The following is a 72,089-nucleotide window of genomic DNA, read 5'->3' on the forward strand; positions in this document are numbered from 1 at the left end:
AACTGGCACACCACCATTCTGTTTCTGACCTTCCATGGTGTCATGAGGCAAAGTAAGGAAGGTGCCCACTGATGGTGCTCACGGTCAACGACTGGAGGTTTTATGCAACACAATTTCTCCAGAGAAATAACGTGCGGTTGCTGCCGCTGTCAACCGTGTAAAGCAACCACTTGACCTCTTCACAACTGCTTGCTGCTTGACGCCTGCTCCCCCGTGTGGTATGGTTACCTATAGCTTTTCAACATCTGAAGTAGTTGCTCAGTAGTAAAAGATTAATTCATAATTTTAATTTGGGGTTTATGAAGTAGTATGAGGCCATTTGGTTAACGTACTGAGTTAAATGAACACTCAGGGTTTTTACAGTGTAGAGAATCTTGGCCAAGCTACTGACACTTCCTGGTGGTATACATGACAAGCCTTTACTTGCATGACAGTAATTAACTCCACTCACTATCGCTGCTCGGCAGCTGTGGCTCAGGCAGTAGAGTGGCCGTTTGGCAACCGGACGGTTCTCGGTTCAATTCTCTGCGCTTCCTGTCAAAGAGTACTTGCGCAAGACACGGAACCCCTAACTGCATGTTTGTCACCACTCTCACCGGATGAAAGTAAAAAAGAAAATGCTTTGGATGAAGGTGCTATAGAAATGCAGACCATTTACTGCCCCACTGCCAACGCCTCGGAAAAGTGGAAATAAATGCGACGTGCAATCGAGTTCCTGTTCTTATGGGAGACTTTGTTCGTGCTGTTGATCGAGGCAAACGTAGCTTGGTCCATGCCAGGGCTTTGAGTTTTAACCGAGACACTCTGACAGCTATGTGTGGAAAGGCGATGACGAACGAGTACTTTACCTCTTAAAGCGTGGCGCACTGCTGAGCTTTCTGTAATTGCACTCAATGGGAGGCAGTATACACACACAAGGGACTGAAATCTAGAAAGGAAATCATTTCTAGCGTACAGCAAAAAGGTTTGAAGGTCTCAGTTTCAGTTTACATTGCTACTACCATCGTTGGTTTCTGCAATGGTGCATGAATGCAAATGTAGCAGAACAGCCCTGCCAGAGCATTCTAAAGTCTTGGATTTCCATGCAGGAGACTAACATTTTAATGCAGGCGGCTCCTCGTGCACATTTATACTATATTATCGCCACTGTCGGGTGGAAATCTTGTATGATGAAAAAACATTCTTTTTCAGGAAATGGAATTAACATTTTCTAAAATAGTGAAAATAGACGATCCACAAGCTCACAATCCGTCACATCGCGATGCGTTGTGAGCTTGTAGATCGGCTATTTCCACTACTTTTGCTTGACACTCTTGTATGACGAAGTAGGACATTAAATGACAAAAAAAAACATAAAAAGTTGCAATTTGGAGATACAAGGATTCTGCTTGACAGCAATGATATTCAGTGTATTTACATATGAACATGCCATGTGAACGCCCTTGCCGAGTAAGTAATACAGTAAAAACCTGATTCAATTTAAATCGGATGATAATCTAATCATATTATGCATATCAACTCAAATAGGATTGATTTCTTAAATCCATCCATCATCATGACTTTGCAAAGGTCACTGGCTCATGAAATCTACCGTTTTCTGTGGTGTTGGAAAATAAATTTGCTATTGATTAAGTAGGCCTATTCATCCGATATCACATATGGGTGTGCTTGGCTGCTTGCTGACTGAGGTAATGGTTTATACACTGTAAGTGAAGCGCAACTCGTAAATTATTACTTTTTGGGACATTGGAGAAGTACAGTGCAGCAGTAATCTTCTTCAAAGTGAAAGTAAACAGGGAATCTTCTTCAAAGTGAAAGTAAACAGGGAATCTTCTTCAAAGTGAAAGTAAACAGGGAATCTTCTTCAAAGTGAAAGTAAACAGGGAATCTTCAAAGTGAAAGTAAACAGGGAATCTTCTTCAAAGTGAAAGTAAACAGGGAATGCTTAAGTAATTAGATTGTGGAGATATTCTGCCATTTCAGATAACACAACAGACAACACAAGTGGCTAACCTGTAACAGTTAATATGAGATAGATTCATGACTCCAACCGAGTCTGGCGTCTTTGTTCCACATAACAATGGCTGTTATCTGATCAGCTAATAATTCTATTCTTCCAGTTAAATGTTAAATGTTTAATGATCAAATGGAATCATAATCACAGGAATTTTTTATCAGGTTCTGGGCTCAAAGGATTTAATTTACCGGTAATTCAAGGTTCAAGATTAAATGAACTTGTGCATCACACCAAATTTGTCTTTGGTTAGGGGCTCCCAAACATAAAAAACATAATGCTCCTGAAAGACACAAACCGCAAGTCTCTTGACAGAGGAGCGAGCTTAAATTGTCACTTCACTGTCATCTGGGACCCCCCCCCCCCCCCCCAAAAAAGTGGGGCCCACAGGTTGAGAGCCACTGTAACGGTTAGACCCCTCTTCTGCAGCGATGCCACGGTTGGCCAGGACTGCCACATTGTGACCGCCTGGAGCAGTGCCCTGTGACCCTGGACTCTGTCTGTCCCACTTGAAATATGAGGTTCAAGGGGGTCAGGGAAGAGGGAGCGTCCCCCTGTCTGCCCTGGCATCAATCCTGCACTAATTCAGTCAGGGACAGGTGGGCACCTCACTGTGATGTGGAACAGGTTCCAGACCTCCCCCAGCCCAACCCAAGGCTGTGACTGATGAGACACCATTGGCTCTCTAGCTGTTCAGAGGGCAACACAGTGTGTGTGTGTGTGTGTGCGTGTGCGTGTGCGTGTGTGTGTGTGTGTGTGTGGATAGACGATCATTGTCTGGAAACATTGCAGGTGTCATAGCAGCAACAGCAGTAAGCGTGAAACACAGGATAGGTGCAAGTAAGAGTAGTTAATTATAAAATATGGCTCGCCATCTGCACTGGGTCTGACTGAGTTAACATATAATTATGTAATAATATGTATCATGTTAATAAATATAAACATAATTTTAATGTACAATCAACAGTAAGTATGAACAATGAACATACATCTATCACCTATGGGTGCTTGGACTGACATGCACTAGGACACTTTTGGCACCTTTGGGTGCGTGGACTTAAAGGGATAGTTCACCTTTAAGTTCCCTTTTTTTCTATTGATTAGTCACCCTAATGGAGACTTGTCCAGCGGACCGGTAGGCAGCGGTTCCGGTAGGAGATACAAAGGAGACTCTTTGTGTCTTCTACCGGAACCGCTGCCGGTCATGAAATTATTGGCTTAGGAATGTGACAAAAACAAAAAAATATCCATGAATTCAAGTCTCCATGGGGTGACTAGTTAATAGAAAAAAGTCATTTTGGGGGTGAACTATCCCTTTAAGTGCGATTATCACACATACACATCACATCATGCAACACAACATAATTTGCACATACATACAGTAAGAAAGGACTGCAATGGAAATAATTGATGATTCTTTGCGTCTATCCTTTTGATAATGGTGTGACAATGTATGTAATTTTACATATGTTTTGTTATCAGTAAAGATGTCAAAGTCAACCTATGGTGTGCTGACTATCAACAGTGAGGCTGATTTATGTAGTTTCAGCCGGCCTACAACAGTGGGTATATATGGATACACAGTATATCAGATAAGTAAATATACAATCTATCAACAATGAAACATTTACAGTAGTTATCCTTAAGAGGCATCTGTTATGGTTCTGTAGTGTATATCCCAGTCGTCCATGTGCAAATGTGCCAGAGTCGAGCAGGAGTCATTAATCTGAGAACAGAACAGAACATATGGGGGCTCTGGTTGTTTGCACAGTGAAATCAGAGTATAATCCTTAGTGTTAATTTAACTCTGGGTCCATTTGGTCCGGTATTTATTTCCTCTCTGGGTTACATTAACTCGGAGGGTTTTACTCTGTTTTTGTGGGTGTATAGTACAGTACATGGCTGTGTGCGTACTGTGAAATAAAGTAAAATGACAGCTGACGAAACACTTCATATTGTTTTCCAAACTTTTCGTCTTTGTCTCATTTCTCTTTTGACACATACCATATGGTGAGAAGTACGACCGCATACAAAAATTTGCTCGTCTTTTAAGGTGTAGTTGCTACAGTGGATGAAAATAGAGGCTGATAAATTGGCTGTCAGGATTTGTTAAACCTTTCATTGTTCAAAGGAGTCGTACAATTCACTGCCGAGATGTGGTATGCGGAAAGATTTTCACTTGTTTAATAATTGTGTGGTATTTAAAACTTTATCTAAGCTTATATGAATAATGTAATAACAGTATTAATGATTAATGTATAGCTATCCCAGAGCTTTATTTTGTCGTGAATAGAGTGTAATATTCAAAAAGTATACATAATTAATTCTTGACTGAAAAGTACAATATCAAGTAGGACCCCTACAGATGCATCCATGTGATAAAATGGTAATGTGTTATATCCCAGCCATCATTCATTCAAGCTCATGTTCAGTATGATGTTATAAACAAGAGAACAGTGAACACATCAATTTTAATGTGCTCTTAATTATTCATGTTTTAAATAAATATCGTCTTAATGATATTTAGAAATAGTTTTGATCAATATACCACTGCACAATAGCATGGTTGTAAGTAAATGCACCATCTGTTTAGTATTTTTAGAGAGTGAACAATAGAAAATTGTTTCACAGTGGTATCTACCAGAAAGGTGCTGTAAGATCCCACTGCCACCACTTCACGTTTTTTTATTTATTAACTCTCTCAGTGCCACGCCCCGAGATATCCCGAGTTTTTCCCGAGTACCCTCCGTGCCAGCACGAGAAATCCCGAGTTTTTACTTTTGTCTGTGGTCTGTTTATTTTTCATGATCACTTTCGCTTCCTGACTCCTTCAGACTCATTGGGTTCCGGTTTCATGACGCAGATTCCGTTTCCGGTTCTCGTTTTTTTCCCGCGGTCATTTTCGGCCAGAATAGGGAAAGTCACGGTTTTTCACACGGTATAAAATACGAACAGAGAGGTCCACGTCTACTCTCTTTGGTCTGGGTGACGATCAGTCATCGTAGTCGTGTATCGCATCGTAATTTAGCCCGATCAATGATTGTCAAAAATGTCAACATCCGGTTATGACCGGATGTGACGTGAGCCTGTTTGGGAGGGGGCGAGTGAGCCAGCGAGGTCATCAATGTGTCGATGTGTTGCTCTCTACTGGTAGAACTGTATTATGGGTTTAAACACCCAATCAGATAATTTATTTGAATGAAAAATTACAAAATTAAAAAAAGAAAAAAGAACGCAAATTGCTGGCACTGGGGGAGTACTTTATGAAAAAACTCTTGGCACTGAGAGAGTTAAGATAATTAATTTTGAAATAATATTCCTTCAACTCATTCCACCACTCATAATTTGATTCACAAAAATGTTCTACTACACAAAGTTTGCATGCAGGGAGCATGGCGTACTCTGATTGGTCTGTCGAGTTGTCAGTCAAAATGTAATGAGGAAGAGCAAAGAGTTGAAGTTCTACAAGTTTAGGGTCTTGGGCGCTCGGGTGGCGCAGTGGTTAAAGTAGCTGCCTACCACTGTGGGGGTTGTGGGTTCGAATCCGGCTTTGTCGAGCGTCTGACTGCACGATACTCTGGGGCGGCACCTGTCAGCAGGGAGTGTTGGGCGGGAGGAGTAGGACGTTGGCTCTACGTCCTCCCGGTGGGGGCTCCTCACTGGTAGGTGAGTCAGTAGGATACAACAACAGTGACAACACAGAAATGTGTGTGGAGAGGCACAATGACTAAATTGGGGAGAAAAAAGGGGTAAAAATGTTTGAGGTCTTGATTAATTGAATATTGCCTCCCCTTTTTGGTAAATGTTTTCACCCCTTTGTGTTTCCTTAGGGAAACACACTGGAGGAAGAAACTCTAGAACACTTTTACAACAAGTGCCGCTTTATCCTAAAAGATTGTGTTTAATTAATGCAAATAAATCTTGTATTTACCTTACTTCAAGATTTAAGTGTTGGCCAAGTGCTGGTGGGTTTTGTTAATGAGTCCCAGAGTAATAAGGTTAGTACTTTAACTGAGAAAATGGGTTAAAACTGTAGGGCAATGAGTAAGAGTCACTTACTGTGATATTGACTTTGTTATTATAGTCCAACTGTCTGTAAATTAAAAATTGATCTGAGAGAGGCCATTTGAAAAAGTTTCCCTGAGGTATAATGCAAGTGAAACAGGTATATGTCTGATACCACAGGAATGAAGCATCACTTGACAAATTTCTGTACATTTGCTCCAATCTTTTCCTTTTCTAACTCTGCCAAAGGCAATGGTACCTTTGCATTAGGAACTATTTCACATGAATTGCAAATGCGGCTTTGAACTGTGCAATCAGTCTCTGTAATTACATATTGCAACATTCAATTATAATTTAGCTGAGTTAGGGACTGTATTACTGAATAAGCATTTGTCTGCTTAGGTCCCTATCTTTTCCACTTCACTTCCTACCAGAAACCAGAGGGGATGACTCATGCCTGTGCTCTAAAAAGCCATACATTATGAAGTGGAAATCACTTCTGTTTCTCAACAAGATGATGGCAATTAAATAAACTAGCTAATATGAGATTAACATAACCATTATGTTACTTAAACTCACCTATTGTCTGGAATAGGAAAGGAAGAGGAATCCAGCCGGACTCACACAATGATGAATGGTTTTATGGAAGTTTAGCGACAGACGCAAGATCTCTGCAGACCGAGGAGTGAGAAAACATAGTAGGATTATCTTGAGGTGTTCAGGTCAGATACAGATCTGGTTAAAGCAGAACCTCTTGGGGCGTTTCTCTCATTCAACCAGAAGAAATGCTACGGCAGGCTGCATCACAACATGACCTTAAAAGCATAATAGCACTTTTGGGATGTTGTAGCACAGCTTCCTCATGCCAATGGTGGTTTATAGCTAGACAGTTGTTTTTAGATATTCAATAAGACGTGTCGAGCCTATCAAACATGCATTGTGGCCTGGACCGCTGGCGTAGCGGTCCAGACACCTACTGTAGGCTCAATGTAGCCTAACAGTGCGTCGCGGGTTTGACTCCCGATCCCGACGGCCTTTGCTGCATGTCACTCCCCTTCTCTCTCCCCATTTCCTGTCAGCCTACTGCCCTGTCAAATAAAGGCATAAAAGCCCCAATTTATTATTTATTTTTTTAAGCATCTTAAAGAGCCTGAAGATGTGATTATCAGATTTTTTCTGAAGAATTACTCTGTTAACTTATGACCCTGACAGTATAGGTAAAACAAAGATTTGTGGAGTTTTGGTTCGATGGCAAACAAGTGAGCTTATGAAAGAAAGGGAAGCAATATGAATTCAGAGATTAACCTAGGTGAAACAAACAAACAGGGTCTAACTCAAAACCAAGAATAGCCAACTAACCCAACCCAACAGCCATAAAAGCAAATTTTTAAGCAAAATGTTGAATCACAACTCCTAGGGACAAGAAAAGAAAAATATGAGGGGTTAAGTGCCTTGCTCAGGGACACTTTGACACATTACTGAGCGGGCCGGGAGGTGAACCGTGACCTTCTGATTACCGGACGGGCTCTCCACCCAGTATATCGCCGCCCCATGATTAACTGCAGAAACAGTCCGTCTCCAAACAATGGAAATGGGTGACACTGGCCAATCAGTGGAGGCAGGAGGGACAGTAGCCTATCCGTGGAGGCATGAGTGACATCAGCCAATCAGAGGAGGGAGGAGTGACATTAGCCAATGAGAGGTCAACCTGTGGCTGCTAGAATTTCACACATTTTCCACCTGGTTGAGAGAGTATGCGGTATAATGAAAATGTTGAAAATGAGAGTGTGCATGAAGAGAGACAGGCAGAGAGAAAGAGACGGACAGAGAAACTGCCATGGTGAGAATGAGAGGCACTTCAAGACTAATCTAAAAGACACCTGAGAAAAATGTCTGTTCAGATCACTTCCATAAGATAGAGGCCGAGGCTGTGTTGATTTCAGGTCCTTTCTGTGCCTTTTTCCGCCCCATCTCAGTACATTTATTGTTCCTTTGTGCCCCCAATGTTTGATGACTTGGTAAATGGGCTTGAGATGAATCTGAGCATGATAGCTTTCATCTGTCCTGTTTTCCTCATTCCTCCTGCCTTTCCTGGCCACTTGTGGAAATCGTTTTAGAGATTGCTGGCAGCGGTGGCAGCATGTGGACAATGGGAGGCAGAAAAGGGGGCTACGGACAGATAAGAGGAGGAACTGGGGAGGTATTTCTTTTTTTTTTTTGTGTCCGTGAAACCATTTTGACAAAGTGGTGTAGATATGGGTCTACACTCCTGACCTGATGAAATCCCAGAGGAGTATGCCATCATCACGCACGGACAGGGGGCCTATAAAGCAGTCTCTATACATGAAATCTGTCTACCCACATGGGGTAAATCCAGGATGATTATGTACAATAACAGTATTTTATATAAATTGTGTCATGCATAATGCATAAGCCCAGGTTAAAAGAAAATCCTTGTCAGCTATATACAGTAGATAATCGCATCTCATCATATATGTTGGAGGCACCAATAACATGAGATAGTTGTAGTTGAGTAGTGCAAAGGGACAAGCATTTCATATGAAATGTCAATATGAAAAATGCACCAATAGGCAGGTGTCCATTAAAAAAATGAAAATTATAATAAAAGAAAAAAGTCCATACCCAGGGATGCGGGTAGCTCGTATGTGTACGTCGCTAACAGAACCTGCAGATCTTTGGGGTATGGCTTGACGACACACATACAATAGGATACATGAACACCACAGATTATATTGGTGCACTATTAATTTAATACTATTAAACATGTACTGTACATGTAGCCAAGACACAGCTCTGTCTCTCGCTCTACTGCCCTTCTCTTAGGTGGTGTGTAGCCCTCAGCCCAGCCACAGCATGCTACTAAAGAGAAGTGAACACCTGCCAATCAATTAACCATGGCACTGCTCAGCTCTCTAAGTCAGTTCCCCTGGCTCCACACTCCACCCACATTGGAGTCTTAATTGAATGAGAGTGCACAAAATGCTAATAAACAGCTTAAATTTGGAGAAAGTCACTCCCTTCAGGGAGCCAATAGTCAATGCTCATGTGCAAGTTCAGAGCGATTGATCAACCCACTGAGGAAAAAAACGGATGAGGACAGACAGACATAAGATAGTAGGCTAGGATTGGTTCGACATTCTTATGATACAATCATCACATACTGTACAGAGCCCTTTAACCAATGCTGTGATACGCACGCGCGCGCGCGCACACACACACACACACACACACACACACACACACACACACACACACACACACACACACACACACACACACACACACACACACACACACACACACACACACACACACACAATGATACATTGATGAGACACAATGATACATTGATGAGACATGTCTGGAGAGTTATCCTCACTTTACTTAATGAGGTGTTTCTTTCAGTCTGGAGTCTCTGGACTGAGCTTCCCTTCAGATCTATAATAGAGAACTGGCAGAAGCTCGTGTGCTCTCAGAAAAGACCTACATCTGGTCAAAAGCACAACATCTGATTGGCATCTGGCTGTATCTGGCTGGCACTAGATGGAGGAGCTACTGCAGAATTAACTGAGTCCAGATCAAAGTATGCATTTCAAACAGGAGAAAGCACTAATTAAGCCAGCGGAGAGCTTGCATAATATAGCAGTAGCTTATTAAGCTAATTGCACTGATTATAAACCAACATTCCACAACTATACTACTATATTCCTAAAAGAAAAGGTTCTACTCCTAAACTTACAACTGAACTTTAAAAAGCTTTATATTTGAGCCCAGATAAAAGGCATTGTTCATGTTGCCACCATGTTTTGTAGCAAAGCAAAGCTACAAAGCTATCTTGCTTTAAGCAAGACAGCTTTAAGTAGCAGTTTTTGAAATTGCAACAAGGCCTGGAAACTTTACTTACACTAAACTAGTTTGTGCTCATCTCCTCCAGGACAGGAACTAATAAAGCAGTCTTTTTATATATATATTTTTTAGATGTAAGTATCTACATTAAGCCCTCATTACGCAACTTTTATTCAGTTGCTTAATAGCACTGCTCTTTCTGTCCTAAAGGGTGTCTAACTAGGGAAATACACATTCAAATCATGAATTAATTCTTACGGGTCGAATATTACATTTAAAGTGCAAAAAGATTAGAATGACAGTTAAATTAACTGATTTTAGTATAGGAACCTCATAGGGTGTCTCCTATTGTGCCACAAGTGGGTAAGTCAATCAATGTGTAGCACAATGGAATAGGGCGAGGAGCACTGCTATTAACTGCTCCCCAGCAAGTCTTTGTCAACATCATGCATCCCTGTTCATAATGATTCTATATCCTACTTTCTATCTAAAAACATACCTTTTCCATTAGAATAGGCCGCCTTAGCGTGCACAAAAGATGTTGAGGGCTCTGAGTACTCAAGATAATTCACTATGGGATGCCTGGTCGGGGTATTAAGTCTGAATAAAGCAATCATGTCAAACAATTCAGCTGGGCAGGGAGCCGCAAATCTTATTTTCCCCCACATCCTCTCTTTGAGACATCAAAACATGCCAATATTTTCCAAAATATAATTTTCTACCCCTGCCCTTTTCTCTATGTCTTTTCCCTTTTATGCCAACATGTCTTGGTGTGATGGCATTGTTCAAAACCTTGAAATATCACCATGAGCTATATAGTTTCTTGTTTTTTTTAAATGTCATACATATTATTTTAAACCTTGAAGGTTGCTGCTGTAGACCAGTTTCTGTATGTGCAGTAAAAGTTGACTTGGACTGTACAGTGTACAGTTATGGGAAGAGATGACAAACACTTGGTAGCAAGGCTGTAAAGTATACACCCACAGCCCCGTTGTAATGGATTTGCGTTACGTTTATTGATTGCTTGGCTTCTTCTCTACCAATGCCCCTGAGACCTGACCAATGCTGTTATGACCTCAAGACATAGGATCGATTTCAAGGAGGACCATTAACATCCAGTATAATTCAATAAAAAAAAAATGAGGTTTAGGTTTTTCCTTTTCCTTTTTTCTTTTCTAACAACATAAATTCGAATCAAACAAGATTACAGTTCCATCAGATGCAGCCAAACAGAACAATATTGAGAAAATAGCTCCTGGCTCAAACATGCTTCGGGCCATCAGACCCAATGCCACACAACAAAAACATAAAAATACTATATCTATTAGCAAATATATATGTGAAAATAGGGCTATTGGTCCCCCCCCCCACCCCCTCCAAAGAAAATGGTGGTACAAGTAAACCTACAGAGGAGACCCAGCTGGCCTTGTTATTAGAGTGTCTGTCCTGAGACTGGGAGGTCACGGTTCATGCGGGTGCCCATTAGTCTGACCCTTTCTATGGCAATCGAGGCTGTATGGAGTGAGTGGTAGAGAGAACCATCAGATCCTAAACTATAGTATGGTTTGGCGGCAAGCCGGCAACCTAACAGAGAAACTGAAAAAGCAGGCTTGCAAGTGTGCACAAAGCAGCTATGAAGGTAACAGGGAGCCCATATGAGCCCAATCAGCCCATACAGAGCCTGTACGATCAAGCAGTTAGGAAACAAGCATTATGAACCTCTGCCATCAGGAAGAAGACTCACTGTGTGCCAAAGTGAAAATCAAACCGCTTGAAGCTATCGTTTGTTCCAGCCTCCTGTCATGCTGCTAAAATATAATGCAAAATCTAGTGTGAAACACTTTGCACTTTAATTCTTAGTTAGTTTTTTAAGCCGCCATGTTGTCAATGTTACTGTAAATGTATTCAAATGTCTCTTATGTTTCAGATTTTTTTTATGTGAACCAACAATCAATTAGTTATTTATGAACGGGTACCGGCCTACTCAGGAAAGATGAAGCGGGGAACGATACAACTTGGGAATAAATGCACCACCTGTTTATGCAATACCCGTTGTACTTGTTGCACAGTACCTGTACCCGTACGTCAGAGTATACAGTGCGGTACTCACTATCACACGACCGATCGACCAAATATGGAGATATGGAGAGCCCTGTTATTGTCAAAACTGCAGATGTCATGTTGATGACGTATATCCTATTGGCTACTGGGAGGACCGGCAGACCACGGCCACATCACTCAGACCCAGATATAACCATAAACAAACCCGATACGCCCATATATAGGCATGTCACTATGAATCAGACATTACCATAAACAAACCCGATATGCCCATACTGTACATAGGCATATATGTAGATCCGGTTATCCAGAGCTACAGAGTCGACCGCTATGCCCATATATGGTCATGTGCATATATGGGACCAACCAACTTTAAACTCTGCGCGTGTGCACACATCGGCAAGGACTCGAGGGAGTGCGGTTCCCACCGCTGAGTCGTTCGTATATGCGGTGCACGCACACACCCGTCATAAAATTGCCACAAGGACAAGTAGCATGGACGATGCTACTGCAACACACTATGCAGAGGCCAAACATGGCTCACCTTGTATTCCATGTTTTGCTTCTCTGGCACTGAAAGAATCAGAATCAGTTTTATTGTCACATCACAGGTTTACAAGGTAAAGAAGTGGGTGAAATTCGTTTTTGTACATCGTTCCCATCGCAACGTTAATTTCCATAGAAAGAAGAGGGGGGGGGGAGAAGAAGAGGGGTGGGGGGCAAGTGGGAAGGAGATCAAAACAAGAGAGCAACAGAAGGCCAGACAAGTTATCTACATATTTACAAAGTACCTGAGATAATAAAAAACTAAGGTGCCTGAGCATAGCAGCAATGTATGTATACTGTGCATGTTATATTTATACTGTGCATGATATACATATGGACGTTAAGGTGCTTAGAGAAAAAAAAAGCACAATAAAAAAGACAAAAAAGTCAGTGCGTTATACATTGGATTAAGGTGCAAAAGGTCAGTGCGTGTCCACCTAGGGTGGACTGACCCTAGTATAATCCGCAAGTAGCTCCATGAGGGAGTGCAGCAAAAAAGTCATTTGTACCTGGTGTAGTCCACAGGTGTGTCCGAGGGGGAGCTAAGTCCAAGTCATTGTCCCTGGTATAATCCACAGGTGTGTTCAGGAAGAGCCAGAAAGGTTTTGCACCGCCTGCTGTCAGGCTGCTGAGCAAGGCTTATGCCTCATTCAGCATCCTGACAGCAGCCGGATTAAAACTACACCAGTACCTGGTGGTGGAACTCTTGATACTGCGGTAGAGCCCCTTGCCCGGTCGCGGTCGTTGTAGGGGTTTGAACAGTCTGTGACTTGGGTGGTGCTTGTCCTTGATGATGCGCTTGGCTTTGACCACGCACCGCTTTTTGTACAGTTCCTGGAGCGCTGGGAGCTCGATTCCCATTATCCGCTCTGCCGATCGCACTACTCGCTGTAGGCTGATCTTTTCTCGGGCAGTGCAGTTCCCGTACCAGGCTGTGACACAGCCTGTTAGGATGCCTTCAACCGAACTGTTGTAATACAGCCTGAGGATGCGACGTCCTACTCCGAGCTTCTTCAGGCGGCGGAGCCAGTACAGTCGCTGCTGAGCCTTTTTCCTCACGTGTGTGGTGTGCGTCTCCCACTTGCCCACATAGAGGAATTGCTATCTGTAAAAGACTGGCACAGAGAGACATGTTTGGGAATTGGTCCCAAAATACAATGAACCCAAAAGGGACTAAATGATGATTACAACTTTCTATAAACAACCACCTTACCACAAGTTTTATAGACCAGTGGTGCACTGCAGGTTGTGACCCATTGTGTGTGGGTTGCTAGAGATATTCATTGGGTTGCAGAATCAAGTACAGCATCAGCAATGCACCAAGGAATGATAAAAAGTCTTCATTAAATGTTCACTTTTAAACATACTGCAATGAGTAATTTCACTTGTCCATTGACTGTTATTACATACCACCAGCTGCAGATCAAGAGTGTGATTGCGGATCGGGCCTCTCCATGGAGCACGACTGTGGATAGCTACTATATACTATACGTGGGGAACATAGAACCCTTTTTTGGTTGAGCGGGGAACATAGAACATAGAACCTTTTTTGGGGGGGGAGGGGAACATAGAACCTGGGGAACATAGAACCTGGGGAACATAGGTACGGTCCCATTATTATATACTATCTTACACTAGAATATGTATTATTATTGCTGCTACTTGTATGTGCCTGTATCTCCATCTCTATAATAGCAATCCACCCAAGACGCTCTGCTTGTTCTAATCAACCAGCTAACAGGATTAACAGGCACCCTTCAATCAGATCCTCAGGCACCAATCACCCAACTACACAGCTAGGCTTCAACAGACAGCATCTTCCTATGCAGACAAACAAAAACATGTTAAAAGGATTCCAGTTACAACAGAATGTGCACCTTCTGTGTATCTGGGAATCTACAAGTTACAAGCATAACATTTCAATATGAATGTGTACTGCGAAACTTAAACATAAAAAAAATGAGTACAAGAAGCTGCTCGGTGACAGTATCAAAAAATTGAAATACTGAATAAAAAAATGTACCTCTAAACAGTAAATGTACTAAGTTACTTTCCACCACTGGTTACATGCATTTAATTTGTTTATGTAGTTTTAAGAGCAGGCTTTGGTGTGCCTTGAGAAACTTTACACATTTGTTTGCCTGAAGAAGACCTTGTCTTTGGTCAAAACATGTTGCCTGCTTGTCCTGAGAGCACAGAAAGCCCAATATGTTTTGTCTCTTAACTTTCTTTGATGGCTCTGAGCACCTGTGTTTTCTCCAATTCCATTAATGAAATTGTTCATTTCAGTAACTTCCTTCCTTTTGTGTCACAATTGCAATGCTTCTGCATGCCACTAGTGGTACTTGACCCGTCCTTTGCGTAAAATCTCTCAGCAGTCACCAATTTCAATTCAAATTCTTAGGCAACTCATAGAAATGCACTGTGGCAAGGCTAAAGCTCTTAAAGCTCAACGTTAGGAAGCACTCTATCTTTATTTAATGAGCTGTAAGGATGGTTTTGAATATTTTAAGACACCATGCCAGGTTCTTAAAATGCCACCTCAGTCTTGTCCAGACAAGTATGGCCCTTTGTGGGCTTTTATAGCCTTAATAGTGATTAATATCAGAATATTATAGAGACACCTGACCTTGAGGCTCTCTGGCTTAATGCATTACAAGTTCAGGTCTCCTGTGTGTACTAAAGATTGTATAAAATATGCCATGATTCATCACACAGTGTACATGCAACTAAATGAGTTAATTTAAAGCAATTAATGGACCATACGGTGGTCGCATGCATATTTAGTCCATTGACTATGACTCACAGTATACTTGGAATTACTGCTGACCATATTTCCAAAGCATATGTAATGAACCGTGGTATTCAATAAGGAACGATAACTGCTGACAAAAGCTCAGCTCAGCTCAACTTAAGACCCCAAAAAAGAAATGTCATGTCTCCCAGAGACCCAAACTTACAAAAACACATTACGAATTAACCACTTTTACAAAATAGCTAAATAGCGTTGCAACGTGTTGTGAGCTTATAGATCTGCTATTTTCCCTATTTTTGAAAAAGTGCGAAAAGTTCTGAATTTATATAATTCTTTGCTTTTTTGCATTTATTTTTTTGTAGTAAAGGTTAAAAACAGGAAATGTACTCATGACCGATTAAAACGGGTCTGCGACCCAAAATGGGTCCCGACCCTATATGTACTGTATGGGAAACACTGCTCAATGGCAATCCACACAACAAAACACCTAACCAACTCATAACTTGAGTATAGAGGGCTGGAAGTGCTCCTTCCAACTACTCCTATCACTCATGGATTTCTCCCCAAATACGCACATATTACCATAAATGATAAATGATCTCTCTCTCTCGTTCACCCCAATTTGGTTGAAACAGATGGCCGCCCACCCTAGAGCCTGGTTCTGCTTGAGGTTTCTTCTCGTTAAAGCTGAGTTTTTCCTTGCCACCGTCACCAAATGCATGTTCAGGATGGTAAACGTAGGGTCTCTGCTCTATACTGTATGTACTGTGTCTTGAGATAACTTGTAGTGATTTGGCACTATGATCAAATTTAATTGAAAATGGAATTGAATTCAATGAACATAAATCAACAACATTAATCACAATAAACACCTAATTTCCCTCAATGCATTCCCAAAGACAAACAATAACACAATAATAGGACAATAAGGAATATAAGCACACCCGAGGCATGCTGGCAATCCACTAACTGCGAGGGACGCTTGAATAACGTTCGTTTGATTTTCAGTATGGTATGAAAATGAACTTGCATACACTTGACAATTGCTAGAGATAGGCACAGTAATTTGACACAGTGATTGTTATTTATTTTTCTTTGCATTTTGAATGCATTTTAAAGTGCGGATTTATTTGAAAAGTCTAGCTAAACTAGTACATGGAAGGTTTCCCGTTAGGCTGGGTTGCCTAGCCATGCAGGGCTGTGAAATTGCGGGCTGCAGCTGTCAGGACCTGAGGAAGCTGTGGGAGGAAATTGCGTTCCTACGCCATACACATTTGTGGCACGCCTTATGGGCATAAGTTAAAGTGCTTTTGGAGGTGCGCTCTATTATAGAGGTCCCTGAACATGAAATTCCAATTTGGGGTCGATTGGACGTTGCGTTCATGATATCTGGCATTTTTTGTAGGACCTAAGAGTAAACTGAAGCCTGTGCAGCTGGATCCTAGACTTCCTATCAGGTTGTCACCAGGTGGAGAGGATGGGCTCTACACCTCTGCCCCTCAACACAGTAGCCGCCCACGGATATGTCCTGAGCCCTCTCCTCTATACTCTTAAGGTGACTCTCCACCAAACACACTACTTCAGACTGCAACAGACTGGTAGTCTGTTGCCAAAAGTTGGCATTTAGTTCAGCACAAGCAGTCGGCCGATGTGCACATTGTTGTGCTAATGCCTTAGAGCTGGCAGAACTGGCCTGCAAGATTTTGCCAGTGTTGCCAGGTTTGCTTATTATAAGCGACTTTGGGCTTGTTTTCCTGGAAAGTCACTTGTAAATATTCATAGTTGCAAGTTGCTTTTGTTTGGGCTTGTTTCTGAAGTGCAGTTGCTTATTTGAGCTGGCTTTCAAGATTCTTTTTGATAGTAGCTGATATAATAGGGCTCAAGTGGTGAAACTGGTCGCTTCTTTTGGCCATGTTTTTAGACCTGGTCGCTTGTTTTCCTCACAGAATCTGGCAACAGCGGCTTTCCAACGCCTCCCAACGCTGAGTCGGACCGAAATCGGTGCGGTGCAGAGCTGCCTTTACACGCTGAGGAAGGCTTGAAGCCGAAATGTGTCCGTGGCGTGTATGCTGTCCGTGCATCTATGAATTAAAAGTACCAGAAGGACTTCGGAGTGAGCCGTGCATCCGGCAAACTGCATTATATACAGACTGAGTGTGCTCGTTTTTAGTTTTCTACCCTCTCCTCTACTCCCTGTACACTCACGACTGCGTGGCCATGCACAGCTCCATCTTGGTGATTAAGTCCGCCAGTGACATGAGAACACGGCCTATAGGAGAGGTCAACCACCTGACACAAGCCAGGAGAACAACCTCTCAGCTTCGACAAGACCAAGGAGCTGATTGTGAACTACAAGAAGAGAGGAGGGAGGCTGGACCCTATCGCTATCAACTGGTCTGCTATAAGCAGTGGTTCTCAACCTTTTCAGGCCGCGACCCCCCAAAATAACCATATTTTAACTGGGGACCCCCCACCATGACAAGCACTTGGAATTGTAGGAGTTGAAGCATTCAATTTAGTTTGCCTGGGTTCCACAGATAAATATTGTGAAAATAGCAGATCTGCTATTAAATTTCTCTCTCTCTTTCTAATGTGGCCAATGTTAGACCAGTTTTTCTAGTTAGTTTGATGCAGTAATAATAATAATTAATATTTTCTTTCTTCGTTTTGTTTAGGTACCCGTATTAAAAAGGTAAATTGTCACTTCACTGTCATCTGGGGAGGCCCCAAAAATCATGTGGGAACCACCCTGGGGGTCCCGACCCACAGGTTGAGAACCACTGTGCTATATACTGTAGAGTGTAGAGGGAGTGAGCAGCTTTAAGTTCCTCTGTGTTCACATCAACCACTGAGGACCTCTCTTGGGATGAGCACATGGCCATGTGCTGAAAAAAAGGCACAGCAACGCCTCTTTCACCTCAGGTGGCTGAGGAAGTTTGGCATGGGGCCCAAGATCCAACTGGGCTCTTACGGAGGCACTACCGAGAGCATCCTGATTGGATGCATAGCTGCCTGGCATGGGAATTAGACTTCACTCAACTGCAAAGCGCTGCAGTGCTGAGGTTGGCGCACCTGGCGCTGGGTTACATCTGGCAGGAAGTAGAACATACACTTGCAGAGGTCAAATACGAAATAAAAAAAGTGAAAGTTGGTTAGAAAACCAGAAGTGCAGAAAAATGTTCTTAGTGTGCGATTTATTCTAGAAGATATCAAATAACCACACATAACCAATTACAACAAAAGAGTTGTTAATCATTTTGAAAATAGCACATCTACACGATGTGATGCATTGTGAGCTTGTAGATATATGCTATAAAAATAAATAAATATATAAGACCAATCAAATCTGCGTGTCCGTGGTTCTCATGCATATCAAACTGGGGGTCCTCGCAATTAAAAAGGTTAGGAATCACTGCCTTTCCCACTATATTTTTTGTTCTATTCTCCGATCCACCTTTTTAACCCTGCCTCGCCGCTGTTTGTCTCGGACTTGTCTCCCCTACCTCAAAGAACTCCTCCCCCAAAAATCCGTTACTCGAAGCCTCCGCTTTTCCAACACCAACCTTCTCGTCGTCCCAAACACCAACATCCGCACCGTGGGCGACCGGGCCTTCAGCTAATGCCCCATGTCTGTGGAATGCCCTCCTTTAACACCTGAGAGCACCACAGTCCACTGATGCTTTTAGAAATGGACTAAAACCTACCTTTTTAACAAAGCGTTTTCAAAAATTTTCCTGGGCCTTAGTTTTTTACCTAGTTTTAATTTTACCCTTTAGTCCAGCCTAGTTGGGCCCTGTGTAATTGTTTAGTTGCCTATGCTATGCTTTTAAACCCAGTAGCACTTTGAAATTCACAAGAATGTAAAGTGCGTCATAAATAAAATAAAATGCATTATTATTATTATAATTATTACTATGAGCTCTGTGATTGCTTCTATTCTCTGAGCTCTACACAGGGGGCCCTGGAGGTGCTGAAGGCCATGGAGGACAGGGACCTCATCAGTATTCAAAAGGGTCTGCTCAAAGTGGTTCTGATGCTGAAGATGATGAAGGAAACCTTTAAACTCATGCACCGTAAGTTAACCATCAAACCCAAACCACTTCATTTGCATACAGGGAACTTTGAAGTAATTACCCTGACCTTGCTCGTACCCTTTACAGAAAACAGATTTTTATGGGACGCTTCGGGTTTTTGCTTCAAGGGGAGTTAAAAGGCTGTTTTAAATGTGCTGTGCATTTAATTTAATAAAATACAATTAATTTAACGTTTATTTTCCATGATTTTATTAAATGTGATACAGCACCTTAGAAGGGTCATGGTTCTTATCATTATATCCTGCTATAAATGATGTGACAACCTCAACCTCAGGTTCACAACCAAGAGGACTAATATTTTATGTAATAATGCATATCCTTCTATAAAGAGCTAACGTGTGTGTTATTTCAGGTGGCGAGACAGTCCCAGACTTCCAGGTGGGTTGACCTAAAATACAAGACACTCAAAAAAAGACAAGAAAAAAACCTGCATAATTACAGCGTCACAGTGTCACACAAAAGCATCGATCTGCAAGCTCGAAACGTGGCACGAAGCGACGCATTTTGAGCTTGTCGATCTTCTACTTTTGATGCTTTCGAGTTTGAATCCTGAAAAGTAACAGTTTTGGACATATGAGGTTTCCACCCGACAGAGACGACATACAGCAAACGTACTTTACACTTTTACAATTGTAGACGTTTTTACCCATGTACCTCTCGACCAATAGCCTGTTCCAACACCCACAGGTCTCTCATCAGTGAAACACAACCGTTTTGTGCAATTACTGTCATTTATCTTCATTTGTGGTGTATTTCGTCTGCTCAGGGTCCCACATTATGCGTATGAGATTACATGCCCCCTGTGCACTGTCAGCTCATCCAGACTGTCTGCACGCCAGTAAATCTGTGTGAGAGTTCATCCTCCCCTGCAAAAGCCCCACTTTCAGCCAAGCTTACAACTCCTGTGTGTCAGTGCTAGAGCTAGTGATTCTCAAACGGGCGTCCAGGGACCCCCAGAGGTTCCTGGGGGTACCCAGCAAAATGTGGAAGAGTTTATACACTCAAACCTATTTTATTTTTCAGCTTTTTCAGCCGTATATTTCCAAATAGTAGCCCTACCGCAAACAGCTGCCGCCTACCTAATACCCACCGGGGGTCTGACACCATTTTGCGTATTAAACGCTCCGTCCAAATAAACGCCCCGGTCCGTGCTAATGCCAGGCCGATTATTTGTTTGATTATATAGTTTCTTCAGCCCTAATTTATATTTTGTTGCATGACGGTGTCGTGCGCCGAAAATAGCAGATCTACAACGCGTCGCGGACGCAACACTTTGTGAACTTGTAGGTCTGCTATTTTCGGTGCGTGACTCACCCCATGGCGCAAAAATAAATCTTGGCTGTAGACACCGGTAGTTTAACTGGGCCATACTCAGCCAATTCTCAAGCGATTGCTATAATTCAAAGTTCTCTATAATCTGTGAAGTGTCTATTTCTATTCAGTGTATCAATCATGTTTTTATTATACCTCTATCAAACGATATGGAGAGAAAATCAACTGTTGGGAGGCGGACATTACGCACGCAAGGCATGCTGATAGGCAATGAAAGACTCATGTTCCACCCACAATTTAGGTGGCATTTCAAATACTTATTCCTTCATTAATCCAATGAAATACAATAAAATACCGGTACAGGTTTTTACAGCTGTTTTTCCGTAGCTTAGAAGTGAAACAAATGGAGTGAGTGCGTTCTCTTGCTCCATCCTAAGTCCTGGAAATGTCGGGAGTCGGGAGGCTCCTTCACTCCTAATTCTCAACGAATCTCTGTGATTCTAATTTTCCTATAATAAGCAGAAATGAGAGTGTCAATTCCTTGTGTCAATTGTGTTTATATAAGATGTTAGTCTCCTTAAAGTCAGTGATTTGTGCTGCGCTATGCATGCCATTTGCTCCAAACACACTTGAGTTTGATCAACACGTTGACTTTGCCTGCAATGTATGTTTACCGTACCGCAGAGGCGTATGCTCATTGGGGCCAACGAGGCCATGGCCCGGTCTGTAAAACCCTGCTCCCCCAGGGGAAAAAAATTAAAAAATCTACAAAACAACATTAGCAGCCCCTCACCCTTTAAGTCGCCTTTGTTTTCAAATGGGGCTCATTTGCAATCGGCCGAATTGTTAATGAGTGGCCATTAGAAAAGCAGTTTCACCGTCAAACCGGTTCTCCCCCCCCCCCCCCCCTCGAGGGGAGGGGGGTTTAAGAATCTGGCCCGGTCAACGTTAGAACCCACCATACGCCAGTGCCGTACCGTACCATAATTTTGCACAAAAAAACATGCTGGACAGTAACCAAATAATGCCGGTGCAAAAATAAATACAAGCCTGCTGCAAATAGCCTCCTGGTTCTTTTAAACGCCCGGTGTACAAATTAATTTTGCGTATTAAACGCCCAGGCTTATTTGGAAATATACGGGTATTTGAAAATAGGTGCTCTACAATGCGTCTCATCCAAGCCCCCAGAACCCAGTGGTTTCATTGAAGCCAAATGGACATGGTGGCCATTCATGGTAGTGCAGGCGCGTGCAGGCCTGGGGCTTCAACACATGAACGAGGAAACGGTTTCGACCAATGGGCTCGACTCACGAGCATGCGCACGAGCTTGCGCACGGGGCTGCGCGCTTCTGTGACGCAAAACGCGTCACTGTGACGCAAAACGAGTCACTGTGACGCAAAACGCGTCACAGAAGTGACGCGTTTGGAGCCCCAAATAGGCCTCGCCCACCAAATTTCCAACCCGGAAGAAGGGTTCAAACAGGCCCATGCGCTGGGTGAGCAACTCAATGCAAGTGGATGGGAGGAGAATTCGGGTGCCCTCTCTATTATTTTTAACTCTATGGTCTCATCGCAACGCCTCACAATGCGTTGCGATGTGAGGCGTTGTGAGCTTGTAGAATATTTTTTTTTGACATATGTTGAAACATCTTATCTTATGGGGGTCCCTGGCACAACATCTTTTCCAACTATGGGGTCCATAGCCAAATACATATCAATTTGGGGGACCTTGACGTGAAAATGTTTTGAGAAGGACTGCGCCAGAGGACCTGCGCAGCTGCTACCTTTGTTCCATGGCCAAGTGCATCATGGTCCCCAGCAGTCTGGCGTCAGCCTGTGCGCTCGGACGTGTGGGCTCAGGACAGGGGGGCGCTACTGGCACTGGACGGGTAAGAGAATCCAGGTACTGATCTTGGAGAGGTTGTCTGCATCGGTAGGTCAAAAAATGATATACTCAGTACACATTTCTTTACCCACTACAATTTTATCAGGGCTGGATAAATTTGCCTTGAGGCACAACTGTTCAAGAAAGATATACTGTATATATAATATAGATATATATTTTTTTAATTTTATTTGTAATTATTTTCATACTCGTCCCTTTCCTTACTTTGGTGTTCAGGTCCACTGTACATCAACCCCAAAGCATTTTTTCTGGACCAACATGTCAAACCATAAACTATCCTTTCTGAAGCATTTTCAAGGATATAGCAGCATAATGTATCATTTTCAAGTGAAAATGCTTTAATCTCAAAGTAAAAATAGTACAAAAATGCATATTGCACGTAATCAATGAATTGCACTTGCTCAAGGTACAGATCTTTGCATGGAAATTGGTGATCAAGTTCCAACTGAATAAAGTAATCTGGTGTGTAATTTAGCGATGGTAAATCAGTTCGTAGGTATCCCATTTTGAATGTTTGAGGAGCAAGAACAAAATGTACAGCAGATCAATATGTCTTAAAAAATAAATAACTACTGTAATGTGTATTAGCGTGCAATCTTATGTAAATGTAACTATAAAGTCTTTCCTGCAGTTCAGAAAAAAAATTATACCATACTTTCTATGTATTTAGCCCTTTCTACACTTGCAAATTGAGTGTCAGGATTACCAGTGTCGGTTGCCTGGTGTTGTTTGATGCAGCAGAAAACTTTGATTGTGTATTACAAAGCAGGTTTAAAAGTGGACTGCTGAGTTAAGTTAATAATACCAAACCCCTCTGTAGTGGATGTGATACCAGTAGCTAACAGTAGCGATATATTCCTGAAAAACAAACAAGAATGAATTCATAACTATACAGGGCATTTTGCAGAGTGAGGAAATGTATGAGTGAGAAGGGAACTCTTCACAAACTTATTCACAGAGAAATGTCAATATTCTTTACCTTTTAGTTGGAAATTCAATAAAACACGTTTTAAATAAGTAATCATAGAAAATATTCTGCCTTAGTAGTAATCAAAACAGCAGCAAATTCAAGAAACCCCGGTATGGAAAATATTTGACATACAGTAGTGTATGCTGTTAAAAAAAGCCCACCATCGTCGGCCCATAAGACTCATTTTGCATCCTGGAGGACGGCACCTGTTTCAAGAGAAGGGACCCAAACAAAATAATATTTCTTTTCTCAATTCCGTCAATGTGCTGATAGCTTGCTGAAAGACGAAGAGGACAAACAGTACTGCAGCTCCGCGAGTACTCCTGAAAGTCATGTGTCAGTAGCTAACAGAGCAAAACCGAAAGGGAGAGACGGAACAGGACAGGATGACTGGAGGGAAAAAAAATGATAGATGGTGCACAGTGATGGGGCACAGAAACAGAAAGAGAGATAAAAAGGCAGGGGAGGCAGACATAGATAGACAGAAACACAGCGGGAGATGAAGAGGAAGAAATGAGAAAAGATGAGTGTGTGACTTGCTGCTGTCATGTACTGTAGCGTGTTTCAGTCTTTTATGCGTGTTCCTCTCTATATTCAAGCATTTGTGCTTTGCAGGGGTTGGGCTGATGTCCATTCAGTACTGTACGTAGCTTCCCAGAGAAAGGGCCTTCTGCTTGGCGCTTCCTCTTGTTGCCAAGCGGTATTCTCTAAGGGGGAGAGACCAAAAGTGTGTTGCATTGGCAAATGCAATCGAAAACCATAAATAAAAAAGTATGCAGGTGCATTTACCCAGTAAATAAATAACATCCGTCTTCACACATCTTAAATATACTGTATATAAAAACATCTCCCAAATCTCACCTAGTTTTACATCGGCGCAAGTTGATCCGCTCTGGCAAATATTCCAGAGACTGAAGGTTTGGCAAACTCTAGAACCTTCATAAGCAAATAATGTATTAGTTTTTTTCCGACTGGCTTCGAAAAGGAGTCTCAGCTCAGAATTCTTATTAAATGGTTCCACTGGTTTCTGTGGTTATCCATCCTCATGGCTCGTGGATTCCTCTCTCCATTTTGAGGGAAATATAATGTGCCCAATAGTAGGCCATTACCAAAACAATATATTTATATCTTTTTTGTATCTCAGAGAAACCAACGTTTCCAGCGAGCATGTCTTTTGGTCTCCGTCTTGGCCTTGCGTTTAGGGGTAGAAGTGAACACCTCATTGGAATAAGGCAGAGCAGGGCACTGTGGGCTGTCCAAGGGGCACAGTCTCTTCATTAGGGGATGCAGCTGGTCTTCTTGAAGTTTGAAGTCCAGCTCCACACTGTAACACAAACAGAAGAAATCACATGTCAGTGTATGTACTGTATAGCAGCGATTCCCATTATGTGGGCGTGTGGGTGAGTTTGCGTATGTCTCTCCACATGCACATGATGTATGACCAGTACCTATACATCCTTGCAACAGTCCAAAAACATGAATTTGCACAATCTGGTATGACGGTTTGATCCCAGCAAAGTTAAGTAAGGTTGATGATATTTTACTTGAACGACTATAACATTTTTGACCTTGCAATTTTCGCTTGTTGACAATCCAGAGAGGACCAGATGGAGTTTGGCAGCAGCATGGACAAAGCCAATTTATACTTATTTTGCTCGCCAAAACTAACAGATTTTCAAGCTACTGCATGCACGCATAGCATCACGATGCATCATGTTGTTGGCATGAAAATCAGACACTGTCATGCAACAAAGTATTAAACTTACCACTGCACTGGCAGCACATTATTGGTTGTCACCCATATATTTAATCCGTTCCGGAGACACCTCAGAATACCTTTGCATCATCTCTTTTTGTATGCATGCCTTTGCAGGGCTTTCCCTGTGCAGATTATATTTGGATGAAAATAACATTGAAATATTGCCCCTAACATCAGACTTTCCTCATCTGCAGATGTAATCCCTGCCTGGTCATCATCTGATTCTCTTCCGGCCCCACGGCTGAACTCTGTCTGCTTTAATCTCCACAGACTGGGAGAAACGCAGGGCTTAATCCAAACCAAATTAAACCAGTGAGTATTCAACAATGGTATAAATGCACTATTATAAGATTATAAAATAAGATAAGCCTTTATTGATCCCCAGAGAGAAATTCAGGTGTCATAGCCGAGTAAAACAGGTGCAGGGAAGTGTACTTTTACAAGTGGAAGCGAAGAACTAAACCAAAGATAAATAAGATAAATTAGATTTTGGTACCAGTAGGGACGGGTATTGAAATTAGGCATTGAAATGAAAATTTCTGGGATACCAACGGCTCTCGTTGCGAGGCATTGTGAGCTTGTAGATTGGCTATTTTCAAAATATTATATATGCCTCTTTCTTATATTATTTGACAATTTGGCCAATGTTTGACCAGTTTTTATAGTATTGTTTGTCAATTAATTTTGATGCTGTAATGGTAATTTTTTAGGTATTAAAAAGGTCTTAAAAGTCCTTAACTCTTTGACTGCGGACGACGCGATAACGCGTCAAGTGCTACTTTGTCCAGTTGGCCGTCGACGCGTTCGACGCGCGTTCATTGTTTAATCTCTGATTGCGCTATGCTGCTTAATATTCAATGTTATTCTCGAGTTCCACTTACTTCACGGACATCTGCATCCGGTTTCATGACCTGGATTCCGTTTCCGGTTTTTGATTTTTTTCCCCAGTCATTTTCGTCCAAAATAGGTAAATAAACGGGTTTTCACACGGTATAACGGACAAACGGACAGGTTCTCTTCTATAATCTATGGTCTGGGTGACGATCAGTCATCGCCGTCGTGTATCACATCGTAATTTTGGCCGATCAAAACAATCTGGGACGACGTCACATCCGTTTATGTTTTTCAAGAAGGGTGAGAGAGACCCAACGACCTGATCAAGTTGTCATGTGCTGCTCTCTAGTGGCGGATTTGTGCTGGGTCTTTAAATTATGTGTCCTTAAATTATTTTCATGAGAAAAATTCAAAATATAAAAATAAAAAAAACACGAAAATTGCTGGCACTGGGGGAGTACTTTATGAAAATACTCTGGCAGTCAAAGAGTTAAATTGTCACCCCCCCAAAATCACATGGGGGTCCCGACCGACAGGTTCAGAATTATAAATAATTATAGTCTTTTATTGCAATTGATTCAGAATGCGCTTATTATTTATTTATCCTAGGGATGGGGTGGGTTAATAAATATGATATAATTAAATAATTTGTTTTAGGTATTAAAAAGGTCTTAAAAGTCCTTAAATTGTCACTTCACTGTCACCCACATGACCCACATGACTGACAGGTTGAGAATTATAAATAATTAATACATATTTAATGTATCTTTTATTGCAATTCATTCAGTCTGCTCTTATTATTTATCTATCCTAGGGATGGGGTGGGTTAATAAATATGAAAAATACGTAAAAGAGAATGTATCATGTGCTACCCGTCTACCAAATATGATACACATAATTGAAAATTGTTCCCTTAACTATTCAAATTGATTTGAAGCAGCCAAGTCAACAAAACCCACTTGACACTAAAAAATGTCATTTTTCATTTTCATTTTACAGTATTTGACCAAGCTAATTAGGCACCGATAAGGTTCAACTGATCAAATGATTTTGGTGAAGTGTGGTGATTACAGTAGCACATCTTCTAATGCTGTATGTCTCACTTACACAGTGTGCCACTCAAACTCCAGAGGACAGACGGAGAAGAAGGGGAGACATGGGAACTGCCAATCCAGGGGTCACAGCTGTCAATGTCACCCGAGTAACCCCCCCCCCCCTGGCCGTGTCTGCAAGTTGACACATGGGACGTACAAAGCTTTGGCCCTGCATCAACCACCCTGATGGGCAGTCCAATTAGAGCACTGAACGATATGCTGTGCTCAATGTGACAGTATGAATCCTGGGAGCTGTCCTTGCTCTTAAGATAAGTGTCAGTTAAGAATTGCACTCTATTAAAGCCTTCAGGAGAGACGATGGAGGCCAGGACAGAGGATGTGGGAAAGCAAGGACTTCCATTCAATCGATGTGTGAGATCAAATGAACAGAAGCCTGACAACATGGCTGGGATCCTGACGGGAATTAACCTTTTTGTTATCAATATGGCCTGTTCTGTATGCTACAACATCATTATCAATCAGGTGGGATTGTGCAGTACAAACAATCTTCTGTACAGTATGTGTAGCAGAGTGGCTGAGAGCCTCTCTGCCTGATGCACAAAATCCTAATACCTCCCCTGGCCAAGGGGGAATTCCCCTTCAGGCTAGTGGATAAGATGTTGGCTTTCCACGCTGGAGACCTGGGTTCGAATCCCGGGCGTTATGCAGGCATTCCACCAAAAGAAGAGAATCAATTGAACATAGTACATTTAAAGGAGTTTCTCAATATTTGTATTATTATTGTAGCAGAGTAAGCCCAGAAGTCTAAAATCAGCCTTGGCCAAAGGGGAATTATCCTTTGGCAAAGCAGTAGATGTGTGGGTTCCCACGCGTGATAGGTGGGTTAGAAATCCACGTGGCACCATGCACACAACCAAATCATGTTGAAAGGAAATTGTAAAAATAACGTGGAACCATTGAGTCCTCCACAATCTATGGTCTCTTGAGACAGACGGCTGGCTCACACAATTTTCAAATGCTTCCGCCTAACAGTCTGTAGCACACATCGGAAGCACTGAAAATCCAATGAAAATAAAGTAGATGTCCCCTCCACACACACGTCCGTTTCACCTTTGCAGACATGTAAATAAGTCCTACTGGAAATCAAATTAGTCAAAGCCGATTTAGCTGGCTGCTTGGCAGAAATGGAAATTCAAAAATATATTTTAAAGATCTTTTCAAATGTATTTTCGTGAACGGAAATGACAAACAGATGACAGCTTCCTGTGCAGAACTTTTACGAGGTGGAATTATACTCAAGATTGTGGATAGTCTCTCAAGCAATCCAGATAACACTTCCACAATCTTCGAATGCTACAGAGAGTATAATTCCACCTCGTAAAAGTTCTGCATAGGGTTGTTTTTAGCCAGTTCCTCTTTGTTAGTAGGTATCTTTGTAAGCAAATAATTTCAAGGTGCTCCGATTCATAAACCACACGCCACAGAGCAGAGCAGAATCGCAGCACAGCACAGTTTTCCACAGAATGGTACCGGCACTTATTAAGCAATTAATCACTTGGCAGATCGCTGCAATTACTGTACACTGAGGACAATATTGGTTCAGCAGGGTGCCAGTGGCAGCGCTGTGTGATGCCAGTGGCCCCAGGGAGTAGATGCATGCGTGGGCAAACAAAAAACCCCAGATCTAAGATCATCTCTCCACTCAAACAGACTGAGACGGCTGGAGACGCAGAGGCTTTTCTAGGGCACTGGGTAAAGCAGATTAATCATCTCTTTAGCTATGCTCTGTAAGGAGCCGTTACTGTGATCAGTGACATACAGATTGTTTGCCTGTGGTCCTTGCGGGATGAGCACTATTCACTGATGGTTGCTCATGAGAAGGGGTTCGCTAGCTTGCGAGTCACCACTCTTGCGTGGCAAGCTCAGTTCTCTCAACATTGTCTACCTGTTCTCTCAACAATGTGCACCTGCCCTGCGCTATTCGTCGTCACTCACTCCATTATTGGCTCTGCTCAACATCAAATCATTCCCCGAGATGTCTCCCTTCAGCCATTCACAGCTCAAAACCTTCACTTAACAAGACGAGTTGCTGAGGTCCAACGTGTAAAACTTCAGATGTACATGACTGGATTTATAGGTTAAAAATCACTAGAGAGTGACAGTTATTTTCATTGCTGGCAGCTGCTGAAGCCATACCTTCCCATAGGCTGTTGACATCACATACATCAGACACAAATGTCAATGTCCTGGCCTGTTACATGGCTATCTGCCATGTAAAAACCGTCAAGTTAATGAGAAATGAGCAGAGGCTGATTTCTTTACAGTTATTCACCAAAAATAATAACACCTTATCCATCTCTGCACGGGGTGCAAGAGCTAATTAGCTCTTTGCATCTCATTATATCATGTTTTTTTATAACCCAATTGTTCTTCAAATTCATTGTCGGCGCCAAATTGGAAACACTCCACAACAACAACAACAAAGAGACACACATGTTTCACCAGCTTATTACGCTTTGATCCAATTCTTCACTTCAATAGAAAATGTCACAGCATGATAAGCACATCAGCTTTTATTGTGCTTTTTGTTCTGGCCTTCATCCTGTGCTGCAGGTTGGCTTGGAATACTGCATGCTGTCTGCTAGCGATGCTCTTGCAAATCCTGTTTGAACTCTGCATGTTTATAAGCGTGGTGGTGGTGAAATATGAGTAGCCGAGGCTGCACACCCAAGTGAACTCCACAGTAAATAATCTCTCTCCGCGGTGGACATTTTCTCCCGTTTCCTTTGAGGGAGCTTTTTTTTATGTGGCCTGTCGTTTTAGACTATGTACTCTACCCTACCCTAATAGCATGTGATGTGAAAAGGTATAGGGCATTTTCCCTGTACTTTCATCCTCTCAATCTATCTCTCCCTGCCTCTCTCTCTCTCTCCCTGCCTCTCTCTCTCTCCCTCCTATATTTGTGCCCTGTTTGTAGCAGTGATGTATGAGATACAGTATACAAGGGGGTGGGGTGGGGGAATGTCAGTGGAGAGCCGAGTTCTGGGTAGGGTCCATAGATTGACTACCTTATCTCAGCAGTGGCTGAAGGCCTGGATTTATTGGACATATTGGAGCTGTCGTGCCACTCCAAAATTAAAGGCCCCGTCTCTCAGTGGCTGCTAATCTTGGGTTGTGGTTGCAATGTGCAGTTACTGTGTCCAAGTTTGAGGAATAATTGGCTTTTTGCTCCCGACTCCCTCTGTTCTTGGCTCGTGTTTAATTTGGCACACCATACTTAGGCCAGCTCTTTTTTTTCTTCTTCTTCTTCTTGATTTGAAGGCAGAATTTGATACAATTGATACCATAGAATCCTCATTAATTGCCCCAAGAGCGTGTTATAGAATGTGTTCTAAACTGGTTCTGAACATACATCACAGGAAGGATATTTGTCAGAGAAATATGATATAACGTTAGGTGTTGCTCAAGGGAGCTGCCTTGGGTCTTTGCTGTTCTTCTCACCGTACAGTATGCTTCTGCTACAGCAGGTGTTCTCATTAGAGCAGTGGTCCTTGAGAGGACCCCACTGAATTAATATAGTATCAAAAGTCAGTTTAACCACGTTAATTAACGACAAGCTCAACAACATGTCTCATTGCAAAACGTTGTGAGCTCGTAGATCTGCTATATTCAAAGAATCTTGAAAAATCTGAAAATGTTTGAAACATTTTTAAACAGCTTGTATGGTGGTCCCTGGCACAACACATTTTAAGATGGGTCTGCGGCCAAATACATAATGAATATGGGGGTCATTGACATGAAAAAGAGAAACACTGCATTAGAGAACATAATGTTAGCTTCCATACCCAGGCTGATGATACACAATATCTGTTGTACTAAATTATGCAGAAGCTCCCTGACTGTCTGTCTGAAATCAATAAATGGATGAGTAACTAGAACAATTTGCTCCTCGGAGCACAGGTCTCCACCAGGGTAGGGAGCTTATTGTGGGCCAGCAATGTTTCATGGCAACTGGACGCTGCGTACATGATTTGAGGCATTTCGTTCAAAACTGGCCACTCCTGCAAACTTTGGAAGCCAATCTAAGTCAAACAGGATGGAATATGAAAAAGATCACATGACTATAGAGATAATGTGTACCGATAGGCGTGATGTTTGGACAAAATCTGTAGGAGTAATATATTAAAACTAGAAAAAGTGCTCCTCGGAGCACAGGTCTCCGCCAGGTCAGGTAGGTTATTTTGGCCTCCTAGTGGCGCTATAATAGGCCAATGTGAAAAGGGTGCCATTTATTCCTAGGCCGTGCATGGCAATCGGACACTGCATGATTTGAAGCATTTTGTTCGAAACATATGTTTTGCTAAATTTGACCTGCTGGTGGCGCTATAACAGGCCAATGTTAAAAGGGTGGCATTTGTTCGTCAACGTAGTGCAAATGTGCATTCAAAGTTTCACCGCAATCGGACGCTGCGTTCATGATTTGCTGCATTTTGTTCAAAACGGGCCACTTCTGCAAACATGACAATGTCAATGTTAGCCAATCAGGATGGAATATGAAAAATCAAACAGATCCGTCTTGATCACGTGACTATAGAGATCATGTGTACCGATTTGCGTGAAATTTGGATAACATTTCAAGGCTTAATATCAAAAAATGTGTTTTACATAAGTCTGCCTCCTGGTGGCGCTATAAAAAGCAAATGTGAAAAAGGCAGGGCAAAGGTTTTTCCTTGGCCTCTAGACAGTGTGCATACAAAGTTTTACACCGATTGGTGCAGTTATAGGTAAAAACACGAATCGGCCTGTTACAGCGCCACCATGAGGCTGATTTGAACATTTTCAAATGGCATTTCTTCCTCGGCCTAATGGGAATGTGTGTGCAAAATGTCACAGAAATTGCATGCTGTGTTCATGATTTGAGGCATTTTGTTCGAAACGGAGTACTCCTGCAAACTTTGAAAGCCAATTTTTGCCAATCAGGATGGAATATGAAGAATCTGAAATTAGCCGTTTCTTTTAATGACTATAGAGATACTGTGTACCGATTTGCGGGATTTTTGGCCAAAATCTGTAGGAGTACTGTCCAAAAATGTGTTTTGCAAAAAGCGGCCTCCTGGTGGCGCTATAACAGGCCCAGGTGAAAAATTTGGGACAGAGGTTCTGCTCTGGCATCAAGGGAGTGTGTGTGCACAGTTTCTCTGCGATCAAGCCAACGGTGCCGGAGATTAGCTGTACACAAAATGACAGAATGACGGACACACGGACGGACACACGGACACACACACGGACGGACGGACGGACGGACAGGGGCGAAAACATACTCTCTCGCCATGCCTTTCGGCCTGGCGGAGACAAAAAGTGTTTTGCTAAAATCGGCCTCCTGGTGGCGCTATGACAGGCCGATGTGAAAAACATGGGGTAGAGTTTCTTCCTTGGCATCCAGGGAATGTGCGTGCAAAATTTTACAGATGGACAGGTGCGAAAACATAGTCTTGGCAACGCGTTCGGCCTGATGGAGACAATAACTTAAACATTTTAAATGAGCATAATAGAAATCTTCTCAGTCGGCCCCAAAGGAAAAACGGATGAGCTCTTTAAAAACAAACCAAAAAAGTGGCAACCTGACTCTCTTATTCAAACCAAAGTGACAAGCCCAGGTGTTAAATGTCCTATAAAATTATAAACAAAGTGAGCAAAACAGCATTATTTCATCTCAGAAGTACGACTTTTTATTGAATGTCTGCTTTACTTTTTTAGCCTTGATTTATATTTTATTTTAATTTGTTTTCTTTTTTGAATGCTAAGCACTGTTGTTTTGTCTGAAAAGGACCATGCAAATAAAGTTCATTATTATTATTATAATTATCATTATTAATAAAGTTGCACACAGAGTGGTGTGTCCGGCAAAGTGGGTAATGATCCCATACTGTGGTATTAGCAAAGGGGTCACTTTGTGTGTGAAATATGTGCACAAGACCTAGAAAATATATAAGTATTATTTCAACACTTTTTCCTTTTTTGGTGGGGGGGGGGGGTTCTTGTAATACAACGCTCAATCTTAAGTTTGCAGAAGCATACTAAATACAACTATTTGCAGAGTTTTTCTTATATTTACAACTCTCACACTGGCAGAGACAGATAGCGCTGTGATAGATTGCCATATTGCTTGCCAAACACAGCTCCGCTCTATTCAAGGACAGTTAGAAATCTGTCGGAGGCACGCAATTCGGAAAAGATGAGTCGAAATAAACAACTATTTGATGATAGGAAGGAAGCACAGATGAAATGATAATCTTCCACTTTGTTTACACTCTATGGAGAATAATTTGCAAACTCATTGCCAAAGTTATTACCATCCCACATGGATTGGTTTTGGGGCTGATGATTTTAAGGCACACTAAATCTTTTCAGATCTCACGCAGTGAGGTTCAGAGCTTCATTGACATGCAGAGGAGGTGTACCTCTGTCTCATAAAGATGAGATCAGTGAAATAAACTATGCGGAAATCTGTTTCTTCCGGTGCCTGGTCAGTGTTAGTATTGCTGCATTTTGGAATGTGTGTGTGTCGTCGGTTTGGTTTGATGATGCAAACTAAATGAGACCAGTCAGTGTCTTCATGCAACCCAGTCTCCAGACTGCTTCATGACATGATACAGAAATCACAAAACGTGCCCTGAATCCTGTGACTGTCTGCCACTCAGCTCTGCACATTTATTTTGGACACGCATACACCACAAGAACTAAACTGAATGACTGAGCTGAAAACTTACCTCAAATTATCCCTAAACAGTATACAGTACCAAACAAATCAATCCAAAGGCCTGTTCAACCAATAGGCACGTCAATAGACACATCGACACAGCTGAGACACAAAAAGGGCTTGGAAGTCATTAATATAAATGCTAAAGTAATCTATAATACGAAAAGAGAGAGAGAGAAAATAAACCGGTCAAACTCTGTCATGGCAGAGCAGAGGTTTTCTCTAAGTGATTTATCCAGGTTTAAATCTGCCATCACCCACACCACAAGCCTGTTTAAATTCATGTTTCGACCTTCAAACATCAAGCGTTCATTTCAATTCATGTCTCACCAGTCAACGTTAAGCTTGTTTCAATTCATGTTTCACCAGTCAAACATTAAGCGTGTTTTAATTCATGCTTCATCACCTAGCCTCTGGAGCCAGACTGTTGACTCGCACAATTTTCAAATGCTTCCATCATACAGTATGTGCAATGGAAGGACTGAGAATGATTCTGGAGTAAAGCGGATGACCAATCATCAAATGCCAGTTCTAACTTCTGCTAACCCAAACACATTATGAAGTTTAAAGAATGAATCAGCAAGCAGTACAGACAATACTAGGGATGATCAGTATCACGCAAGAATGGGAGTCCAGCAACAGTGAGTTGGTCGCGACTATTGACAGCTAGCTTCCGAGTCCTAATCTCACGTTGCCAGATGCCTTACTGGTATTGTCTGGGGACATCTAAATAGAAGGTAGGTTGCTGGAACAGTGGTGAAAACAGGTGCTAACAAACGTACACCATTTGTAAACCAATCATGTCACTGCCCCAATATGACAACGCATTCCTACAACCGTGCCGTCAAACGGGTGACGACTTGGGACGGATTTGACCATACTGCAACGTTTAACGTGAATGCAACTCGAACTGCACCGAGTCAACTGAAGCGGACTTCGCAATGTTCGGCACGGCCACTCGCTCACCTGCACCTCACTCAGGGGTGCCTCTCGTGGCACAAGTCTGCTTCTTTTTAGTAGAGTTGTCTCTCTATGTCTTGGGTTTGAGAACGGCACTTCCGCATTCCAGTGTGGGCTGGGATTATCAGGACCTTGTAAAATGACGTGACTGGGGTAGCCAGTCACGTCAAATGTTTCTGTTTGGTCAGATGTTGTCCCATGCCGTCACTATAGCACAGCTTGAGAGTTTTGTGGGGACTGCGGATGTAAATTAGCATCTTTGCTAAATCCGTGTAAATGTATTTACATTACATTGATATGTATTGTTTATTAATGTATTGTGTCCCAAAGTAAGACTTTGGATTGGTTCTGCAATGCGGTTTCTTTTAACTCAATTGTTTCCACCCAGTTTTAGCAACAAAAGCTGGGAGATTGTCTGCAGTCTCTAGTTGAACGAAGCATTCAGAGAGTGTCTTGCTATTCTACCAGAGTGCCAACAAAGATAATATATGACTTAATAGGATGGGACATAACCTGTCTCTATGAGACATGAAAACCAAATATATTTTAGAAAGTTTTTCCATTAAATGATCAGATCCCGGAATTACTGTGCAATACCCAGTGCTCAATGATGAGGTTCATTTATGCTCTCGCTCTCTCCCCTCGCCCCCGCCCCCCCCCATGGATGTTTTTCAACAGTTGTCTATTTTCATTGAACCCAAGGTAAAAGAGAGATGGCTCAGGAGCAGTGACAAGTGACACAAGGTCACAGTTTGAGTGGATTTCCCACCTGCTGCAACATCATTTATACAGCTCTCTGTGGACAGAAAGCACCGGAACATCAAAGCGCATTCCACCCACTGAGACTATCGTTTATATTTAGTCAAGAAATAAACGTTTTTTGTCAAAATGGCATTTGAGGAAAATTACCTAAAGCTGATTAGTTAAAGCTGATTTGGATGCATCGTTCCCTTTTTGTTTCTAGTCAATTTGAAATGTTTAGTTTTTTGTTTAGATTTTTTGTTTCTTCTTCTTTTATGATTCCCTGTCCCCAGCTGCTCTAAGATGAGCCTGATTGTATTTCTCTTACTGACTAATTCCCTTCCTCTGGCTGTGGATGATTACTTATTCCCCCTGGCTGTCACAGGTCCTACTTTGCTTTACTGGAGATATTTTTATTTACTGATTTAATCAATCTCTGCAACAACACGTTGCAATGTAAAACACACAATCTGCAGTGTGCAGATGTGCCTGCGCTCGATTTGCTCAGCAGGTTCGTTATTCCAATTGTAATTTATTTGTATTTATATTTGTTGTTTTTTACAGCAGCAATTAGCAAGTTAATTTAGTTTTAACATCATCCCAGTACACAAGGACTCAGTGAACCTATCACGCCTTTGGTTAAAGCAATACATGCTGTGTGTGTGTGTGTGTGTGTGTGTGTGTGTGTGTGTGTGTGTGTGTGTGTGTGTGTGTGTGTGTGTGTGTGTGTGTGTGTGTGTGAGAGAGAGATATAGACACCATGTAGCCATAGTGTACACTTAACCCCTCATTCTGATAAAGAGCGATTCTTTGAGACACTTTGAGGTATTTGGGGGTGTGCCCATCATTGTCTTGTAGGTGCAAACAAAACAGCATTGAGTTTGTGAGATGGATCGTACACAGTCTAGCACAGAATTCTGGCTAAGTACTGTAGTGCAGGGACCTGCAACATGAAAAATGAAGACGAGACATCCAAATATTAATTTACCACGCACCAGAGCCAAGAAAAGGAGTCAAAACCACACAAGAAGCACCTTTGTGCACTCACGTGACGTTGATTCCCTTCCCCCATTCTCATATGCAGTACAAGGGCATGACATCATCCCAGTACACAAGGACTAAAAGAATGCGAGTGAGCGATCGATCAAGTAAAAGTGATTAAAAGGCACTCCACTTGGGGGCACGGTGGCGCAGTCGGTAGCGCTGTCGCCTCACAGCTAGAAGGTCCTAGGTTCGATTCCTGCAGGGGACGCTGTGGGCGCTGGGGGCGTGTTCTCTCCTCCGCGTCATCAGTGCCCATACCCTAGGTGGGGTTGGCGAAAGGGCCTTTCTGTGTGGAGTTTGCATGTTCTCCCCGTGTCTCCTGGGGTAGTTAATACCCTCACAAAAACATGCAGTAATCCTGGTCACTATACTGCCTCCCCCTGGCCAGCCGGGGCGCCTGATGGAGGGGAAAGGAACTGGTTGGAATAACGTGTTCCTTCCACGCGCTACGTCCAACCAGGGAAACTCTCCCCTGTCTGGTGACAAGAAGGTCAGTTGGCTCTCATGCATTGAAGGAGGCATGAGCTCGGCCCTGGCCTCCCTAGGTTGGCAGAGGGAAGGTAGTGCCCAGGATTACATAGACAATTGGCACTGGGTGTAAAAAATAGGGTTACAAAATCGTGGGATAAAAATGTAAGTAAAAAAAAAGGCACTCCAAAGCTTTATAAACAGTTGAAGTAAATTGGCTGTTCAGATGTTCAGTGGCTTCTCTAGGGGCACCCTCATTTTGGTCTTGACGCACTTCATATGGATATTTCCGGACTGTTCAAACGGTATAGCCAAGTGAGACCCTCATCTGCGTTGTTTTTACTGAAGGAAAGAGCTACTGCATGTCTCACATATTTAAGGGAGACCTGTCTATGCATACTGTCTGTTTGTGCATGCATGAGTATAGAGGAAATATCTATAAAAGGAGGCCACTGTGTGCCCACGTTGTAGCTTAATGAAGTTGACATACTGTAGGCTATTCCTCGCCACTCATTAGTTAGATTCATTAGTTAGTTATATTCATTAGTTGTTTACAACCCTAGTTAATTTGATTGGTTCAGGCTAGTGACAGGTGACGCTACCTATCAGGACATGCACAATTTCGTTGCCGGTCTGCTAGCTCGCTCGCATAATTCGTCATACGTGCCTTGGAGTCGCACGCGGGATAACGGCAGATCTACAAGCACACAATGCATTGCAGACGTGACACGTTGTGGTCATCTATTTCTCATCTATGTCCAGCGCATGGCACCCTCGTACGACAGAGCACAGCCTAAATCAGGCATGAATCTTTCCTAGTTGGCTTGGAGCACAGCGCGGTGGCACTGCACCAAACGCTTCACCGAGTCACAGAGGCAGCCCTTTCGCATTCAGATGATTTATCATGCAGCAAACACGACACCGCATGCAGCGCTCACGGTGAACTGGCATTGGAAAAGGGCCCCCAGTACCTGTATATGATGCACGCGCTGTTTCGACATGTGTCACAGTTTGCGGTGTCCTGTCCCGTTCGGTAGGTGAGCCTGCGGAGAGACAAAAGGTGAGAAATATAGTTGTGATTTCCTTCACCTTTAGATGCGTATTTCAAGGTCTACAGTCTACTCCTTTCATCCCGGAAACAAGTAAAACAACCTGTGTGGAAGTCAATACTGAATCTGTCTCTGACACCAGGAAGCCTTCTAGATATAGCTGAACATTTTCAGCCTGTTGTAATTCCCCTCTGCATTTATTTGATTATTGTAATAGTGGTTGTGATGCAGCAGCCGTGAATTTGGTTAGTCAAGTACACAGACATGCTGATTTACCATAATAGGATTACCATGCTATACTTTGACACGATATACAAATGCACCCCGCGACTTTATCCTACATAGACAGCCAAGAAGCAACTTAACACTGCATAAATCACTGTAATGAAAGATCAATAGTTTTGTTTATGCCGCCGTATGCCTTGTTTTTAATTCTTTGTCCAGCTCAATTTGCTGTAGAAATAATGAGCTTTAGGGACGCAGAAACAGTCAGGGTGGCAAATGATGTCTGTCTCTTTTTATGGCATAAGTGCACAGCCCCAAGGCTCAGTGCAGTATGGAGAGTGTAATTATTTACATTGCAATCCTCCACTTTGGGAGGATTCATGCTTTATAGCCCTCTCCCAGGGCATTGTGGAGGTCTATGACAAAACATTTCAACGGGTATGAAGATATAATTACTTCTGAATAAATCTTCCCCGTTTCCAAGAAGTTCCGCCACGATGCCCCACATTCATTTTGTCCCATACTGCATATGTGTGTTTGTGTGTTACTAGAATAGTGCACAAGCATTAGTGTGGGTTCATGTGCATAATACATGTACAGTAGCATTTGCAGATGTGGGTGATGTTAAGATGAAGTGCAGCCAGGGGTGACTTGATGGGAGACAGGTTGGGGTTGGGCTTTCAACCAGTGCATGTAATTGCTTACTGTCACCAGAGCCCTTCAAACTGATGGATGACAAGTGGAGGGGCTGGACCTCAACAGTTTGCGACACGATACGACACAAGAGGTGACCTCATACACATGTTACACATACTGTATTATATATGCGCGTACATATAATATATACACACACACACACACACACACACACACACATATACACAGAGAGAGAGCAACGCGCCTGCATGTGGATCGAAAATGCTGAGCTCAAGGTTAATGAGTTCAATCCATCCTCCTCTGTTCTGAAATGAAGTTCTTTAATTTTCTTTTTTTCCCCATGCGTGCAAGGACAGTACTCATCCGATAGCATCTGACGCTACACTGCATCCTGGGAATTTCATACGTGATGCCCAAGTTAAAAGGGCCCTCACTGCGGTATTTACAGCGTGCAGGCCAGAATGTACATCAAACACTCACTTTGTACCCGTGCTGACTCAGCACAAAAGAAATTCAAGAGAAATGCTCAGCCACCCAGTATATTGACATCCTGTGAAACTGGTAACCCGTCTGTCACCCAATATGATTTTATGGGATACATGATGGGAAAAAGTCACCCTATGAGCTGTGCCACTAGAAAGTCATTCTATGAGTTGTTCGTATGCTGGCATAGATTCAGCGCTATGTTGTTTGACCGCGTCAGCGGTCCTTGGGATACTGTATGTCCTGCCCTCCCCTCCTCTCATCATCCTGATTCCGCTGGCCCCAGTCCCCCCACCCCCCGTCCTGCAGCTAGCCAACCCCCCCCATCCCATATCACTCCACTCACATCCCATCTACTCGCCTCTGGTTCTGCTACCTGGAAAATGGATATTACTTTGTGTTCTATTGATAACCTGTGAACAACTGCTTGTGTCAGGTGTAGCCGGATTATCTCTTGCATTAGCCCATGTCTACACAACACACACAAAAACATGGCCTGCATGCATACACTCATGCATGCATGCATGCGCAAGCGCACACACACACACACACACACACACACACACACACACACACACACACACACACACACACACACACACACACACACACACACACACACACACACACACACACACACACACACACACACACACACACACACACACACACACACAAACAGAGATATTAAGAGATGATTTTTTTGGTTGATTTGATTGAGTTCATTTTTAGAACATACTGGCTTAAAAAGACTGTCAAGAAGGCAAGAGAAATCTGTGAACTCCTACTCACCGATACTATATGTAGCATATACAGTACCAGCATCAATAGATACAATATAAAAGTTGGGTCTCTATAACCCCACATACATTCACACACATTCCACATTAAAGGTAGGGTAAGTGATATTTTTTAATTAAAATAAGTTAAATAGCCGTATATTCTGATAGTACTCATTTATATAGAGTGTTTGTTCAGTAACAGGAGTCTCCCCGTCTCTCTAGCTCTTTAATAAACAGAAAGTACATTTTCTGCTCGGGATACCAATTTTATCCAATCAGGAGAGAGAACTCACTTACACAAGTTATGACACAAAGGAATGACAAAATTGGAACTGGATCACTATACAATTGAAGCTGATACCCGATTGGCTGCAAATTTATTTTCTGTTTATCAAAGAGCCGGAGAGACAGGGAGACCATAGCAATGATTCACACTGTAGTGCTTTAACCTTTGAACAAAAAAACGTAATGACCAAATAATATCACTTACCCTACCTTTAGAATATGGGCCTTTGTTATCAAGATCGGTGTGCAAGCTTGACTGAATAATATCTTCAAATGGAACTTTAATCATGACAGATTTTTGGCAGATATATTGTTGCCATCAAAAATGTCCACCACTCGAGCTAATGTAAAGACAAATAACTTGAAACACTGAGTCATACTGTAATCCTGCATAAAAGCTTTTAAGACAAAATTGAATTAGGCTATGCTTTACAGCTTATTAAAAAACTGCACTCAAAGTGACACTTAACTTTAAAATAGACAATGCATTTTTAAAGAAAGCATTTTCTTTTCACAGGTTAACAATGAAAAACTAATGCTGTCCAAATTAAGCCAGTATCAACATAATATCAATGCCATGGAGAATTGGAACTGATGAAAACCACATTTCGTGTGATACTTTACAAGAAGTGAATTTTCCCAAAATTTCAAATAAAAAAAATCTATTCTATAATAGTTTAAGTAACCAGTGTACTTGAACCAAGGAAATCAAGTACTCTTTGCCATAACAATGAATTATAATTTAAAACACCAAGATACTACTTTGTAGAGGTTCAAGCCCGAAAGGTTGAGTCCTTATTGAGTTTGTACTTAAAGGTACAAATGTTGAATATGGGTGCGTTTGGATATATAGCACTGAGCGCACTGGCCAATACAAACTAATACGTGAGTGCACTCCCGGTGCGCATATCCGACCGCACCCTATATAATACTAAATAATAATTTCTAAGCCGAGTCCTTCCTACAGAAATCCATCTATACTCACTCAACAAATTTGTCTCAAGAACTACTAATGTTCATCAACGAGATTTTCCACCATTTAGCTTTTTTTGAAAAGCTAAATTGTTTTTTTTTTTATGTCTCCTCCTAAACCGTAGGTCCGATTTCTACCAAAGTGTCTGTGAATCACTGTTGGACCAAGCTTTCCGAAAGACATACAGCTGTGAACAACTGTAAACTCTTATTTAGTTTAGTTTTATTCTATTTAGTTGTTGATATTGACCAATGAACTTCAAAAGGGTATGACTCAGCACTTAAATAGATGAAAGTCAACAACCGCTGAAGGTCTAGACTAGACCAGTCGCAGATTTCAACTTGTGTGTCGGCTTGAAGCCCTGAATCGCTACTTTGCGGCTAAAAATAAATATATATTTTTTGTCAGTCCATCAGTTTGTGTGCTAAAAGCAATGTTTTCACCTGCACCATGCTTTCAAAAAATCCCCAGTGAGATAGCAAAGCTTTTAGTAGCTTTTTGGCCCATCTCAGAATGTGGGTCTAAGGTTTTTAAGGTAGGCTTTTTAAGTGGCCAAGCAGAACTTGAGAAGGTAGGCCTTATAGCCTCTGACTGTACTTCTCTATTAATAGCGAGGGAACAGAGCCCAGTGAAGGTACCGCAGAGACCATACTTTTCTAGAGATGAAAGGCAATGCTTTATGATCTGGCACTAATTGAGCGTTTTAAACCGGGTTCCACAAAGGCACAGTGGGGTGCCTTGTTCTCCAGTGGTTATGGTTAAGCTGTAATTTGCTTTCTGTCACTATAACGTTCTATACAGTCTCACTGTGTGTGTGTGTGTGTGTGTGTGTGTGTGTGTGTGTGTGTGTGTGTGTGTGTGTGTGTGTGTGTGTGTGTGTGTGTGTTGGAGCACATGGTTTCTTACACCGACAGTAGTGGTATTCCTGGAACCGCCTGGTTATTGGACATGGCTGGAGAACTTTATGAAGCTTGTTAGCACTTCTGTCTCTGAAAAGGAACATGTGTCTAATGATGTGATATATAAGGAGTCACTGGATAGACACTTGCCTATGCATCGAGCTGATGTGCAGACAGACAGTAATAATTATACTTATGCTCACCCAGACTTGGCATTGCATATGAATGATATGGTCTGTGCCACCAAAGTTTTAAAGTGTACGCACAAAATCGTACTCACCCTCCTCTCTGTGCCTCGCCTTTCTCCAGCTCCTGAATGACTCCTAGCAGAACTTTGATGGTCTCCTGGCTGGAGCTGATGAGGTTCTCCATGGCTTGGAGCTGTGCTTTGATATCCCCATCCCCAGTTAGTATCGGCTGGCTGGCACCCAAGCGTGGGACTCCAGCAGGAAATCCCTTGTCCTCGCTACTCGTTTGTTGGATCTTAGAGGAGGCCGACGCGTGTCGCGCGCGGGACAGCCCCTTGGCCTGCTGCGCGGAGCACTTGGCACTGTGGGGCAAAGTGTACGACTGCTGTCCGTTCAGCTGCGTTGCCTTTTTCCGCTTACAGCGGGCAGAGGGGCTCCCCAGAGACTCCATCTGTGTCAGGGAGTTCCAGGGAGGGCCCGCGCCCTTTGACCCCGTGTCTCGTAAGATCTCCTCGGAGTTAGCTAGGTGGCGCTTGGTGGATGTGCTGGCTCCCGTCTCGTCTTTGGGTAATCCTTTGTGTTTCGTTCTGGTGCCGCAGCCCTGGTGCTCCTGCTCTGCTTTGGCAGGAGGTTTGTTTGGACACGACTCGGGGCCCTTAGAGAGGAGCGAAGAGTCCGGACACGAGGATCCATCCAAACAGTTGGCACCTGGAAGCAGATCTTTGCTGTCATCCGTGTGGTGAAGCAACGCTTTCGTCTGCCCCACTATCTTACCCTTGTGCACAGAGGACTGACCTATGCTTCCGTCATCCTCCACACCTGCCTTTATATCACTTAAAAAACCATTGTTTTGCCCTCTGTAGTCCTCAACCAGGGCAGTGTGTTTAAATGTATGCCCCTTTTTTCTCTCAAAAGGGAAAGTCTTGTATCGCTTGGTGAGGTCCGGCGATGTCTGAACACCGGTGCTCTTGGTCACGTTGGGGATGGAGCGTCTGGCGGGCATGGTCATGTACTTCCTGTGCGTCACTTTACTGGAAATGGAGCGCGAGCGCCTTCCCCGTTGCTCAAGCTGAGCGTCACAGATATCCTTAAAGCGTACCTGTAAGGCCTTGTTCCTCTTCTTCACCTGCTGCTTTCCGGACTCTTGGCCATGCGTATCGAGACTGTGTGACCGGACTGTCTCACAGTCAGATTCATCCGAGTTTGAGAGAACCAAGCATTTGCTGTTGTCCTCCTTGCTCATGATGTTTCCTAGGAAGTGGGAGAAAACAGAGAGAAATTCAGACCTTGGGTGTCATTGAGTAGGAAGGAAACTGTGATTGCCATAGCACGACAGCAGATGGCCTAGTTTGGAGATTATTTAAAAAATGTTTACAGAGGAAATACATATTAAATTCAATTGCATAAGTCAAACACACACACACACACACACACACACACACACACACACACACACACACACACACACACACACACACACACACACACACACACACACACACACACACACACACACACACACACACACACACACACACACACACACACACACACACACTATAGTATGCAGTATATAGTACAGTAAAATGGAGAGATGTGATTAATTGTGCTTGCACTGCTTTGATGTTACAAAATCTTTTTTTGATTATACAAGAAAAGGGTGCAAATATAAGTTTTCCCCTTGCAGAGCTTTCAAAATGAGGGTCATACAATTAAATGGGCAATGGGGCCTTTCTGCCTCAGACATGATGAAACAGATATCCAAGAGATTTGATAACTACTCGTGGTGAAACATAAAAGGCAGCACAAGGAAATGAAACGAAGCCTGGTATTGTTGAGGCGAGGCATCAGTGGGAGCTGGGTAATTATTTTCTTATGACAAGACACTTTGTGATGAATAAACTTTCAATGAATAATGTATTACCACACAGAAATGAGAGACATTTGCGGCTTTGTAGCTCCTATGAATGCATGTTATATCACTCCAAGACACCGTGCACCCTTCAATAAGAATTGCAGAAAATATTCTAAACGAGAGTCTAAAAATCCCACTAGCAGCCCCTAGAGTCCATGCTGTTCCAACATCCAAACTAAAAGTTTTGGCTGAAGGGTGGTGCTACAGGAAAGGTCATGAGGGTCACCAAAATCATCCTCTGATGATGAAGGTACTAAGACGGACGGGCAGGCGGACGGACAGACAGACGGACGGACGGACGGACGGACCAACAGGCTGACAAACAATAATAACTAGACGCGTCGCAATTCAGGGCAATTGCAGAGTGTGGTTGCGCCGACACGAGTCGCGGGTCGCTGCCGCCGGGACTCGAAGAATACACTGGGAGGAATCCAGGGAAAAAGACATTTTGATTTTACGACCTACGGTTCAGGAGTTATAGGCCAAAACGTGAAGGGAGCTGTTATAGCGCCACCATGAGGCCGATTGGTGTATAATTTTGTTTAATAATTTCGCACTAAATCATGAACCTCCCCTGCAAGTCTTGTAACTCTAGCCCTTACGGTTTCTGAGAAAAAAAATACTTGAATGGGCATTTTTTCATTTTCCCATTAAAGTGGATGGGGAAATTTAATGCACTAATAAATCAATATCAATTAAACTATGTAACCAATCTCTTAGCAAAGTACAAGCGCACGATTCCCGGTGAAGCCGGTCATTTTGACATATGGCACGAAATTGGGCAAAAAAAACTGTGGGAGGAGTAGCAGCCCGAAATATAGTTTATCTAGAAACATCAACATATGTTTTTTGAATCAAAAGGTTACATTTTGAGCATTTGTGGCGCCCCCTATGGATCAAAGTGGAAATGCTTTTGGGAATTTGTTGCGTAAACCACCCTTGACATGTGATTCAAATTTGGGATTGACTGGACGTTTTGTTCGTGATTTGTGGGCTTTTTTGTAAAACGGGCCCCTCCCTCTAACTTTGGAAGCCATTTACGGACGAACGGTATGGACTATCAAAATTCTGTTCCGCTCCAGATTATCAAATGGGTCCAGAGATCATGTGTACCGATTTTTGTGAAATTTGGAGAAAATATGTGGGAGGAGGAGCTAAAAGTGTGTTTTGAAGAAAATTCAAAATGGCGGAAAATCTATCCTGACGCAAATGGGCGTGGCCTATATGGGGAGTTTTTAGATTTTTATTCTACGACCTACGGTTCAAGAGTTATAGGCCAAAACGTAAAGGGGGCTGTTATAGCGCCACCATGAGGCCAAATAGCGTGAATATTTTAAAAATAATTTCGGATTTAATCATGAACCTCCCCACCAAATCTGGTAACTCTAGCTCTTACGGTTTCTGAGAAAAAAATACTTGAATTTGAGTTTTTTCACTTTTCCATTAAAGTGGATGGGGAAATTTAATGCACTAATAAATCAATATAAATTAAACTATGTAACCAATCTCTTAGCAAAATACAAGTGCACGATTCCCGGTGAAGCCGGTCATTTTGACATATGGCACTAAATTGGGAAAAATAAACTGTGGGAGGAATAGCAGGCCAAAATAAAGTTTATCTACAAATAAAGTTTATCTATAACAATAGTCTGGTTGCCAACCACACTAATAATCCTAGTGTCTCACTAGCAGGCCTACAAAAGGGATTATTTGTCCACCACTCGCTGTGTTTGACATAGATAAATCTCTGAAAGCAAAAAAAAAGCATAGACTGAATTTAAGATCAATATCTTTAAATGTACTTTGACCAAAAACTTCCCCGACTTCAAAAGTGCACACACATCCATACCAACACAAGTATGGAACAGTTCACAGTATCACTACAGCTTCTATTGTTTCTCTACACTTTGCTGTGATTTTAAGTGCATGTGTACCATTTCACATGCACACGCATGTGTACAAGCTTATGGTATGAGGAATTTCTCATCCTTGGCACTACTCCTCCGCTATCCTCCCTTTGCACCTGAATCAAAATAAGATGTGCAGTTATCATCTCCTCCAAGATATCCCTTCGTCAATATCTCACAAAGATAGCTCTCCTCACACAAACACACACACTATAGCTTCAGATAAGGGCCAATAATAAAATGTTTAGGTGGTATGCTTTGGGACACTAGCCATGGGTTTCACCTTGCAGAATGTCCACTGCCACCTCCTGATAACCCAGCCTGTTGACGAAACAGAATGTTTTAAGACCGCTGGTCTCTTTGTTTCATCTTCCTCCCAATTGTCACTGAAAGAGGGAGTAGTGTCAATTTAGTCCCTACATACAGTCTAATCAGAAGCTTGATGAAAGGGGTCTGAGCTTGATAGTGTTGTCTCTCTAGCCCCATCTCATTATGCAATATAGTGAGCTGCGTCATGGATTTCTGCACGATGCATTCATAAAAAGTCCTTTTGGAATAGAAAGCAGTTGCATTTGTTGTTGTTGGGGGGGGGGGGGGGGGGGGACATCCATAGCCTGGCATGGCCTAGCCTCGGTCCCAGCCTCACTTATCTGCGAAAAGAAGAGCCTGGTCACGACCTAAAGCAGCGAGTGTCTAGGAAGTCCTGAGTGGACAGGATTTCCGTTTCCCCCGGAAACTATATTTTTGACCAATCACAACACTCGTTTCTTTCACGGAGAATGTTAACAGATTTGTAAAGCATCAACGTCATTTCCTTGGGCGGTACTTCCGCCAAATTCAACCATTTCCGGTAGACAACCAACATCCCAGGTCTTGCCCAGCGTGGGCATGGCCAGACTAATATCACTGTGTAGATATTAGTCTGGAATCTCTGTGTGGAACCTGCATTTCCGAGGGGCAAATTAAAAAAATGCCTCTGGTGATAAATCCGCCCCATATTTGCAAACTGGGCCCTGATTGGTCCCTCACAACTTCGGAGGGAGAAAAATCCAATCTCTATTTTTTGCATTGGCAGATTCGTCTGGAACCAGGCTAGGACATCCGCTGTGCAACATCGGCCTCACGTCGCTTTGATTTCAGCATAAGTTGTTTGTCAGACGTGACTCTGTGGCTAAAAAAGGAATTTCCAGCACTTCCAGGCCGATTCACATGGGATCACATTATTTCACACCCAGAAATAACAATCTCATACCACTGGCAGCATAATCGCATCTGCAGGAGACCCGTTTCTGAGCACACGCAATAGTCATAGCCGACACAAGGCTTTTTAAGTAGCTACTGTAGTAACTACTTGGACAAGACCGAGCTGATGTTCCTCCCGGGGAAGGGCTGTCCGCACCGAGACATGGCCATCACCATTGATAATGCTGTGGTGACCTCAACTCGGACTGCAAAGAATCTGGGTGTGACCCTGGACGACCAACTGACGTTCTCGGCAAACATCGCATCAGTGACGAGGTCCTGCAGATTCCTGCTCTACAACATCAGGAGGATTCGCCCCTTCCTCACGGAGAAGGCAGCCCAGGTGCTCATCCAGGCTCTCGTCATCTCCCGCCTGGACTACTGCAACTCCCTCCTTGCTGGTGCTCCGGCATCTGCCATCAAACCCCTGGAGCTTGTTCAGAAAGCTGCGGCTCGTCTGGTGTTCAACCGCCCCAAGTTCTCCCACACAACCATCCTTCTCCGCTCTCTACACTGGCTCCCCGTAGCGGCTCGCATCCAGTTCAAAACCCTGGTGCTAGCCTATAGGGCAGTGAAAGGAACAGCTCCTTCCTACCTCCGGGCTATGGTCGATGCCTACACCCCTGCCCGACCACTTCGGTCTGCCACCTCGGGGCGACTGATTGCCTCGTCACTCAAGGGTCCTTCTGGCCGATCCACACGGTCACGACTCTTTTCTGTTCTGGCCCCACAGTGGTGGAATGAACTTCCCACTGATGTTAGGACAGCAGAGTCACTGCCCATATTTCGCCGCAGGCTGAAAACTCACCTCTTCAGGAAACACTACCCTTCCTCTCTGCCTGACCTACTTGTTGTTAACTAGTTGTACGAACGCTTGTTTTCTATTGCTGTATTGTTTATTGGATTATTGGATTGTTTATTGGATCTTGTTTAGTCGATTCACTTATTTGTTTTAGCTCATGCTCATTTGATTTAGCTATTTTGTCTCATCTGTTTAAGGAAATAGGTAGCTGATATATTGCACTTTTACCTTAGCGCTAGGTATACTCTTGGTTGCTTGTTTTTGCAGATAATGCACTAAAGACTTCTGGTGATTAGTAGTTTTCGTTCCCTACCTATGTTGAATACACTTATTGTAAGTCGCTTTGGATAAAAGCGTCTGCTAAATGACTGTAATGTAATGTAGTAATTCACACAGAGAACGCAGAAATGGCCTTGGGTTTCCTACAGTGCATGGAAGAGGGCAAGAGAGACGGGCAGACAGTAAGTAAGAGATAGAGAGAGAAATGGAGACAGATTGACTGGCACACACATTCAGGGTGCAGTCAGCGATGGAAATTAATTTACTCAAGTACAATACCAGACTTGAGGTACTTTATTTTAATTTTTCAATTTTTTTTCTAATCCACAACATTTTAGAGGCAAATATTGCGCTTTTTACTTAGTTACTAGTTACTTTTCATAATTAGATTATTATTACAACATTAAAGGTAGGGTAAGTGATTTGCAATTATTCAAATAATTGCAAAATGGGTCTATGTTCTGATAGTGCTCGTTACTATAGAGTGTCCTGTCCATATAAAGAGTCTCCATGTCTCTCCAGCTCTTTATAAAACAGAAAATGTATTTTGTAGTTTTTTCTTTTTTTTTTGTAGTTTCATTTCCAATTTTATCCAACCAGGACAGAGAACTCAATCAGGATACAGATTAAACAAGTGAAATTGGAAGTGATGACACTAAGAAATGAGCATGCAAAATTGGAACTGAAAACTATACAAATTAAGCTTAAAAATGGGTACTTTCTCCTGATTGGCTGAGATTTTGACACCTACCGAAAAATGTATTTTCTGTTTATTAAAGAGCTGGAGAGACGGGGAGACTCCTGTTACTGAACAAACACTCTATAGCAATGATTACGATCAGAATATAGTATTTTAACCTTTAAAAAAAATATTTGTTTTAACCCAAAAATATCACTTACCCTACCTTTAACCAATTAGGCCCTATTTTATACTTTGGCTATTCGAAAATAACCAAACTACAAGCTCAAAATGTAACCCGCAGAGCAGACCCAGAGCTTAAAGTTGTAACAGAGATTTTCTACATAGTGCTACTTTTACTCAAGTAAAAGATCTCAGTACTTCTTCCACAACTGGGTGCTGCAATTATAGCTTTGAATCATCTCACTTCCTTCTCTTTTTTGGTTGAATATCGGTTATTCTCTGCAAGTGGTGCGGTCGTACGACTAAGTATAAATTAGGCTTTAGTCCTCCTTCTTCTCCACCTACTGCTCTCTCCCAGAGAGCTGTATCTCTGCTAATGACCTGAGGTCCTTTCCTGATTTGGCTTCAGCCATCCAAAGGATTATGAATAATGCATTGACTCTAAAATTGCAAAAGTAATCCTCTTAAATCTCCTTATGTACCATGGCAGGCCACGTTGTCTGTTCCAATCGCCTTTCAGTTCTTCACACTAAAAATGTTGCATGGAGAGAAAAAGACTACTGTAGGTAGGTCAAAATCTAGTATATGCGGGGGTGGCGGTGGCTCACCTGGTAAGCGTGCATATCACATTAATAAAGCTTTAGGGTCCTATCTTCCGCCCGGCGCTAGGCAGCGCAAACGGGCAGAGCAATTCTCATCGCTATCTTCCGAACGATGCAGTTGTCATGTTTTACGCTGTCATGTTTTTTTTATGATCTTGCGCCTATTTAGCGTCCATGGGTGTGTACTTTGTAGGTCTTAAAACGAGGTGTGGTCTGGCGCCAATCAGGGCGCACTGTTATCCTACGCACAGAGTTTGTGCTCTACCTTTTTCTGTAATCTGTATCCTATATTAAAATTGGCTACTGGGAGAGCCGGCCGGCGGGCCGGCAGGTAGACCAAGGCCACATCACTCAGACTCAGATATATAACCATCAACAAACCCGATACGCCCATACAGTATGTAGGCATGTCACTATGATTCAGATCAGGGATCTCCATATAAAAGGGACACATCCGTGCGCAAGCTTGTGCTCAAGCTTGTGAGTCGAGCCCATTGGTTGAAATTGTTTTCGCTCGTTCATGTGTCTGGCCCCAGCTGTAATAAGCTGCAGTACCTATCATGGCCACCATGTCCAATTCGCTTCACTGCTCCCTCTCGGTTCTGGGAGCTTGGTTTTAGCCAGCCTGCCACACTCGATGTCGAATATAAACGTGCGTTCATGACCGGGAATGCGCATGCACTGCACGTTCGTCAACATGGAGGCGCCCTCAAGATCACGTTGATCCGTCTACTCCAGTCAAGAGCCAGGCAGAACTAAAATGACATGATTTTGTTGTTGTTGAAGACATTAGTCCTTAGTACTAGTATTCATCATAGTGAGCTACAATAGATAAAAGTTGAAAGTTGTCATCCAGTGCTTCGGCAACATAAAAATGTACGTAGGATATACATACATTTTCAAAATAAAAAGTAACGCAAAAGTAACTAAAGTAAAGAAACGAGTTAGAAAACTAGTAACTTTTTTAAAGTAACGTTCCCCTGCATCTCCTGACATCATTATATCATATACTGTAATGCTACTCCCATAGACGTAATGCAATGCTACTCAGCAGTTAGCATCTCCTCCAAGCTTTGTTTAATTAACAGTGCGCTATGATGAAGGCGCATCTGCGTCTTAAAAGGTAATGGGAGCCGACACTCTGATTGGTTTAATTAATGTAACACCCAAAACATACCCATGACTAATTCGGCGACTTAATACAACCCCTAAGCGCCATGCACCAGGCTTTGTGTCCAGATAACGCGTCTATCTACCAAAATTGGTGTGGACTCCCACTTCCCACCACCCCCAGATGCATTTTGCGCTCAGCGTTTTAGGGCCCATATTCATTCCGCAGCAGGTCTGGGTTCGAATCTGACCCGGACCAGTTTCCCCTCTCTCTCTCTGTTCTGCCTTTCCAGTTTCTCTCTCACTGTCACTATCAGAAAAGAGTATGAAGAGCTGGAAGGCATTTCATTTCAAACAACGGATACAGGAAGTGGTGACACTCAGCCAGTATAACAGGCATTCACGTTTTATAGGGCTGGGCAGCTGTTTCTACACAGCCAAAAACACCTTTGTCTACCAAGAGTGACCTGTTAGCTGTTATCACCACAATGTTCTCAATGTTTGAGCTGTTTCAATAGGATCTGTATGTACACACAGGGGCTGCATACATTACCCATGCAGTGACACGGCTGATAAAAAAAAATGCTGAGTCATGATATTATACTCTCTTGCAATCCAGAGGAAGCTAGGCCTGGCTTGCACAGAAGAGGATGTCGCTATAGGTCCCCCGGTGCCAGACATCAAAACACACTATAATGACAGACAAGTTCATGAGTGGTAATTGAAAATGACACTACACTGTATGTCCACGATCACTAATGGACAAGTAATGCCATCACATGCTCTGCTAACATAACAACCCACATCACACCACTAATAGCGACTGTCCTTGACACAAAATGGTCAGGCGAACAAGATGATTGCATTGTAACATGTACCATTTACTATCGGCTGGGTTGAGGATACTGTGTTGTTATGAGGCCAGTTTACTTTCTCAGATGCTTTGGATATGGCACCAAGCAGTACAGTACATGAGAATCTGCATACTAATTATAATGCAACGGAAAGACTTTGCTCTTCATCGTCCGTCCCCACCATCAACATATGCATACTTGTGTGCACGGTATGCATGTTGCATGAGGAATATTAGCATAAATGACAGGGCATGGCATTAGAGCAGACCTCTGTGTCCTTCTCACTGTGCGGTGCAGAAACACTCCATTAATATAGTTTTACACACAGTACAATCTTGGGTGTTAATTCAGCTTTGTTAAAAAACATTTTTTTTCACATTTGCAAAGTTAAATTTATGCCCTTCATTTTACTGTGTATCGTAAAATGTGTAAGATTCAACTATACTCCTTTGTCAATGGCTAGAATTGTGGTGTGGTGTGTGTGTGTGTGTGTGTGTGTGTGTGTGTGTGTGTGTGTGTGTGTGTGTGTGTGTGTGTGTGTGTGTGTGTGTGTGTGTGTGTGTGCCCGTGAGTGTGTGCAGGGCGTGCGTGCGCGTGTGTCTGTGTGTATTGGCTCTGTTGCTACGTACACATGGCATTTCCTCAATGTTGCTGTGATCTCCTCTCAACACAGCGTAAGCTCTCTGTCTAGCAGCAGTGTAAGCCTCCTTAATCCTGGAATTTCACATTGTCTTCTGTCCTTTTGTGAAGTGAGACACTCCCACTGGCACTGAGTATTCCTCTGTATTGCATCCACCCAACCCACCCACCCACACACACACCACACACACACACACACACACACGCACACACACACACACACACACACATTCAGGGAAACAATTGTGTGCACACACATAAATGAACACATGCACCCACGCACGCACACACAGCTTGGCTGTCGTCCAATGTTCTCTGTATCTATAGGCCGGCTGCAGGCTACACCTGTGAAAGTGCGCTTTATGACATTGGCTTAAAAGATTTATCACCGAGCAGTACTTTCTGTTACAGGGGAATAGCGAGAAGGTTTTTTTTTTAAAGCTCCCTTTCCCCACTACTGCTGGCTGAGAGCAGAGCACCGGCTGTGAAATGGATCCCAGAGAAAGGAGTTAAGTTTGGAGAGGCCTTGACAGGCGGAGGAGCATTTTTATCACAAGCTCTCATGCCAGTGTGAATCTCCCTTAAAAAATGACAGAAAAGAGACGGGGCTATCGCACGGTACAGGGGGGTGGACGGAGCAAAACAGCATTTACTGGATGAAAGTGGGTGAGCTGAAGAGAACAAGGAATCTCTGTCACAGCAGCATCTCAATATCACTCATATTGCACTATAACACTGTACCCTGATTATATATATATTTACTGATTATTGGGCCGCCATGGGCTATGGTCATATAATGTATAATGTCGGGGAACCTACACTCGGTGTGTAATGAATATTTATATCAAATGGTGTCGTAGATGAGGTGACAAGTATAGGCAGACAAGACGCAGTTCGATACGATTATTACAAAGGACCGTGGTAAATGGTCTGCATTTCTATAGCCTTTATCCAAAGCACTTTACAATGGGTTACATTACCTATTCACACACATGGTACTCATCGGGCCAGTTAGGGGTTCAGTCTTACTCAAAGACTGAAGGAGCCAGGGATAGAACCGGTAACCTTCTGGTTGCCAAACGGCCACTCTACCTCCACTGCCACCTGAGCCACTGCCGCCCTTTGAGAGGTAGGCGGACTATGTCTCTCATAAACTGAGGCGGTCAGGTAGGAGTTACTTGTGGTAACATAATAAGGCTGGGAGAGACAGACGGAAAGAGAGAGAGAGAAATAACAGCAACTCTGTACGTGATGCAGTGCCCTGGAGCCTTGTTGGTCACACATGTCATCATTAGTCATGATAAGTCTGACTTTCTCTCTTATATACTGCTCCAAGAAATACTGAATGAATATTCTTCCCACGTCCCACGTCTAAATATCATGAGTATGTATCAATATTCTTCACCATATAATGCAGTCAATCTTAGAGCTATATCTGCAAATCTGTTTCATCCATCGGCTTTTTTGTGTGGCGTGTCAAAATAAAATACTAAATATTAATCAAAGTCAAATCATATGATATCAATGTCTAACTGCATTTAAAATTTCGAAGAGAACCCTTTATTCTGTTGCTGTGATTGAACATGAGTCCTCACCACTGCTTGGATGCAGAGACCCCCCCCCCCCCCCACAGCCTTATGTATTCATACCTTACACACGCAGGATCACCAACCAAAGGATCGGGGAGTCCTACAGAATCATTATGTGCTTCTGATATGCATATTCACTCTGCTGTGATAATTACTCTTAAAATAGGTTTTCAGCTGCATAATCCCCCCCCCAACCCAGCCACCCCCGTCACTGCTATACGTGGAATGTACACTATATTAATTATTGACTCCCAGACCACTGAAAAGGAGGTTAGAAACATTTACCTTGAGAAACAGATTAGAGGTGTAAAGGACAAGAAAGAACAGATCCCCTGTGGAGCTTGGTGTTCATCCATCTATTCACTGGGCGCTGTTCCGTCCAGCCACGGGGGAAGCACTCGTAGGCTGCGAGGGGTCCAGTGAGGCGGCCGGCGCAGTGACAACTGGAATAGTTGTGGTACATCTGCCGAAATATTCAGATCAGCAGCGCGAGAGAAAGAAAAGAAAAAGGACAGAGCGAGAGAGACAGAGCCTCAAAACCGTGCCGGGTTGTAAGTGATGATAGCCACCTCTGGGGTTCTTTTTTTGTAGACTCTTTGCTCCCCCCCGCCCCCCCCCCCCCCCCCCCTTCTCCCTCTCACCCCAGTCAAGCATCAGTGGCACTCATCCGCTCTTGTTCCTGCACTCACCGGGAATAGGCACTCACACACGCAGCGGAGATCTCCGTCTCTCGCTGCTGCAATCCCTGTGCATTTGTGATCGAGAGTGTGTGCGTATGTGTGTGTGTGAGAGAGAGAGAGAGAGACACAGAGAGCGAGAGAGTGAGGGGGGAGGGAGATGAAGAGAGAGGGAGATGAAGAGAGAGAGGGATCTGGAGAGAGAGAGAGAGAGAGAGAGATAGAGAAGGGAGGGGGAGACGGGTAGTACACAGACTGCTGGGGAAAGTCCAGAGCCACTCGCCACAGCTGGTATATGAGCTCATGCATCACCACAGAAGACCTTCTTATCTTGTCCTCTGAGTGGCAGGCTCCATCGACATCGAGCCGTTATATAATCCAAATGGAGGGAATAATAATGCATTGTTGTTTTTAATTGGATGTGTCCTGTCACATTATCTGACATGTCTGTGTGAAAAGGTGAAGGGGGTGGGGTGGGCCGTCTGGGCACGGGTTAAATCTAGCAAGGGGAGCAGAGGAGTGGGTGAGAGAGACAGAGAGAGAGATGAGTCCATAATGTATAGCGCAGTGATGATGATTAGAAACTCAAGAGCTCAAATTAAATGGAGAGACAGAGCTATGGGGTTGTTCTTCTCTGCAACAGATGACTTTTCATGCCTTATGTAAAGCACTTTGAATTGTCTTCATGTATGAAATGTTTTCTGCTATGATTTAAGCTTAAAAGGCAGATATTGTAACTTGAAATACTATTACGGCGAGATATAGAAAATAACTGAAGGGAAAAAGATGTGTTAAAGTGTATGGAGCTACAGCATTTAATTTCGAGCCATCAAGACTAACCTATAATTTAACAGCTGAATATGATCTGCACTTTCTAGCCCCTGTGAAATACTCAAAGGTTGTAACGTGAAATGCAGTCAAAATGATTCTTACTACCGGGCAAACACACACACGGGGGCGAGAACATAATCTTCACCTCCCAGCCTTACAATTTGCCGAAGATAACGAGAAGATACAAACAAGAAGTGACAACTCTGTCTCTCACTCTGAATGTGTGTGAGAATGGCGGATTTATCATGTGTGCATTGATAAATTCAATGCACAACAGGTGTGTAGTCACACCTATCTCTGAGCCCAGTTTGATTCATGTGACTGCTTAAATCAGCCATCGCACACCCTACAGGTGCCGTCACACGACATGCATCAAAACAGCTTTGTTTTGTGTTTTTTTAGGCGCTCAGTGGTAAAGTATCTGCCCACCACTGTGGAGCGTCTATACGAACACAAATGGCTTGTGTTCGGGGGAGGGAAGCCGGGCGGAGAGGGTGATATTAGTCAGTGCACGTATTCCTACGGGCCGGGGCGTGTTGGGCGGGGAGGCGCTCTATACGTCCTCCCGGTGGAGGCTCCTCACGGGCAGGCGAATACAACAGCAGTGACAACAACACATGAAAGTGTGTGGGAAGGAATGAATTAGCATAACGACTAAATTGGGGACAAAAAAGAAAAAACACCTTTGCACTGGCTAAACCATTGTTTTTATATGGAGTGGATGGCGGTGACCACCAGTGTTGCCAGATCATCAAATAGCCCAATCAATGGCCTGAACCTGTCCAATCATCACTTGTAGCCCAATTTGTTTTAACTGCCTTTTAAACACACACGCGTGCGCACACACACACACACACAGAATATGTCTAATAGCCCACCACTAAAACGCACTAGGCATTAGGTGGGAAGATAACACCACACAGAAGCATGCAATTATTACCTTCAGTAGTCATAGTCAGTGCCGGTGCTGACAACTCAGAATCACGTGAATAAGTCATATGTTACATTATAGAAAAAGGTCATTGCAAGCTGCATTTGTAACAGAATAATAATTTCACTGAAATATAATTTTTGTTGTAATTTACATTTCGAAAAGGAAAAGAAAAACCTTCTACAATGGTAGAAGTATAGAAGTAGATTAGATCTTTGCATAATCACCTAATACAACACTGAACTCTTAAAAGGGAACATATTGGTTGATTAATGAACAAGGAACACTGTACTGTCAATACATGTACATCCTAGTTATACAGTATATCTTGGGAGTCAATCCTTGTCAGCAATTTGCTGGAGAGTGGAAGGCTGAATGTTGCTGAGGTCCAGCTGTTCTTTCCCAGGCACGAACAAACAGTCATGATGCTGGACAACTAGTGGCAGTGCCAGTCCTATTTCCTACTAAATAATGATAAATGGGTTTTATGTTTATTATACATGGAGGAATCCTTTTTGAAAAAGTGTACAGTAAGTGTTGTTGTTGACATGCCAAACAGTTCACTAAGAATACCAGGTTGGCACCTTATGACCATCCATGTTATACATATTTAATATCTGCTGCTCCTTGCACAAGAGATGGAGGCACCCTGCCTTTATTTTTATTTTATTGTATTATTTAATTTATTGAGTACACACAATGTATAATATCGTTGCTGTCCGGCAGAAACCAGCTAACTCCATTGTGCCGCTTTTGCATTTTTTTTCTTCCATAAATCAGTGCTATTGAACACCCTTTACGTCTGTGTGTTGATTTAAAAAATATTGAACGAATGAAAAGTATTAAAAAGCGCTTCTGACAAAACCAGCTAACTCCATCGGATCCTAAAACGTTCTGCTAAACCAGCTTAGTCCACCAAGGGGGGTGGATTTAGCTGGTTTTGCTGACTCCAGGCTCCACCCCCTTTTGATCTCCAACCTCATTGTGAGCTTTGAGGTCCATTTAGCTGTTCTTATCAATGATGAACAAAACCTCCTAACTCCACTTTTTGTTTTGTTTTTGTCATTTCCTGGAAAATGACTCACTCAGCCATAACCAAATAAGGAGTTCCCAGAATGCCCATATGTGGGCATCCCAATATATAGGCATAATAATGATGACATCATGGATCTCCAAGGACTGACAGATATAGAGATCTCCATTATGGGCATGAAAGGGACACAGGTAGAGAGACAGAAACAGACATCTCCATATATGGGCACAAAAGGGACACAGACAGACAGGAACAACAGGTACTCTGACAAAGCCCCCTAAGACATATTTGTCCGATCGGTGGTGCGACGGGCCATGTGAGGGCCATGCAGCGGCTCGAACCTCTAGTTATATAAACACCCCACAAAGCCCCATGTCTTTTCATAATCACAAGCAATCTCAAACAATTATTGTCATTTGGTTCAATATTTACAGATGTATTGCCTCTGAAACACCTAGAGAGAGAGAAAGAGAGAGAGGTTACAATTATGAACGCAATTATTTTTTACAGTCTATGGAGCAAGCTAATTTCTGGCTAAAGAACAGATGCAGAGATGTCACCCCTGATGTAGCCGATACAATTAACGATTGGAGCTTTCCAGCCACCAATTACGCGCACAGTAAATTCCATGCGGGCAGTGAATCTCACGTTCTTGGTCTAGCCGGGCTACACACATAAAAGTACAACATAATCAGACTGTGGCTCAAAACAACACACACACACTCACTGTACACCGTATGCAGTTAGCGGCAGAAACCTCACAGCTGGTCGTTAGATCCACATCACCAGTGCATCAGATGAACGACCAAAAACGAATCAGATAAAAAATGTACAAACAACGTATTAATAATAGGATCAGATGTCACACAGTATAACACTTAATTTCATTCATTGAAATGAAATGTGGGGGGTGCAGCCAAAGGTACTGTTCCTATCCAAGTGGCAAAATATGAAGGAAATGTAAACACCAGACTGTGAGGAGGAGATGGAAACCACTGGAACTCTTATTAAACTGGTTCCATGTATCCAAGAAAATTGGGGTCCGACTCCTTGGTCAAGCCTAGCTGAGAGAGAGAGAATCAGGTCCACCGAAGGTCTCTTCCTTATAAACAGACAATTAATGCACAACTTTCAACTAGAGCTAGGTGAATCAATCTAAATCAATTTAATCAATTAATTAATATGGATGGTTTAGGAAGGATGTTTAAAAATCAAAATCGATTTTCACTTTAACCTCGGTAATTACAGTAGCCAACAGAACCGCCACCACTTCCCTGAACTCCCGTAGTTCATGGTAACGATGCAGCAGCACCATTAATTTATTCCAGTGTCTCAAACAGAGGCACGCAGCTGAGTGGGAGAAGTGTGTGGCACTGCAAGTTGCACAAGACAGCAGCAGCCCTAAAACACCTGCTAAAAAGCAGGTATTATTAGCAGAATCCTTCTCTCATATAGTATCCTATATGAGAAGAAGGGGCCTAGGTGGAAAGACATTACAGATGTGGTGGCATTTCACATTGCCAAAAATGTGGTGTCTGTAGAACCCGAACAATGCCCGATCTTTGGGTCCGATGTCGACCTAGACCACAATGATTTGACCGATATTAGAAAGAAATGCAAAATTTGAAATTAATCAAAAACTTTGATTTGATTAAAGTTTCTAGTTGATGTTAGTCCATCTCAGACCATAAGGGATAAATGCAAAAAAAACTAGAAAAAGTGCTCATCGGAGCAAAGGCCTCCGCCAGGTCAGGTAGGTTAGTGTGGGCCAGCAATGTTCGGAATTCGCAAACCAGGCTGGAATGTGAAAAATCGGACGGATTGGGCGGATCCGTTTTGATCACTTGACTAAAGAGATCATATGTAGCGATTTGCGTGATGTTTGGACAAAATTTGTAGAAGTAATATAGGCGCTATACTAGGGCAATGTTGAAAGGGTGGCATTTGTTCCTCAACATAGTGCAAATGTGCGTGCAAAGTTTCACCACAATCGGACGCTGCATTCATAATTTGTGGCATTTTGTTCAAAACGGGCCACTCCTGCAAACTTTAGAAGTCAATCTTAGCCAACAGGAGGGAATATGAAAAATCTAACAGATCCGTCTTGATCACATTACTATAGAGATCATGTGTACCGATTTGTGTGAAATTCTGATAAAATCTGAAGGAGTAATATCCAAAAATGTGTTTTACATAAGTCTGCCTCCTGGTGGCGCTATAAAAGGCAGATGGGAAAAATGCAGGAAATTTTTTTTTCTTGGCCTCTAGGGAGTACAAAGTTTTACACAGATCGGTGCAGTTATAGGTAAAAACACAAATTGGCCTGATATGGCGCCACCATGGGGCTGATTTGAAAATGCTCAAGTGGCATTTCTTCCTCGGCCTAGTGGGAATGTGCATGCAAAATGTCACGGAAATTGCATGCTGTGTTCATGATTTGAGGCATTTTGTTCAAAACGGAGCACTCCTGCAAACTTTGGAAGCCATTCTTAGCCAATCAGGATGGAATATGAACAATCTGAAAGACCAGTTTTGTTTAATGACTATAGAGATACTGTGTACCGATTTGCGTGATGTTTGGACAAAATCTGTAGGAGTACTGTCAAAAAATGTATTTGCAAAAAGCTGCCTCCTGGTGTCGCTATAACAGGCCCATGTGAAAGATTTGGGGCAGAGGTTCTGAATTGGCAACCAGGGAGTGTGTGCAGTTTCGCTGCGATCAAGCCAACGGTGCCGGATATTAGCTGTCCACAGACAGAATGACACACACACACGCACACACACACACACGGAAGGAAGGACGGACGGACGGACAGGGTGCAAAACATTGTGGCCTGGCAGAGACAAAAATCTTTCTGTTGGCCATGCTCTGCTGTGGCCCAGGTGGCACAGAGAGAAAAACTTTGCAGGGTGGATCTTTATTAGCCTGGTATCCAGCCTGCTTCGCTACGTTCGGCGGACTTTTTTTTCTCTCTTCGCTTCTCAGTCTGGAAAGCCTCCTATCTCCAAGGGAGGCGGGACATGCCAAAAGCTTCGAAACCTACCGTGGCTTCTGATTGGTCTGTGGTGCGGGGCGGGACAAAAAAAAACTGTGTGATCGTTGTGATTCGTCATTCGTTTGAACAACATCCAATCAGCAACGACGTTGCCCAACGTAACATATGTAGTTCCATTGTAGTTCTGCAAAACGAGTCAATAGGGTGCTCTCCAGACTGAGAAGCGAAGAGAGAAAAAAAAGTCCGCCGAACGTAGCGAAGCAGGCTGGATACCAGGCTAGATCTTTATAGCAATTGGGGGCAATGTCCAGCTGCCTCCAATCCCATGATTGCACAAATAAGCCCTAACAGAGTCCATAGGGCGGTCCCACCATCAAGACAGGAACCCTGGCTAGAACCACTACAATAATTGAACATTCACAATTTAACCTATAAATGCAGAAATACTTACACCAGAACCCTCAGCCTAGCTACTGCTCACATCGTTTAAGACAGTGGTGAAGACACAGCAAAAATAAAACATGAACAAGAACTAGTCACATGGGCTCTGGACAAGGCATATGTAATTATGCAGAGCTCCAATTGTGACTGTTACACACACACACACCCACACCCACACACACACACACGGTATTTCCTTCTCTTTCTAAAATGGACATTACCACATCATTTCCCCAAATAATTGTAATTCCCTCTATAGGAAAAACAGAGCGCACCGCCATCCTAACTTCACCTTTAAAGAACCCTGACTGAAGCCCAAACTTATGCACAGGCACCTGAAATGCAGACATGCCCCTGACCAACACCGGTATACAGGAGCCTGTATCAGTCTCCTTGGAAAAAGGCAGAACAGACCTTGTTCTGTAAAATGGTCACCGGCACCGACTACTAGAGAGACATGTCTTGTTGAAACAAACGCCAAGTACGAATTAAAACCAGATTTTGGCATGACAGATGAGACTGACCATCAATGCCATTGGAAATTGGAACATCTAATGCAGATGGCTTTACCTGGGCACCACTGTGCTTTTCCCTAGCCATAGGCACATCACAGCCCTTTTTCCAATGACCCTCTTTGTGGCAGTAGTGACAAACATGATCTCAAAGGCAGCATGATCAGTTTGTTCTACAAGGTCCCCACCAGAAAAGTTATACAAGAAATACACCCCGCCAGCAGGAACAGTTTCTCTACGAATACATGTAGGCGATGTCCCCACCACTAATCTATGGGTCAACAACATGCAATTATCTGCCAGTGCAGCAGCCTCTAAAGCAGTCTTTACCTTTTTCTCACTAATATGCATGGCTGGAGGCTTCATTAGCACCCTGGTCGCCCGGCTCGGTGTCCCCTTTGACCTTTCATCCAATTGTGGGCCGCAGTTCACTTCTGAGCTCTGGAATTACGTTACCCAGCAGTTAAGATGTCTCACTCCACTGCACTGCAACATGCCACCCTCAGGCCAACGGCCTGTACGGACACTTTCACCTCAGGGTAGATACTGTAGAATCTACTGTACGTCTGCATGACTATATACTGACAGTGGCACTAACATGACCAAAGCTCTGAGTCTGACTGAGTGGACCAACTGCATAACGTCATTAGTAAATGTCAATGCATAATTGCATTAATTTGCCTGAATAGTGCTCAAAAGTTTGATTGATTAATATAGATTTGTTACATTTATTTATAGATTAATTAAGCCACAATTAATATCCTTAATAACTGAAACTTAGTTAATCTACTAGTATAAAAGTTGTAAATGTTGCAAATGTTTGATTCAATTATATAAAATGCATTAAGTATTGCTACAGTTTCGATGCATACATCATATTGTAGCATATACAGTATACTGTACACTGTGTATATGTGCATGTTTGTAGGCTATACGTTACGTTTCCTTTGTATACATAAATACATTTTTGAAAGGTGATACAAATTTTCAAACAAACATTTTAATGTTTGGACATATCATATGTGTGGATGTATTACATGTCATCACTATATTGATTGTTTGTTTCTTCTTTCTTTTCAGACAGAGAATTGGACCCACGGACTGAACATGCCATTCATTTGTCAAAAGGTTGTCTGTTGTACAAGCTGAGCTCAGTCTACCCACTCAATCACAGAGTCACCAACCAGGTGGGGTTCAAGGCAAAAGATGATAGAGTGAGTCGTGGAACAGAATGGAGAAAGCCACAGTCCATGTCCTGGGGTCAGAGAAGAAAAGAAGGCACCTTGTGAACATAAACTGGTGCGAAATGCGTTCAGAAGCAGTCTCCCACAGCCAGAGGAGGAAGACACTGAGCTCACAAAAATAAATAAAGTAAAATACTGCAGTGCCGTAATTCAATTTCAATTCAGGCATTTAGCAGACACTCTTATCCAGAGCAACTTACAGTACAAGTAAGACATTGGAATACACAGAGTAAGCAAGAACTCTATTCAATAAACAACAAGGTAAGTAGTCAAATAAGAATAGTGCAGAGAGAACTATGTAGTGCCTCAAATAAACTAGGATACCAAATACACAATGAACCTAGCAACAATCCAAACAAAAATGCTATCTAAATAACATTTGTGGTCAAGAAAAACAAATCTAAGTATAACAAAGACATGAGAACAAGTGACCAAGATGTATTAGCATAGTAAAGTAGCATCTATAGAACAAAAGTGACAAGAATGGATGCTAGGAGAGAGAGGTGCATGGGGGGGGGTGCTCCTTCCATTCCGACATCTCACCACTCCGACTAGTGGCTTCCGCGTGCGGTTATGGTTAGGGTTAGGGTTAGGTATAGGGTTCGTCAACGTCGGAAAGGCGACATGTCGGAAAGGAGAAATGCACCCGCATGGGGGTAAGGTGGAGTCTGAAGAGGCTAATGACATGTACAGTGACCCTGTCACTGATGACCTCTTGATCATGGCCTCACTGATGGAAAAGAGGTTCCGATCTACTAACATCGAGCATGACAAGGTGAAACAAATGAAGACAAGAACTGTGACAGAGTGTATGTCTCTGCATTCTGACAAAAATCACACCACAGTCTGCAAGTCTCTTCAAGAATAAAGTGCCATCTTTCTCCCAGTCACAGGCAGACAAAATTGAAACTGAACTGGCAACCTGCTTGTTGTCCCCTGACAACTAGACACTGATCCACTTCAGCGACAAAAAGCAAACTTCCCGAGAGTCAGTAATCGGGCCAAGAAATACCTCTCTATCCCTGCTACAAGAGACCTGACAGAGAGGATCACAGAGGGGGAGCATTGTAACATGCCGTAGGCCATGCCTCAAGCAAGAGGCAATAGACAGGCTTGTGTCCCTTGCAAAATACTTAATAACCTAATAAAAGAATAAATAAGTGAAAACATTACAATCAGCTTATGTATGATTTTGTTATTAAGCATGCAAATAACATACTGTATCTTCGCTGTCAGGTTGTCCCTATATGTCCAAAATTCATACTTTTTTGAAAGATTGTGGATCTACAAGCACACGTTGTGAGCTTATACAGATCTGCTATCTTTTGCTACTTTTCTTTTTTCTTTTTCTTTTAAATGAACAACTGATAATTCAGGTAATAGTTTAATACACCACAATCAGTTGTACAACTGCCAAGTTTAAGTTCACGCACACATGCACGCACATGAGCGCCAGAGTGCACAGTAGGAAAGCAGTAATAATAGTAACAGAAAAGGAATCCTATTTGTATGCTGGATTTAGGCAAAGTATTACCAAACATTGAAACCTTTTTTGCATGACCAGCTGTCCCTTTTCACCTCTAACCTCCCCCCTGCATTGCTCTCACGCCTCACCTGGGGGCGCACCTCACACTTTGAAAACTCCTGGTTTATCCTCACTGAGACGGGGCAGAGAGAGTAAATTGTCAGGCATGATGAGAAATCGTGAGCAAAGTTGGCATTTTGGCCAAAATGTCAGTAATGGGGTCACTCAAACTGTTACACCACCTCTGGGAAACATCAATGCACTCGGCAAGTTTCATGGCAATCCACCTATTAGATTTTGGATTTGGACTTGTGTGCAAGTGGAAATGTTTGCCTAAAAGGGGTCGTTAGAGGAAAGGCCATGGGGTCTGGGTTACCCGAAAAGAGACATTAGATATCTTGTTTGGGACCAAATTGGGCAGAATGACATCACCATCCTTAGAGCTCCACCATTAGCGGTGCTTTAGGCCTACTGTATCACATTTCTTACACGTTGCAGAATGAAGACTGCAGGTCTGAAATTCTGAAAGGTGTTCAACTACAGTAGGTCTTTCAGAAAAGCCAAATATGCCATCACGTTTAAAAAATATTGTTAATACACAATCATTATATCTCAAAAACAGGAGTATTAGATAGAAGTATGTATATTACTATTGTTTGTTTATATTGCATTGTTTGCTCTTTGTTGTGTTTTTTACCTGTACAGCACTTTGGTTGACTTTGTCATGTTAAATATGCTATATAAATAAACTTTGATTTGATTTGATTTGATATATTGTACTTTTTGACTAGAAAGATTACATTCTCATGTGTGAAATCTGTCGAATATTGAAACAAACTACTCAATGTGAAATGAATCAAGCACCCGCCTGGCATATTTCTTGCCTAAAATGTTAAAAGAAACTGTTTTTCTTGTAATTAATGTATTTAATATAACACTTCCATACAAGCTTTTCAGCAATCCACTTCTTCAAAACTCTGTAACCCACGCCCACAAGCTGGCTGCAGTGACAATTAAGATATCTTAGACTTGGCAACATACACAGACAAAGTTGCATTACCCCAAATGTCCCATAATGCAAGGCGAAGATGTGATCCTATGTCCTATCTTTCCCGGGTGGTCGGGCTATTCATGTGTTAGTTAAAGTTAAGCAGAACTTTTTGAGGTTTGCCTTGTTAAAGTCCCTCACAATGATTAAAGCAGCGTCTGTGTGCTTGCTTTGTAATCTGTTTACTTTGTCATGCAAAACTGAGAGAGCCCTACGTCAGCATGAATACAGCTACCCAGATCACTGAAAACAATTCTTGCAGAAGGTAGAAATAGCAACACAAAAAAAGGTTCTGCGAGCAGGAACACCAGCGGATTTTAATCTCTCTTGGGTTGCACTAGATATTATTCGTCATAGATCAGACCTCCCCCCTTTGATTTTCTGGACTACTGTGTTCTGTCCGTATGGAAAACAGAAAGGATAAGCTGGAGTAATCACTCGGTCCCAGGGGTCATCACCATGCTGTCTTGTGGTGGACATTTTGGTCAAAATTAAATTTTTGCCATGGTCATACAAAATGAGTGGACAATAATATTACCAGAAACACTAAGAGCTAGCCCTGAATGACCATATAACAGGTCTGTAACTCTAAGAGTTATGGTGGTCCTTGCAAATAAAACATTTGAGAACCACTGGTACTAGAAGAACTCCTAATGTGCCATCTATAGTGTCATAGTAAATCAGAGAGAGTCATACATGAAAACCTGGAGACTTGACATTCAGTAATTATGATCAAAATATGAACATTATGATGGTGTGTAAATCAAACATTTGCCACGGACAAGACCAAGTCTTTGCCACGGTCACATTTGTCCGTGTGCGGACATTTTGATGACCCCTGCTCGGTCCGGAACCATGGGTGTAAGCCACGTCTCAGTAAAACATAACATTACGATCCCTCACGTTGCCAATGTCTGGCCTTCACCTCGTCCGTTTCATTTTCCAAAGACTAGACATTTGCCAGCTAAATTCTGGAGAGAGGCGGACGGCGAAACTTGGATCTCAGCCTATTTTGGTTCCCTGCACATTTCGGTCTGCGTTTTCTTCTTTTTACTTCTGCTCGGAGAAGTTTCCAGAGTCCCCTTTGCTCATGACTCCGTGGATAACAGATCAGAAACTTTGTGAGTCTCATATGTATTTTGAGCTGTCATTTAAAAGGTTGCTCAAATGGAAGTTTTTTTTATACGTGTAACACTGGCCATCTGGCCCTGTGACAAATTAGTATTTTGTTGTGTGCACTGTCTGCTGTACAAAATGTACAAGTGCCTATGACTGAGAAGAATAGACAGGGACACGAAGAACAGAGTTTAAACTAAAGGGGATGACGTTTGGGAGCAAGGGAGACTGATCTGCTACTTACAAATTTAAATTCACCAACCAATTTTTTTGTGTTGTTTTTCTTAGTTTATTCTACCTGATGCTTGGTTGAACAAACCAATCCCCAAAGTACTGGAATTGTGCTATCCTCATTTGCATTACATGAATTAGTAAATTAGGCACAGAACAGAACTGGAGACAGCTGTCTCCGCCATTCTTTTAACATGTGGTAACAATTTGCATTCTTTGCAATGGATTCGGGTTGTTGAGTCTTCAATTAACACACCCAACATGCAAGCACGTTTACACAGTGAAGCCAACCAGTGCCAAAGCACCAACCCGATTGCCTTCATTGGAAGTGCCCTTTCTATGCCTACTGTAAATCATTTCTCTCATAATATCTCATTTGCTGAACCAGAGTTCTCTACAATGCTCTTGCTCTCATTCAATACAAAGTCTAGGCGTTTTCCTCTCCTGATAAATCTGGTTCGACGAGAAAAAAGGCAACTGGCATGTTCAACTCAAAAGTCTTCAGAGTATGATGGGTGCTGACCAAAACGGCACAAAAATAGCAAATAGCAAATAAGCACAGTATGTAACAATTTTAATAACACAGCAGCAGAAGGAAACACCCCTAGACCTTCCTCAGCATTTCTGAGACATACAGTATGTGGGTATGAAGTCTGGTTTTACGACGTGGCAGGAACATCTATCACATGCATATCACGACCAAAAGTGTGAACTTACCAGGTTCCATTGGGTTACTGTGGGTTGGAGAAAGGGGGGTGCAGCCACCATTTTGAGGGGATATTCACTGTCGCCTGCAAGGTTAATGAATGGGTTAGGCACTGCAGCAGAGAAAAATTGCAGATGAGAATTTCTAAATGAATCATCCGTACCTAGAAGCTAGCCATCACAGCTCCGGACTGAAGTCTGCGCCCAACACTGCTGTTTCTCCATAAGGCATCCTGGGTTGACCCAGGAAACTGACCTACAATATTACCTAGTACCATGTCTGCATCACATATGATTTGGACATTAATGAAACAAAATTAATTTGTACCCAGTGCCCTTATAGCAACAATAGTGCAGTCAATAGCACTGATTATATTTGGGAAATAGGACATTGCTGCAAATTGCACTTCTTTATTTGCCTGTGTTCAGTGTTCACCCACCGTGTAAACTCATCATCACCTTTACTTAAACTCAGAGTACAGTTGAGGGGCAAGCCCTCATTTTCAATGTAGCCGAGGTTACAATAATAGACAGTCCAAATCCATTACAGATTGACAAGGAACGTGAATCAGATTACAATTACAAAATAAAATAACTTAAACAGTACCTAAAACAAGTTAACTAAAACAAAATAAATAAATAAAAACAGGTGAAATCACGGTTAAAGGTGTTAAAGATGTGGTGAAATGAAAAATAGGGTTTTCACACATTTAGAGCATACCTGAAGGAGCCATATGTGACATACAGTATTGACCAATTATTTGTTTACCAACACTGAGACTGGACGCAGAGGTGATTGTTTCATGCAATCAATTCCCAATCCCAACATATTGTTTCGGGGTGCGCTGGTTTCAGTTCATTCAACCTCCTCTTGTGTGTTGGCTAGTGAGGCACGTCTTAGCGAGACATGACAGAATGGGTTTCATTTGGTGCCGGCCTGCGCACGCATACTGGTTCTTATCAGTGTGAAGTCGTCTGTTAAGGGGTCTATATGCCAAGTCTCGTATTTTATTATTGCACACTTGATTGACAGATTGGGCACTGCACTGGTATGTGGTGGGTGTGATCACGCTGCCACGCTAATAATTAGTCATGATGGCATTCACCTGTGTGTGCACAGTAGTGTGGGAATTTGGACAGAGAGGGGGGTGAGCGTGGGAGCCATAATTTTCTGTTGACCGTATCATAATGCAAATATCGCAAAACAAAGTAACATCCGCGTTTAGCTATAATAGTTTGCTGGGAACTGTTGTACTTTAAAGTGTTAAAGAGAATATAATAAACGCAAGGATTGGTGGACCTGGATTCATTTCTTCCCAATTCTTCCCCGAGTGTGTAATTGATAGAAAATAAGTAATTTTTTGGGTGAACTACTTCGGTCACCAGGTTTGGCACCTGGTGACAATAAAAAGCTGAGAAAAGGTTCAACTTTATGCAATTGAGCAGCAACAAGAGTTGAGCGATGGCCAATCAGGACAGACATGTTTTCTTTTCTTTTGCCGTGAAAAGTTTCTGAATTTATTTTAAACTAGCTGTAGCATACAGTAAGTGAAATGAATCAATATTGAGCAACTGCATGGCCCATTTATCACCTAAAATGTTATCAGACACAATTTTTGTTGGTAATTGAAATATATTGTTTACAGAGTAGACAAGTTACCATTGTACATCAGCAGCTCCAGAGATGGACACTGACTGTTTTGTACTTCACCTACCTGCCTGTGAGCTCTCCTGTTGGGCATGGCTGCTGGCTTGAGCCAGCTGGACCACAGGTAACCTTTTAATGACTACAGCATATTAATAAGTATGCATTTAAGAATATACAGACATACAACTCCACCACTAATATAGCAAAGATGATGTCATTATAACATATAGTATACATTTATTTAATAGGTTACAAGTATGTCAAATGCACACAGTGGTGAAAACTACAAGAGAGGTTTGATTGATTAGAAACTTGATTTAAAAAGGTACAGGCAGTACATGAGTTAAAAACACGCCAAATGGACGACACAAAAAGCCATGAAAAACGTGTTTCAAATGTTGTCCATTAAACATTCAGCACTCAAAACAACTGGACAAAACAACAGGGCAACAAAAACAAAGTTCACAGTGATATAGAACAATCTAAAGTCATGATAATGCATTAAAAGGAGGTGCGGGCCCGGGATACGACACATGGAGGACGTCACTCACAGAGAGTGGACCCTGGGGGAGGCTGTAGGTCAACTACTCCACAAAATGTTTCATTAGCACTAACACCCACATTTGCATGTGCATACAGTAGGTGAATCGAAATAGAACATAATATACATAAATACGTAATCTGGTTTTGACAGTAGGGACTAGTAAAATGGACTCCCCATATTGCATGGAAGCTTACAATATTAACAAACAATGAAACTAGTCATAATTCATAAATATGAAATTAATCAATATTGAGCAAAATACATTGCCTATTTCTCTGCTAAAATATTATCAGAAACTATTTCGCATTCCAGACAATCTGCTAGTTAGTTTTCAGCTGTTAGTTTTCAGCACTCCACTTCCTTGGAACTACATTAGCAACGCCCACAAGCTGGCTGCAAGCAACAGCTCAATAAGGTGTATAGTTGACAGCGACACGACAACTTGGCGACACGTACCAACAAAGTTGCTGCCAGTGAGCACCAGGGTAAGGAAACCTTATGTAGAGATGTGTCAAACCAATTATACCGTCTAACATGTCTGGCACAACACGCTTAAGGTTGGCTGAGAGATCCCTGAGCTGTTTGAAAAGTACCAGTTGCCAGCAGAACACCGAGGGTTGTCACCACATGAAGTGGGACTGGCACAGCTTGGTTTCTGCCAGTGCTAAGTTGGGCCCAATACAGCACAGAGATCTAAGAGAACAACTCTTGGAAATGGGAACCAGCTCATACGCCTCTCATCATCACTGGCCACTAATGTTGCTGGTCTCCAAAATGTTGCTCTCTTTGAAGTCTTCCGATTGCCAAATCTTTGAGGTACCGTTGTACCTCATTATGCATTGTGTATGAGGGGGTCATGCCTTTTATACCCACCCATTTGATTGTATCTGAAAAGCTACCCAATACCATAACTCATTACCCTGTTAGTAATTGTCAATGAAAGGGCCACTATCTCATTGACAGTTATAGATGAACATGTCATAGCAATGTAATATTATGAAACTATCCACTCGTATGTGCCTGACTGAGAAATAGAAATCGGCATCAGTTCAAACGCAATTTGTCATTGTTCAGATTATTTATGAGAATACAAAATTTCATCATCATCATCTGTTTTTACGTCCGGAGTCGAGAGATATAATCTCTAGTGAGCGCCCCTTTCTAGTTAGACTCTGTGAGTGTCTCGTTTATAAATCCCCAAGTTTGCAAAGTGACCTACGCCTGCTTTTGTGCCTACGCAACATTTATAAATGAGGCCCTTGGTCAGGAGCTACAGGTTGCTCGTTTTGGGATGGATTTTTAATGCAACTTCAATCGTCGTAGAGCAGAAATGTTACTATTCTTTGCTTATGCAAGCAACCAGAGGAAGAGAAAAGCTTCCCAAATGACTTTTTTTCCCCCTTCTTATTTTTCAAAGGCCGAGGGGGAGCAGTAGCCAGAGGAGTAATCTGCTGACTACCGTCTTATTGATTTAATTGTCTGTATTCCTCTCAGGCCAGCCCGTTCACAGGCCTATGACGAGCTTCTGACTGTGTGTGTGCTGCATGCATGCCAACCCAGCCAGCTATGTGCCATACCTTCGAGATCTTCCCCTCAGTCTCAGCTAGAACTAGCTGCGCTTAATGAGTGGAACTAGAGTTGTCGGGTAGGGGAAATCACCCCACACACCCACCCACCCACCAAAACACAGACCCCCCTGTCGCTCTTTCCGAATCCTCCTCCGCTACACCGCTTAGTGACCTGCCATGGGCTACGAGGGGAGCGTCTGTTTTTTTGCAGCAGCCCTTGGTGCTCAAAGATGACTGTCAGCTTAACTGTTTCATTACGCTTGGATCCCTATGGACAGCTTGAGCCTCCAGGGCCACTGTACATGTAGAGACTGCAAAGTGATTCCTTATGATGGTGGCACGTGGAGAAATGTATTATGAAAATGACAAGGAGGGAGACGGCGGATAGCGCAGGAGATGCCGTGAACGTAAACATAGAAATGGAGAACCGAAATGCAGAGGATCACATCAGACATAAAGTTATTTATTTCTGGGGCTTTTATTTTGTCACTTTTGTCCAAAGGCTCAGATGTACGTATGTGCTTCTCTCAGATCCAGATTTACCTACCTTGGTAAAGCGTACGTTTTTACATTCGCATTATGGCAT

At 42.6% G+C, this 72,089-nt stretch overlaps 1 protein-coding gene across 1 annotated transcript; it reads right to left on the reverse strand.

Moving 5' to 3' along the window:
• Nucleotides 1–24,630: 24,630 nt before the first annotated feature.
• On the reverse strand, nt 24,631–43,895 carry LOC308100599 (inhibitory synaptic factor 2A-like; the record flags this gene model as incomplete). Its single annotated transcript, XM_080449667.1, has 3 exons — nt 24,631–24,814; nt 38,083–38,154; nt 42,745–43,895. 3 exons carry the CDS (start codon nt 43,893–43,895, stop codon nt 24,631–24,633), a joined length of 1,407 nt encoding a protein of 468 aa, XP_080305793.1.
• Nucleotides 43,896–72,089: the final 28,194 nt, after the last annotated feature.

This window comes from Gymnoscopelus braueri (assembly GCF_963280865.1).
Source record: "Gymnoscopelus braueri genome assembly, chromosome: 14".
Lineage (NCBI taxonomy): Eukaryota > Metazoa > Chordata > Actinopteri > Myctophiformes > Myctophidae > Gymnoscopelus > Gymnoscopelus braueri.